This window comes from Crocodylus siamensis, chromosome 2 (genome assembly GCF_052110815.1).
Source record: "Crocodylus siamensis isolate JL-2025a chromosome 2, ASM5211081v1, whole genome shotgun sequence".
NCBI lineage: Eukaryota > Metazoa > Chordata > Crocodylia > Crocodylidae > Crocodylus > Crocodylus siamensis.
In genome coordinates this window covers 289,785,612-289,857,700 of record NC_143396.1, presented here as the reverse complement: position 1 = coordinate 289,857,700, position 72,089 = coordinate 289,785,612, and the positions used below count along the sequence as shown (strand labels likewise).

Below are 72,089 nucleotides of genomic sequence, written 5' to 3'. Positions count from 1 at the left end.
AAACAGATCTTACGATGACAGGCTGAGAGCCATGGGACTCTTTAGCCTGGAAAAGCGCAGGCTCAGGGGTGATCTGATGGCCACCTATAAGTTTATCAGGGGTGACCACCAGGATCTGGGGGAACGTCTGTTCACCAGAGCGTCCCAAGGGATGACGAGGTCGAACGGTCACAAACTCCTGCAAGACCGTTTCAGGCTGGACATAAGGAAGAATTTCTTTACTGTCCGAGCCCCCAAGGTCTGGAGCAGTCTGCCAGCGGAGGTGGTTCAAGCACCTACATTGAACACCTTCAAGAGTAAATTGGATACTTATCTTGCTGGGATCCTATGACCCCAGCTGACTTCCTGCCCTTTGGGCAGGGGGCTGGACTCGATGATCTCCCGAGGTCCCTTCTAGCCCTAATGTCTATGAAATCTGTGAAATAACTGTAAACAAAATCTCCAAAAATTAAAATCCTCCAACCCACAGACTCTTATCGGGATCTGCATGCTGGTGTCTGCAGTCTTTTCTAAGCACGCAGGCAGCTGGTGGGCGCAATGCAAAGAAGCCCCTTTGGAAGAGGTTTTGCAGCCCTAGCACTGTTTTTGTATGCCGAAATGCTTCTGCAAACTCTATCAGCAATTCGCACCCCGACAAACCAGCCCCTTTAAGCTCACTGAAAATGCTCCTTTGGAGCGAAGGCTGAAACCCGGGCTCCAAAGCACGGCATTAATTTATGCCATTAATTTCTGTTCTCTTACCAAGCTCTTGGTAAAAGAACACTGAGGTGACAAAGCCAAGTTAGGAAATGCCAAAATAGAGGTTGCCTGTGATACCCCTTCCTCTTTCATTGCACATGTGCCTGCCCTGGGGGGCATTAGGGGTTTCAAAGATGCTTTTCTCTAGGATCCCAGCTTCATCCTCAGCACAAATAGGTATTCAGTATTTCCTTCTTTCCTCATCTGGTGGGCACTGGCATGTTCTATCCCACACTAAATGCAGCATAATTGATTTTCTTCATCAACACAGATATGGGCCTCTCAGCATAGTATTAACACACTTCACAAATACAGGCAGAAGTCCCTGCAGCAGAAAGGTCCCCATCCTCAGCTCTCCCTGGTCCCCACAGAGACCCCCTTCTTCCATGTCCCTGCTTCTCACCTACCTGAATTCAAATCAGATGCCTTCTTTTTCTGTACCTTGCTGCCTGGGGGCTCACAAAGGCCAAGGCAAGAACGTAAGAGAGAAAGTCCCTCTACTGTCAGCTCCAGGGCCTGACACTACAGTGGTTCCCATCAAATGGAAAGAACAACTGGAGGGCACATCCAGCTCAGGTCCTCAGCTCCTAAGTAGAGCAGACTTGATTGGTTCACGGCAGTGATACCTGCACAGCCCAGTTGGTAGCCAGGAGCTGCGAGGAGACAGAGCATGCTCCATGCAGATGGAATTGAAACGTGTGAAAGAGGTGGTATCTTTTATTACACCACCAAGATACTTCCAAACAAATGTTTTTATTTATTTGAAAGCTGTCAGGCACACTCACCCTTCATCAGGCATAGGAGAGAGAAGAAACTGTAAAAGCTCTCCTAGGTGGAAATGAGATGGTAAAACTCTACAGCATCCCCCCAACCATGACACTCCTCCTTCCAGTCTCAGATCCTGGCCCCAAGGTGCATGCCAGTGTCTCTCCAAACCAGTCAGAGCTACTTCTGAGCCATTTTATCTGCCTCGTGGCTGGTCTCTGGTGTGCCAGGTTGACCAAAGCACATTTATTCTGCAAGGCCAGGGACAAAAATGACATATCAACTGGTATAAGTGATCAGAAACCAGTTCAAATCTGTAACACAACAGAAGTTCAGTGCACACAAACAGCTTTCAAAATGGCTGAAACTGGTTTAAGATAAACCTGGATGGATGTAATACCAGACCGAACTGATTTAGGTTAAATTGGTTTATTGAACTTCCGTCCCAGATCCCCTCCAAATTCAAGTTAATGTCCAGTCCCCCAGCACCCCAGGATGCTTTGCACACCCCACAACCCCCTCTTGCAGGGTGGGCAGGTGAGCCTGGGCCCAAGCTGTCTGTTCCAGCTGAGCAGGGAGGCATGCTCTAGCACCCCCCAGATTCTGGCCTGGGCTATTACAGGCACGTGGCTGCATTTCCAGAATCAGAAGTGAATGTCTGTTCACTTGCTTATTCGTTAAATATACACAGATTAGACCAGGGGCAGGCAATTATTTCAGGTGGAGGGCCACTTACTGAGTTTTGGCAAGCCATTGAGGGCTGCAGGACAGGTAGCCGGGGTAGATAAATATTAATTTTCTAAATTTTTTTAGGTGCCCCACAAGCTGGATAGAATGTCCTGGCAGGCTGCATCTGGCCCGTGGGCCACATTTTGCCCAACCCTGGCTTAACCTAACCTGAAAAGATTCAATTGATTCAGCCTCAGCCTTTTTTACTCTCTGTACTTAGCCCAAATGTCCAATTCAAGAGGGAGACTGTACAGACATGGTCTAAAAAGCCTCTGCTGAAGATGTGTGAACTGAAAATTTTCAGATGTATAACCTAGCCAACTCTGGACCATTTTTCAGTGTCCCAGGACGTGCTGTACAAATGAATACTCACCAGTGGCTCGGAGTGCAGCATGCAAGGGGCGGAAGGCAGAGCCCATGTGGTTTGTCAGCCCCCATTTATCCAGCTGCACCAGCCAGTGAAGTCAGCACTGAACGCCAGCCAGCCGGCACAGATAAAAATGTTGGCACACGCTGCAGAGCCAGCAGGGAGTCAGGGGATGGAGTCACATATGACCCCACAGCAGAGGCAATCCGGTTCACGGGACCAGGGCAGCAGGAACAGCCAGGACAAAGGCAAGGAAGAAGAGGAGGATCATCTCAGCAATACTGCAGACAGAACAATGGAGGGATGCCAGGAACACCTCTTAAGGACGGCGGGGGAACGTCTCAGGAGGACGGAGCAAACGGCAGGTGGGAGTGTGGGGACAGGGGAACACTGGAGGAAGTCCACCCCGAGAGAGGAGGACTGCGGGGGAACCCAGGAAGGGTCGCTGTCAGGGCAAGCATAACCACTGGCCCTAGAGGTGCCTTGGAGTAGGCAGGGAACCTGATTGCCTAAGGGGATGAGGCAGCCAGTGTCCTTTTGAGACCCGGGAAAGTAGAAGGGTAGTTAAAGGGGCAGAGAGCCCAGTCTTGTGTTGGAGCATTTTCTTTCTTTTCTTCTTTGATTTGTCCCCCTGAGCTCCAGGGGAATCTGAAGGAAGTGGGCCCATGTGTGAGATAGATAGTGTCAGGGTCTGAAGGTGGGGGGCCAGTCTTAAGGGTCCTAGGAGTGAGACGTCAACCATCCAGACACCGCTCCACATGAGGGGTGAGGCTGGGGTGGAGGGGTGACGGAGCCCTGTGAGTAAGCGCCAGGAGGAACCGCGGGTCTATGAGCACGCCCGATGAACGGCCCTGGACACTGAGGTCCAACAAGTCATGGCAGGAGAGCACAGGGTTGAAGAGTTGGGTGGAAGACACCAGCTCAGGCAGAGGCGCGAGCCCACGAGGCATGTAACATCAGTTTCCTGAGCAAGAGTGGCACGAGAGCGACTGGTTGAGGCCCGGCGGCTACACACAGGAATGGCAAAAGCATATCCTTGCCACCCCAGCAACTTCCCCCTGCTATACTTCAAATTCCTGCTCCAAAACATATTGAACCTGGAGCTTTTCAACAACATGGTTGTAAAAAATATTTTTCTAACAGGAAGAAAACAGTAAATTTTTTCCTTAATGTTGTTATCAGAAGTGATTGAACTGTTTTAGCAGAAATTGTCCAAAAATAATTCAACCTGAGCCAAATACCCAGCAGGGAAAATTTCAGCTCAAATGGGTAAGCTATGGTGAAGTTATAAGCAGCTGAAAATAATATAATGGGAAGTGCCAAAAAATCTTAACTATTGATGGTGCTACCATATCTGCCAATAATTATAAAATAGAATCTTTGTCTAGTCTGTAAATATCTCCCATATGTTTTAGGAATATTCAGATTAAAAGTTTAGATAAGATTCAAAGTGCTGATCTAATAATTAGTATCACACAAAGTAGCACTGCTACCATCAACAGCAAAGACTCCAAAAACACGCGTATATGTATTTTAAAAAAAATAATTCTGCACTGTGCCCCAATTCTGTCCCCACTGCCATCAGTGAGATAAACAGAATTATCCTGATGTAAAATGGATGCAACAAAGACATGAATCAGGCCTCCAATTTTATCTCCTTAACCCCACCTGGCAATAGCTAGCACACTGAATAGCCTTGGCCTAGCTGGTAAGAACTCGAATAATCCCATGGAAGTCAGTGACCACTTACACCATCTCACATTATGACCAAATGCCTTCAATCTGAAAGTCATATGCAGCAGTGTGAAGTCTCATGCCTCAGAGCACACCACATCACTCACTGAGATGCAAGTTCTGGAGCACGGGGAAATCAAGCCAGTTGTACCAGTCTGTTGGGACCTGCACTACCACTAAATAAGTTTTCAGGTGACATTTCAAGACGCTGGTTTTTGCCAGGAAGCCCTATGTCCTTTGATGTGCTTGAGAGACTCCCTTTCTCACTGTGCTATACAGCCACATCTGAAATCACCAGAGGATCTTTAGTGGAAAAATCCACAATATCTATATAGGAGAAGGGCCTGGCAGGAATGGACTGGCAATCTTGAATGAGGTCTACCATTTTATACACCTATGTAGTGTAGCTAGCACCTCCTCTGAACTAAGAACAATTTGGGCACTTGATAAAAAAAAGAATCAAAGAGCTTTCCGTGGAAATATGGCCCTGTTCAGAGACGCAGCTGCTGCAGCATGGAGCTGAGAGACCCGACTGATTTTGCATTTATCGAGCCAGATTCTGTTTCCCTTACAATAAGTAATGACTTGCTTTGAAAGCACAGTCCTATTGAAATTAGTGGGGCAAATTATTGGTCAGGATACCTAGAGTAAGACCTACAAAGTGATACAGATTTTAGTCAAGGTAACAACTAAGGGCCCATACTGCGAGTGAACTGTGCAGGCAAAGCTGTTTGCTCATTCAGGCATTTACAGAAGAAGACAAGCCATAGATGAAGAAGACAGACAAGCCATAGATGAAGGCTAGACAAGAAAAAGACTAAGGCTGCTTGCAGCATCCATACCAAAGGCATTCACATAAGGGCCAAACCCATCTGTAACAGGAGGCCTTCTCTGGGGCTGATTTACCTTTGGCCCGCCCACCTGTTCTGGGCCAACCGCCCACCTTCTCGCCTGCCACACCTTCATGTTAATGAATGAATTAATGTTCTTAATAAGTGGGAGGCTGCCCATTTCTTGCCTTGATGCCGGGGGCACTAACTGCGGCTCCGTACCTTCCCTACACCACAGCCCACGCCTCGCAAATGGCATCCTCTGTTGTCAACATCACCGGCCTCACTCTGGGCCCCAGAATCCTACTATTTGAACCCCACCCTCGATTCAGGCAGCCTACTCCACCTTCATTCTAGGCTGCATAGCTCAGCTTCCTGAGCCGCTTCCCCCTAATGGGTGTGGTCCCCCTGGGACTTTTCGCTCTACTGGCCCTGGCCTCACCTCCACCCTAGGCCCTCAGCTCTGGGTATCCCTTCAACTCTTCCAGTCCTGGCCCCAGCATTGGCCAGTCAGGGGATATCAAGACAGGTTTCTGAGTCTATGGCCCCACTCTCTCGCTAGGGTCTACCTTCTGGACCCTACAAGGGGGTAACCCACCCGGTTGTGGGGGCTAGGGTTAAGATGCCCTGACCCTCCTTTCACCTGAGTGGTAAATGGCTTGGCAATTCCTGGGGGCTCCCGCACCACTGAGAGCCTCACCAAGCCACCCACTCCTGGCAGGGTGCAGTTTTAGGTCATGCCCAGGACTAGGAGCCTCCTAACTATCCCCTACAGCTCCTCCCCTACCTCCAGAGTGTCCCATGAAGCCTCACAGCCAGGTGATGCTGCTGCGCCTCCAGCCAGAAGCAAAATGCCCTGTTTATATGGGCGGCCAGAGCTCTAGAAACGGCCACTGCAATTAAGCACCTGCTGGCTGCTTGGCCCCAGGTCTTAAAGTGGCAGCGCCAACAGTGCCCTGCTACACTATCCCAGCTTATTTTCATCAATAAGTTATTTAATTCCTGAAATACCCACTACTCTAGCCCCCTCTCTACCCATAGCTCCCTGGCTTTCTGCTTGTCTCCAAGCCTGCCAACTACCCATACCTGTAAAAATCATGAGTCAGACGTTGGGCTTAAAATGATGAGATTTTCGTTTTCATTCAAAGGCTGGGTTTTCAGCCTTGAGGGCTCTTCTTTTGATGGCTTTCAACTGAATCACAAGGAATAGAAATTTCCTTTTAATTTGAAATGAAAGCTGAGATAGTTAAAAATATCCCATGATTCCCAGGCCATGGATTTTAAGAAAAACATAGACTATCACAGGACTTGTGATATGATCACAGAAGTTGGCAATGCTGTGTCTCCTTTGGTTTCCGCTGAGGGCTCCATAGCCTCTTGCCTTTGCAAATCTTTTATTAAAAAATATCGAAGGCAAAAGTGTCTGATCACAGGGCGGGGTCTTTCCAAGACCTCAGCGCTCTAGTTTCTTGGTGTACTTTCATGTTTCATTTTTTTTGGCCCATGCACATTTCCTTTCCCATTTTGTCACCCTAAATTAATTAAAAAGTTGCTGGAGGTGAACGTGCATCTGATCATGAGCAGGATTCATTTACGCACATGGGAAATGGATAGCAATCAATAAAAATGACACAAATATTAGACCATTTGGATTGTAAGCCTGTGTGTGGTTTAATGCAAGAATAAAGGGTGCATAGCTATACTCCACTTGCTCCCTGAAGGTTGCAAGTATCCATGTATGGTCCAGCAGGCTGGATGAGAAAAAGTAGGTATTCCTGTAATCTGTTCAACTAGGGCATCTTGGGATGGCAGACATAGTCCAGAGGTAGCAGGACAAGGGCAGTGGGCAATGCACTGACTCAGGACATCTGTTTGATTATAAAATGTCAAGTGTGGTCGTGTGGGGTGGGAACTATCCTTCCCTGAGCTGGTGAAAAAACAGCACAAATCAAAAAATGCCTTGCAAGGGAGATGTGTACCATCCAAGCCCAAGGCTGTAAGAGTTCACAAATGCTCTGAAGCTTAAACAGTGAGATATCGGCCTTTAGGCCTATCTAGGATAGCCTTGGGCACACGCCTCTTACCCAGGACGTACATCATGTTGAGGACTGGTTCTCTAGGAAACAGGTCATCTCTTCATGCTGATTCTCATTTTGATGCCTCCACATCCTTCTTTCTTGTGTCAATTCACAGTTTTGAGAGAACGGACAAGGTTATATTCAAAATCTTCAGCTGCCAAGAGAAACTAAAGTATTCAAATCTCAATGCCAGACCCAACTTCTTCACAATCTGGGGAGGTTCAGATCGGCATCCAGTTTATTCAGGCTTGGGCATTTCTCCGTAAGACCCTCTACCCAGGGATGAATTTCCTTCAGAACAACCAAGCTGGCACTTGCCTGTCAAGGCTTCTGAGCGTGCAAAGTATTGTGTCAAAGCTTGGATGCAATAAAACCACAAAGTGATTGGCAATTATTATTGTGCCAGTAGGATAGATGAGCCTTCCACAAATATGAGGACAAGTCTCTGCACCAAAGTGTTCACGTTGTAGAGGCAGTCCTCAGACTTACGACACAATTGGTTCCTGAAAACCACGTCTTAAATTGCAACTTCGTAACTCAGAACTGATTTTCCCACAGGAACAATGTTATAAATGGGGGATTGGTTCCTGAACCAAAGCCCTATTTTCACCAAAATTTTGTACTCAATCAATTATAGATGAGTAATATAGCTACATAACCTATTTATATTGTAAATAGCAATCATATTGATTTGGAAGGACTTCTGTGAGGTGATTTTGCTGGACTTTTTGAAGGGCTCTTGGCTGGAGTCTTTTCAGGAGTCTTGGCTGCAGGTTTTTCTGGAGTCTTGTCGGCTTTCTTAAAGAAAGTGTCCAAGGAAGTTTGGACAGATGTTCTCCAGAGAGTTGGGCGATACGGTGAACTTGCTCGCTGGCATGGCATCACATCAGATCAAGTATTGTAAAGTCAAAACTGATGTCAGAAAGTCGAAACAGGGTGTCAATTTATAAATGTTGTAAGTGCCATTCATTGTAACTCAAAACGTCTTAAGTCGAGGACTTCCTGTAGCTCATACAAGAGGAACAGAGCTGGGATGTGACAAAGGCAGCTGAGCAATGTATTTAAGCACCTCGTTAGTTAAATAATTCTTTACAATTTGTTAACTTACAGTTATTATCTGTGTTGTGTTAATCATTGGCCTTTGTGGAGAGGGCTGCAATTCAGAGCCGTAACAGCACCGCTCTTCTCCAGACATATACTTCACGAAACATCATATATAACAAAGAGTTTTTGTTTTGTTTTAATGCACTCCGTCGCTCCAATTCATTTATTTTTGGTTTATAAAAGCAGTAAGTATAAGATTCCTCCCTTTCTTCCGGCTTCACAAATTCATCCAGCAGTAAGGTCCCGCGCCCATGACCACACACGGGGCAGGGACGGACACTGTGAGGCCCCAGCACTGAGCTGTGGAAAATTCTCTTTCAGCAGCAGGAACAGCATCTGGCTTCTTGGCATGCTCCACGCACGGTTGTGCCGGCAGCTCTGAAGTTGCCTCTTTCTGTGTCATATGGTTGGGCTGCTAATGGGGTGTCCCTCCCAGCTCGGCCTCTTCCATGTCGTTTTTCTTCTCTGACTCATCTTTAGCTCCAATAAAGCTGTAGGCGTTCAGTCCCTCGGCCAGATGTGCCTGTCCCTCCTTCATGCCCTGCAATACAGGCAATCAGATGTCCGTATTGGGGACCCCTTACAATTGGGATTCCCCTAACAGGGCTCTGGTCCCAAGCTACAGCCCAACCCAACCAGGCAGTGGGGCTTCCCCTATGCCTTCATACAGCAGGCCCTCACTCCAGCCAAGCATCACTGCCACCTCATTAACCAGAGGACAGAGGTGCCAAGAAAATGATGTGACCCGCCCAAGACCTTCAGCGTATTACCGCCTTGACGAGTCAGCTCCTCTTCACGTCATTCCCACAGCTCTCCAAGACATGCACTGGGACACCGTGTGCAAACGCAAGCCACACAGCTTACTAATTCAAACATTCGAGTCCCCTAGTACAGGGGTGCTCAACCCCCGGCCCATGGGCCAGATCCTATGTCATCTGTCCCATGGGGATCCCCAGGGTCTGAAAACTTGGTGGCAGGGGAGGGGTGGCACTAATTGCTGCTCCCCTTCTGCCAAATTTCAAGACAAGTGGGGAGCCCTGCAGGACAGACAGCATGGCCCTGTGCATTAATAGAGTGCATGGAGCAGATTCGGGCAGCGCAGGGCTGATCAGGGCAGCATGGGCCTGATTGGAGCAACACAGGAATAGGCAGAGGTGGCACAGAGCCCGATCCAGTCCACGAACCAGCTCTACTCCACTCGTGCAGCCTGTGGGGCCAAACGTTTGAGCATCACTGCCCCAGTACATAAAATACCTTACAGGTAGGGATAGATTCACTCAAGCGAGTAGGCTCGCTTGTTTGCTTCATGCTACCGAAAGTCCACGCTGGGTGTCTGCATGTGAATATTCATGCGACACAACAAATTCCAGCGCAGTTTGCACCAGAGTTTAATACTCCCAGGCGCAGTATTTACACGTGCCCTGGGACTGCAGCACATTGAGCCAGGGCAGCACAGGGGAGCCCAGGGCTGCTCCTGCCCAGCTCAACATGCTGCGGAGGGGTTGGCTGGGGCATGAAGGGGCTACAGCGCCCCAGGCAGCTGCATTGTGGCAAAGTAAATAGCTCCACTGTACAATGGTATTTGTGGTGGACAGTACTATCCTACCCCGGAGTTAATTAGTTTATTCTAGCCTGATAGCACCACTTGTGTAAACGATGGTTGACACTTTACTGCAGAGCTAATTAGGCAACTCCACAGTAAGCAGCTTGTGGACATCCACCCACTGAAGGACACTGCATTATGGGTCACATTCTCAGCTTGGGTAAGGTGTCATAGCTCTTCCGACTTTATCAGAGCTACACTGATTTACTCCTGCTGAGGATTCAGCCGCCCCATTGCAAAGGTTTTTCGTGAAGGTCTTACAGTGCAAAGTCAGCCTTGTACTGCTGCACTTAACCCTGCGGGTAGCTCTTGGTCTTGAACTGAAAGATTGGGCGTATCTGCAGCTGGTGTACATGGATACCTCACCTTTGAAAGTACACGCCTTCACACTGTCCTTTTATTTGTCAAACGAATTCTTCCCATTCCACAATTTCATAGATTTCATAGACATTAGAGCTGGAAGGGACCTCGGGAGATCATCGAGTCTCTGTAACCATCTCCCTAAACGTCAAGCAGAAATAGCGCGGTGAATTCAAACCAACATCCAACAGGCTCGAGTGAAGGTGCGCCCTGGCCCCATCCCGGCGAAGTGCAGGCTTACCTTTGCACTCGTGAGTGGTCCTGCTGCAGTCAGTGCCTCGTGCCCGAAATGAAACTTTCAGTGTTTCCGAGTGGAAACCGTTTTAAAAACGTTGACTCCGGAAGCGTTGCTGGTTTCGAGAATATTCCCTCCCAAGGCAAACCTGATACAGGCTCAGCCGATGGAGCCAAGATGGCATTACCTTTTTGCCCAGGCTGTCCTGTGGCCAGACAGGCTCTGATTTAGTGAAAATGAGAGCAGGTCCAGGACTGCTTTATTTATTTCAGCTGGCACTTGTGCGGGTGAGGCTCAGCTGGAGAGTTGCATCCCACTGTCCTACGTGCCACGACTTCCAAACTGCCCTTCCCTGCCTCTGCAGCGAGATGAATCCTCAGACCCAAAGTTGCCTTTCTGTTGGGCAGGAGTAAGCGCTCGGTGTGCAGCGCTACCACCCCCATCCCCACCCCCACAACATGCCCGTTTGTCCTGAGCGTCTAGTAGAAGGTGCTCTAGAGACAAGCACTTTAATTTTTATCGCTTCAGTGGTTTTACTCGTTTGATGTCCAGCTCGTATTTTCAAGCTGCATCATTCCCATTGAGCTTCATGAGAGTCATGCAGATAAACCCCATGCAATCCCTTGAAAAGATAGCCTGAGAGTATTTCTAGTGCGCCCACGCCAACCAGAGCAGGTGGGATTTATAAAAATCTGACACCCAAATTTCTAAATCAACCATCTTTGTCGAACGCTGGTTTTTCTGCAGCGTTAGCCTGAAACGCCGATTAACCAAACCAATCAAAGCACCAGGAAGTAGAGCAGGGAAACCAAATGGGAGAAAAAGATCTGCAAAATTAAACGGCTATTTCTTTCACATGTGAAATTCAGTATAAAATACTTCCCTATAAATAGTTGTCAATAAACACAACTGCTGCAAATGTATTCGGTAAATGTTGAGGTCAAAGGCCTTAACTGTTTATTGCCTTGTAAACTCAAAGGCAAGTAAATTTATTGCTTGAATGAGTTTCAGAGTATTGGCCATCATAAAAGTTTCTGCAGGCCCGGTACAAAATACCCCTTCGGCTCACACTGCAGCTATTCCACACATAGCACAGAGGCCACCATTCGTATCATAATTCAAACGGGTATCCGAAAGCATATTGTTTGCCAAGCCGAACGCAGGCTGCCATGAATTAGTGCTGAACTGTCATTACTGCTAGAACTTAGGCTGTGAAATGATAAATTGTCGCTGCTTTTAAAAGCACTGTTGTAACGCAAGGCGAGGGAGATGGACTGAGGCTGCTTCCAGATAGAACCAGGTTTGCTTTCGATATTGGTGCTGTTCATTATCTGCATTATGGTAGTACCCAGATGTGCCTGAGACTGCAGCACAGAGGAAGGGCGAATCTCTGCCCGAGGGCTGGCAATCTAAATAAAAGAAGTCAGACAACGGCTAGGGAAAGGAAGCATTATTATCCCCATTTTACTGCTGGGAAAGTGCATCTTGTTTGCCCAAGGTCACACAGGCAGTACGTGGCAGACTGGAGCTGAATGCAGGTCTCCTGAGTCCCTCGCTTGAAGCACAAGAGTATCTTTGTGCTTAAATTCAAAAAAGTCCAAATACAACTACAGCACAGTGTTTCAGCAATCATATACCTCTTGTTGCAATGCTACTGCTGAAGGGTCTGTTCAGATCTGCTATTCATGGCTTTAACTGCAAGTCTGAGAGACTGTGGACATGAACAGCCCTGAGAGCCAATAAAGACCCAGTTCAGGAAAGCACATAAGCATTGATGTAAGTGTTCTCCGAAATAGGGATATACTTAAGCACATGCTTAAGAAACGTAATTCTAATACATGAATATAGGGATGTCATTTTAATGTAATCCAATTCTAATTCCATTCAGGTGCATTTCCAGAGCTGCACATTTTCCATGTTCTTATTGCTCAAGTGCCCCCAAGTGTCATTTGGCTGTAAGTGGGTAGAATTAATAAAAACAATAATATATTACTTTATACAATGCTAAAATGTAATAGCAATGGCTAAAGGGAAAATACTGAGCTCAAATGAATACAGATCAGAGTTAATTTTGGTGCGTACTCTGGCTTGCACTTGAACGGTCATTCATTTAGATTGTAAACTCCTTGCGACAGGCATTGTCTGCCTTCTCTTTCATACTGTTCAGCGGTGAACACGCTGCCCGTGCCCAACAAATACCAAACAACACTTGCTGGGATCATTTGAGTTTTTGATCCCCCCCAGTTGCATGCTCAATGAGGAGCTGTCCGGCGGCAGGCGATGGCAGATGCTGATTTCCAAGGGGCTGCAGCCTGGCTTTCCTTTTTTGAGCCCACTGCTCAGGGGGTGAAAGTCTTTGCAGACACAGCCGCTTGCAAATTGCTTAGACACTGAATGGTACCTGGCGGCACCTGCACAACAGGAACCCAAACATGGAAAGGACATCAACTGAGAACACACAAAAAAAATGCCAGTCTTTAGAAACCTAGCCGCACAAATTAAGCAGGGCAGGAAAATCGATGGTCTACATGCAAATGAACATGCAGGAACACATGTGGATTTGTGCACTTCCTGGATAACGTCGGCCTCTCAAACCAAAGAATCGGTTCCAGTGAGACGTAAGTATAGGTCCTTGCTTTTTATCTTCACCAGATCTAACCTTCCTCCAGTACCGTGCCGGTTATATTCCCCTCAAACTACTAGCACTCAGAAACTGCAAAGGATAAGTAGCAGACCATAACACTGACCCGAATAAATTCTAGTTTCTTCATACCCTACATCTGTGCCTTCGCCACTTCACAAGTTAACAAAACACTGGTTAAATAAAGGTTACTGTACCAGGCAGTGGCGTGGAAAACTTGCACTTGTGTTGGCTTTATGAATACATAATTAGATATAAATATGTAAATGCATCATTAAATCAAGTCATAAATGATGCATCGCAGTGTAATTGCAACGTATTTATATATAATGTATACCAAACAGAAAATGTAAGGGAGGCTTCATTAAACTTCAGATCCAGTTCAAGGTGATTTTCGCATCCTGCTAATAACTGGTGCCACACCGCTGAAAGGCCCATCTCGCCCTTTGCGGGCAGGCTGCCAGGACAGTTGCATTTCTCAGGAGCAACAGAGTTGTCCACGGGAAGAGCGCGGCACAGGAAAGCTGGAGGTGCAGTTTTCTTGGTGTCGAGCCAACAGCTATCAAACCTCCATCCTGAGATCGGACCATCTTCATGCATTCATCGATTTTAAAGGGCTGCGGCGGTTATTCTGACCATCGAGCCAGAGCATTTCACCAGATATGCTTGCATCAAACCCAGCAACTCGTATTTGCGTGACGGCCTATCTTATGGTCGTGTAATCTTAAAGAGTCTTTCACATCCCTTGATGAGATGTTCCAGAGGTTTAACGCTGCACATGCTGTTTTCACATGCCCATCTCCTGATGGTTTACCATTACAAGTAGCATTTTGATAGCTATCAGAACAAGCTGCCTTAGTTATCAGGAACACAAGACCGATCTCCGCCTTTACTTTCTCTCAGCGACATAAGAAACGAAGGCGTGCATGCAGTAGAAAAAAAAAAGACGGGCTTCTGGCACTAAAGCATCCATCTGGTTGCCTTGGATGTCCTTCAGAGCCCTGCACAAACAACTGTCACCATACTGAAGGTCTCGCTATGCACATGCTCAGTACATGGCGACAAATGCAAAATTAGTCCTCCGACAAAGTTCTTTGGGTAAATCTGATTTTTTTATTAGAACAACTCAAATAGTTGGAAAATATTTCTTCTTTGCAAGCTCTCGGGTATAAATACTCATTTAGTATTTAGAATTAGTATTTCGTATCAGTGCTTAGCATTTAGCCTTGAAAAGAGGATACCAGATCATGGGCAAAAGTGAGAAAGGGAGGTCATACATCAGAGCCTTCTTGCATTCCTTGTACAAGGAGTCCCACAGAGGTTTAATCAAGCTACTTAATGGCATGGGTAAAATGGAGGAGGATTCAGCTCAACCGCCTTCCATTTACTGGGAAACAAATAAAGGAACTCGCAAATATTCAGCCAAAATGACCCTTATTCACCTCCAGGTCCTTTTGCCCTTGCAAGTTTGTTTATTAAATTTTAATGAACCAACAAATAAATGGTCTCACGTTACCCAGCCAGCACGCTTTTCCTCGAGGACCAATGCAACTACAAAATGTTCGTCATAATGTGGGATAGGAATTGGGTCCACTTAAGGTTTATAGGCTGGAAATAAGATCTTAATATATTGAGAAGGGCCACAGGAGAGACACTTTAAAGGTTGTGCTCCCAAGTGTATCACGATCAAGAGCTCAGCTACATCTGGTTTAATTCATTCCTGGAACTGTTTACTACCAGGACACTAGGTGTTATTTCCTCTTGGAGATGGGAAATACTTTTATTAAAGCTGGTACATCTCCATTGTACCCAATGGGCACTCCCAAGTCAGGATGGAAACCAGTTCAGCAGTGCAGCTAGGAAGCAGGCTCAGATGTGTTTGCCTTGCCAACTCCATCCCAGAGCTCTTTGGGGCAGAGGCAGAAATCAGGGTCCCATAGTACCAGCTGGTTTACACATGCATGCTGAGACAGTGTAAACCAGCTGGTACTATGGGACCCTGGTTTCAGTGAGGGCTTCTAAGTGTAACTGGAATACAGATAAATGTATTAAAGTGATAAAAGATGCCTGGGACTTTCATACATAGTGAGTGCATCTACATAAGACCCTAAATATGCAGCAGACTAATGTTATAATGCATTAGTGCTTCACAGTGAAAGCTAATATGCTAATGTGCAGTAATATTAGCTTACTGTGCACTAGCATCACTTAAAAGGTATGTGCTAGCACTACTGCGCAGTAGTGCCAGTTTCTGTGCATTGATTTAGTGTTTGGTAATATAGGTATTAAATTTAATGTGCAGTAACTATGGTATATTAATGAATGTGTAGACGCACCCACAAAGGAGATTTAAAAGGCACAAAGCCCTCTGACTTGCAATGGCACTTGTACTGCTTAGTCACAGACTAGGTCTACACAGCAAACCTGCTGTCCCCAGCATCTGGGCCTGCAATGGTGCTGCAGCGCCCCAAGCAGGATGACTCTGAAGCAGAAGCAGTGCAGCCACCTCTGCGCAGCACTAGGGCTGAGCTGGCAGCACTGCTGAGCAGCAGCAACAATTAGCTTGCATGGCTTCTCATTAAAGCAGCAGCCCAGCCCATCCAACCCAACACGACATGCTTGCGAACAGCAAGTTTACCATATGGACAAAGCCCTAAGTGCTTTGAAAAGCCCCATCCATTCTTTCCAAAATCTACAAACTAGTCTTTGAGACAGAGGAGAAAAATCTCTTGGCGGTTGGGGCATGTTTCTGAAAATACCTTCACAAACGATGCTGATATCTTTTGTGAAGGCCAGCCGCACCTTGTCATGCATCCACAGATGCATCTCGAGCAGGTCCAAAGAGGTGATCCTCCCCCTCTATGCGGCACTGGTCAGGCCGCAGCTGGAGTACCGCGTCCAGTTCTGGGCGCCACACTTCAGGAGGGATGTGGACAGCATGGAGAGGGGCCAGAGGAGGCCACTCGCATGGTCGGGGGCAGCAGGGCAGGCCCTACAAAGAGAGGTGACGGATCTGAACCTGTTCAGCTTCCACAAGAGAAGGCTGAGGGGGGATCTGGTGGCCTGTTACAAACTAGTCAGGGGGACCAGCAGGCATTGGGGGGTCCCTGTTCCCCCGAGCACCTCCAGGAGTGACCAGGAATAGCGGTCACAAGCTGGCAGAGGGCAGGTTTAGGTTAGATATCAGGAGGCGATACTTCACGGTCAGGGCAGCTAGGGTCGGGAACCAACTTCCAAGAGAGGTGGTGCTGGCTCCTACCCTGGGGGGCTTTAAGAGGAGGCTAGACAGCCACCTTGCCGGGATTGTTTGACCCCAGCATTCATCCCTGCCCAGGGCAGGGGTTGGACTTGATGATCTGCTCAGGTCCCTTCCGACCCAACCAGCTATGAAGCTTTGAAGCTATGTTAACAAGACCAATTCAGCACTTGGAGGGGGAGACAACGTGGATCATCTGCTAAACACGCTGTTTTCTGAGGGCTTTTGAGAAGCTGGAAAAAGTACACCATTTCACAGACGGTTAGACATTAACTGAGCTGCTGATGAAGAATTCGCTGTAAGAAATTGTTTAATTACTTTCACGTTTGGCTTTGTGATCATAAGTGCTCAATGAAAAAAAAAAGAGAGATAGTTTGAGGTTCTTTAGTGAAGACTACGCTCTTTACAGGAACCTGTATCAACAGACAGGTTTGAAGTGGGAGATATATACATTGTGCCTTCATAAGTATATAAATAGCCACATGAATATGCCAGATAAGGTCCTTCAGAAACTTAAAAAAAACATTATTTATTCATTTTGATTACAATAACTCCTTGGCGCTCCCGACTGTGAGCCTGGCTGTCCTGTAGTCCAGCGGTTCCCAATCCGTGCAGAGCCACCTCCAGGCTCACGTACAGGCGCTCACGATGATAGTCTTCCGAAGGCAGAGCTGGGACATCATTTCCTATACTGGAACTCCTTGTCAAATCCTTTAGCAGCTTCCATGTTTATAAGAGGTGATTTTTGGAGGTGTGACATTTGATGCAGACTGGTTTTTTTGTGGAGAACCTAAAACATCAGGTTCAGCGACAAATATCCACGAGTGGCTTAATGCAAAGGGCAGCCCTCTTATAATTTGCAAGCCAATTTTAAAGTTGTCGTAGCTCACAATGGGAGTAGTTCAAAGGCCGGCTCAATCTTGTCTCGGGCGCATTTGTCCGTATCATGCAAACGACTATTTAATTGAATGCTATTACCTGCATGGGCTGAGAAGGGGGCTGGAGACTGAAAAAGCACATGATCCAGTTCGGGCCAAAGGCGCATTGGTGGAGCCTTGCAAGGAACCGGCTTTCCGCGTGCTTAGCCAGTCAGGAATAGCAGCTTCTCTTGCATGTGGTCTCAAACGAAAGCCCTTCCCCCCCAAAAAAGAGAGCGTATGCGAGTGTGCGCATGCCCGGGTTTGGGAAGTCGCATTCCCCGTCACAAATCTAAGCCAACAGACCATACAAAGGAAAGGAACTGAAGTGAAATGCGTTTTCCAAAATCACACCTTTTGGCTATATTTCTTACACAACATTTTGAAAATATTCCTGCCTGATGCTGCAGATTCAGCTGGCTTAGGCAGTTTATTAGACTTCATCCAGCCAGTGCTCCTCCACAGGTATTAAGTCCCCCTGGAGAACGCCAGCGCAGAGGTAATAAACATATTCGTTTCATTACAACATCTTTAAAAATGTAAAAATCCTAAAAAACCAACTGTAAGCTGACCTCCAGCCAAAGTACACATTAATTATACAGCTTAAGTCAGGCGGATGCTCAAGGAAAAGAGATATAATGTTACACCCAGCTGGATACTTTGTAGTTAGCACAAATGTAATATAAAGCGTACCAGAGTTTGTCAAGTGTCTGTCTGGATTTTCAGTTTTCATTAGTACTATAATTAAAACCACATTTTCAGCTATATTACCTATAACAAGAAAGGAATGAGAAATGAGGTTGTCAAGGTCAGTCTCTTTTCTACTCTTTATACTGAGTTTCTGCAGGCCACGAGTTGTTGCGTTTGGTGTAAACCAGAGTAATCGGCTGGAATGTCACGTTACAACCAAACCGTTGTGGTTGAAAAGGCAAACTTATGAGGTCACTTCCTTTTAATCACCAATGGACCTCGTGTATCTGCAGAACATGCAAGTCAGGAAGACAGGCGCAGACACCAGAAAGACTGACAGACACCTAGGAATACAGGCGCCCTACGCAGAGACGTAGCGATGCCGAAGCAATGCCTGACGTTAAGCCAAAATGATATTTTGCCTGTTTAATGGACACGGTGGTAAAAATTGTTCCTTGCTTCCTCCTTTTTTCTCGCTAGTTTGTCCTACATCGCGCTAAGTGTCCCTAAGCTATAAGACGTGGTAGACCGGGGGTGATGGGGTAGCCGTGATGGATCGGGAAAAATGTGAGAGGCAAGGATTTTGTGGGTATCTTTTATTAGATTGACTGTATAGCTGGGAAGGATATAGAGGAGATTTCAGGGTACGAAGGTCCCTTCCTGAGGTCTCAAAGGAAGCTGTACAGCAAAGCTTGCCTATGCACGTCCCAGGTTGACAATCAGTCCAATAAAAGGGATCACCCGCAAAAATAATCCTTGCCTAAGGTACCAAGTGTCTGACTGGCAGATGAACTACAGACAGCCACCAGCTGCAAGACTGAGTGCCGGATTTATATGCCGAACACCTTCAAGTGTGGGATGCCGAGGGTTTTGATGAAGACTCAACTCATCTGTAGCATTTCGCAAACTAGGATGTCACCTCCAAAAGCTCTTTGGACCAGATCATCTTGGCCACCTCTTGGCCCAAGGAACTAGAGTTACCAAGAATAGGAGCTACTGAGCAGCAGGGTCTACTGAGCTAATTTCAGCAGTAGGTGCCTTTTAATTAAGACGTGGGGTATACATCGAAGTAGCTTCCTTCAAGTCAGTAAAGGTCTACAAGCCAGCTCAGAATCTGGCCCATGAAATCTATGGGTGGATGCCAAGGTTGTTACCTAAATGCATATTTTCACACCTAAGTGCAAACAAGCAGGAACTGGGGCTGTCTTTATCAAGGCACCAACATTTGCAAATTGGGCAGCTTCTAAGTAACTGGTCTTGAAAGCAAGCAGGGCTTTGGCTCTCCCGAGCCCCCTCCAAACAGATGCAAAGCAATGCAGCTGCCCAGCCATGTCAAATATAAACAAGTAGGGTATTTGTAATGCTAAAAAGGGATTTGGGTTTCATGGGGCGGGGGGGAAGACTCCTGTTAGGAAAGAGATGACTGAACTATTCTAAACCTGAAAGACCCAAAGATGATACCCCGGCAGATAACATTCGGAGAATAAAGCGAAGGGGCTTGAATCAAAATACAAAAGATGTGTTGTAAAAAGGAGCAGGAGGGCAGGCTTTGAGCTCCAGCTCGTCATAAATCAAAAGCTTGTTCCCCATCCTTCTTGCCTAGGAGGTCAGCTTTGATTCCCAAGCCACAATTCCCAGGGGATGGAGATATTTCTATTGGCAACTCTGTGTCTCGATTCCCCCGGGCTGGTTCTGCCAGCCCTGCTGTCACCGTGGACTGTCATTATCTCGATCTCTTTACTGCTGAGGATTGCTCCATCCTGGAGCCATGGGTAACTCTCACAGGACGGTGACAGGGAAGCACAATTGGAAGATGAGGGCCGTTGGCAACCCGCTTCATTCACAAAGAAGTTTATCGCAAGGGGCCATCTGCAACAGTTCAGTCCTTCCCCTTCACAGGCAACAAATGTTTTAGCATATTAGTCACTGGATAACATGTTGGGAACAGGAAGCATAATGCCAAATAAAAAGCCACGTGTTTGAAATACCATTGGATTTTTTTTTTATTATTATTATTTAAATGTACAAGTGCCATCAAGGAAAATATATGTAACTAAGGTCCCAAGATGATTTATCGTGTATTTTTATATTTGGGTGCCTTGGGGACAGCTCTTGTAACCCTTACTCATGGGAACAGTCCCTGTTCACAAAAACAGCTTCATTGAGGCCACCGGAATTACTCATCTGAGTCGCAGCTCGTTCAACGTCTTACCAACCATCGCCATTCAAAAGCGTAGGAAACAAACCTGCACACCCTGCATGGAAAGCTTCACAAAATACAATTAGGAAGCAGTTAGCTGTTTTAAGCTTGGGTGGCAAATTAAACAAAGCATAACTACGAGGCTTAAACAGGTTTGGACTTATTTTGATATTGTATGCTAAACCTTCGAGTAAAAGCCTTTATCGAAAAAGTTCACTTCACTTCAAAAACTTCCTCCTTGGCCATGTCCCAACTGCAGCAAACCTGCTAGAGTTTCCTCAACAATAGGATTGATTATTTGCTTTATCGCTCAGTATTATAATAGTTTGGAGTTCTGTGAGTCTCGCTAAATTTATTGAAATGTTGCTGTGTGTGGTTTAAAACCCGATAGTAGCTGCAAGTATCTTTAACAAAGATAACATTTACAGACAATAATACAGACATCTGATCCTGGGCATTTCCAGAGATAAAACCCTAATTCTTTCTATTAGGCTAAGAAAAGACAGGCACTGATGCATTTTAAAGACTACTCTACCTTTATTTTTAAGACAAGCATGCCCTCTACTGTTCTTTAAGTGCAGAGCTGTGCATTTTTCAGCTTTGCTGTCTAACATTATCCACTTGGGTGATAACAGGGGTGCCACAGTACACAGACATACAGGACGCCAGAGGGTTGTGATTGATGGCAGTCACTCATCGTGGTGCCCTGTGACCAGTGGGGTCCCTCAAGGCTCTGTCCTGGGACCCATACTGTTCAACATCTTCATTAACGATGTGGACATTGGAGTCAGGAGTGGACTGGCCAAGTTCGCCGATGACACCAAACTTTGGGGCAAAGCATCCACGCCAGAAGATAGGCGGGTGATCCAGGCTGACCTGGACAGGCTCAGCAAATGGGTGGACGAGAACCTCGTGGTGTTTAACACCAAAAAAATGCAAGGTTCAGCACCTTGGGAGGAAAAACCTGCAGCACCCTTATAAGCTGGGCAGTGCTACGCTGGCTAGCACTACAGAAGAAAGAGACTTGGGGGTCATCATTGACCACAAGATGAACATGAGCCTGCAGTGCTGTGGCTAGTAAAGCGACCAAAATGCTGGCGTGCATCCATAGATGCTTCTCGAGCAAATCCCAGGACGTCATTCTCCCCTTGTACTCGGCCTTGGTGAGGCCGCAGCTGGAGTACTGCATCCAGTTTTGGGCTCCACAATTCAAAAAGGATGTGGAGAAGCTTGAGAGAGTCCAGAGGAGAGCCACGCGCATGATCAGAGGTCAGGAAAGCAGACCTTACGATGACAGGCTGAGAGCCATGGGGGTCTTTAGCCTGGAAAAGCGCAGGCTCAGGGGTGATCTGATGGCCACCTATAAGCTTATCAGGGGTGACCACCAGGATCTGGGGGAACGTTTGTTCACCACAGCGCCCCAAGGGATGACGAGGTCGAACGGTCACAAACTCCTGCAAGACTGTTTCAGGCTGGACGTAAGGAAGAATTTCTTTACTGTCCGAGCCCCCAAGGTCTGGAGCAGCCTGCCAGCGGAGGTGGTTCAAGCACCTACATTGAACACCTTCAAGAGCAAATTGGATGCTTATCTTGCTGGGACCCTATGACCCCAGCTGACTTCCTGCCCTTTGGGCAGGGGGCTGGACTCGATGATCTCCCGAGGTCCCTTCCAGCCCTGATGTCTATGAAATCTATGAAATCCTGCTTCTAGAAAATGCTGTCAATATATGCTCAAGAGGGCCCAGGTAGAGGGCCATGCCTCTACCGAGGAGGGCAACAACCCCCACAGTCCGGACCAATCTAACCATGGGGCAAAATCCTTCCTGAGCCCAAAGACGGTGATCCCCCTGACCCTGAGCAGAGGTGTAAGACCTTTAGCCAGGAACCGCCAGCTTCGCTGCTAGCGGGAGCATTGGCACGTCCTAGTCAAAGTCCCCAGCCTTGGCGGCAGCCAACAACAAATACCTCTGGGAAGGCTTAAAAACACCCTGACAAATATAGCAGAAAGAAGTGGGGGCAGCCAGCAAAGCCCAGAAGCATGGGAAAGACCTATGGCAGTGCACAGGCATCGCTACACCTAGATCCCCCCCAACCAGTGGCTGTCACCTCTTCTTGAAGACTTGCAGTGACCGAGAGTCTGCAGCTTCCCTAGCTGTCTGTTCTGCCTCCCAGCTCTAACAGTGAAGAAGTTTTTGCACTAGCCCTCTTGGGTTTTACACCCGGTATCAGATTTGGGGACTCCCTATACCCATAAAGAAACAGCACTGCTGTGGGCATAAGCATAACCCCCCCCCCCCCCCGCATATGCCTCAGTTTATGACAAACCTTGAAGTTAACTTCCTCCACAGCTGCCCTCTCATCCTCCTGGTATACCTAAGATACATGAATCACATCTTCATCATATCGACACATAGGGAGGACTCTCTAGAGAATATCTAGAGTTAGCAACAGCTACCTCCATGTCGCCAGCTTTCCCTAAGCACACCACTAGATCCCTCGTCTACAGCCAAGCTCCCCATTATTTTGTCTGCTCTGATTTCACCAACTTAGGCATCTGAAACAAATTCCTACACTTACAATATATCACAAAACTGTAGCCTTTCAGCTCAAGAGCCGGACTCAGACTCTTCTCTGACCTACTTCAACACCAACCCCAAGTCAAGGACAACAGAATCCCTCTTGTCGTCACCCACAGGCCCCAGCTTGAACACATCATTAATGACCTCCAACCCCGCCTGGAAAATGATGACCCTCTCAAGATAGCCTTGGGGGACAGCCTTGTCCTGGCTTGTGGACAGCACCCCAACCTGAAATGAGATCTCTCCAGCAACACACTACCTAATGCCCAATCTCACCAAACTACCAGGCCTTGTTCCAGACCCAGATGACATCTGTGCCCCCACATCACTACAGGTCATACCATACTGGACCCAAAACATGAATTAAAGCGTCTGGGGTTCCTTCACCTGCTTCTCTACTAATGTCATATACGCCACCTCCTACTTATAGTGGGCCTCTGCTGTCTGCACTGGCCAGAAAGAGTGATTCCTACATGGACAGCAAACGGATAGTGATTTGACATCCAGTCCAGAAAGACGCACAAGCCCATTGCAGAACACTTTAACTTCCCTGGACATCCCATCACTGGCCTCAGCTGTTCTTAAAGACAAAAAACTTTTAAAACAAACTTGAATGGGAAACTGCAGAACCAGACATCTTCTCCAGATGGGATTATGTTAAGTACAGTCTCAACACCGACTCCGGCTTCTTATCCAATTAACTGGGCTAGCTCTTATAGCCCCTGCATCTCTCAGTGGGTTCACTGCTTTGTTTGTCCTTTTTGATCTCTTGTCTCAGCAGTGCCCCCTCTTTCCTATCCTTTGCATTTAATTGACTGTATGCATCTCTATTTAGTGCCTCTGTTCTCTGCAAGTCCATTCACACTAATGAAATCAGTTGTTACCTATTGAAAGTGTATGCATTTCTGAAGGAGTTAGTCTCTAAGGTGCCACCCTGTTCTGCTTCCTGCCTGACATCAGACTAATGTGGCTAACTCTCTTTAAGTACAATTGGGATTACCATTAAACTCAGGAAGCCCCTATCAGGCTCAGACTGGAACCTGCCAGCTTATAAGGAGAAACCCGCCATATCCCCTGGATCCCTGCATGACTGCGAATCCAGGACAAATGCTGTCCCAGAGTCATGCAGCCCAGGGCCAGGACTTGAGCTTCCCATTCTGGGACTGTCTCACCCAAGTAGGGATGGGCGGTCACCCTACCCGTGCTCCCTCCAACCAAACCCCATTCCCAGAGGCAGGCCAGTCACACCTAGATACTGGAGTGCAAAAGGACAAGCTTTACTGGTCTTACATGATCAGCCCTAAGGGAAATCCTGATGAAAGTTGGATGCCTGTTAAAAGTTGTCACCATTGATTTCTTCAGACAACAGGACAGCAGCCCTAGTAAGCAGCAATGGCTCAGAAATGGACCCCTTCACTCTTAGACCTAGAGCAAGGATGAATAATTGTACCAACACTTTCCCCCCTACATAGCAGTTATTCTGCACCTCTTGGTTGACCAACTTCCACCTCTTTAATATTAACCCCCTTCTATCCTCCTCTTTCCCCAATGGCACTTCTTCCTCTTGCAATGCTTCCCTTGCCCTGACAGATGACCTGGTTTCCTCCTTGTATCAAACCTCAGCTTTTGGTAAAGGAAAAATGTCCAAAAACCAGCTTGGTAACGTTGGTAACTCCTTTTCCCTCACTACCACTCCCAGAAATGGATGATAATTAAAGGAAGAAAAAAGAAAAACCTCTTCCAGATGAAAAACCTTGAGCACTTCCCTGCACACAAACCTGTCTTTTCTGACTGTCTTGGGTGATGTATCACCAGGCACAATGCAGATGCTCCCATTTACCAGGCTTGCTAAGGGCCAAAACATTTTTACGATGTGCTGCTCAAGGAAATGGATTGGGCCCTTGAACATCCACAGGGGCTGGAAAGGAGGTGGCTTCCCCCCGGGGTGCTCTACGCATGCTGCTCCAGCCTCCAGCTCCCGGACATAACCCCCTCAATCCCCCACACTGTCTCCCAAGCACCTGGCACTGAGGGTTGGACAATGAATATATGGATCGACACATCAGCTGTACGGCCCCGGAGCATCCCCCAAGGGGATTGTGCCTTCAGACTCCTCCTAAACCCAGGCTCTGCTGTATTAACCAACGTGCCTCTGTCAGGCTGAAATAATCTGGTGCATCATTTTGCATTGTTTTATTTGACAAGGCTGAGACTAACTGGCAGTAAAACTATATGAGCCGCTCAAAGGAAACAACAAGGAGGAGGAAGGAAACCACAAAGCGACACAGCTCTGGGCTCCCAAGGGGCTCCACTAAGTAAAACCGTGATCAAAAAAAGCATCACTCAGGGCAGCCAGAAACCTTCCTGGGTTGTTAGGGGTTGAAAATACTTTCAGCACAAACCCAAACTTTGCAATATTTGCTTTTGTTCCTCCACCTCCATTACAATGTGTTGTTTCACAGGGGCTCACTTGAACTTCACCTCCTCCTGCTTCTGCAAAAATGAAGCAATAACTCGGCTGTCTTTTCAGGATCTTATATCACCCCTACTGCAAAAGGCCATGTTGTCATAGAGCAACTCTTCAAATATCATTGGGCAGACAGGGAGTGGACAAGCAAACCAGGAATAACAGGAGAGGTCTAGCTGCCTGCGTGCCATCTTGACCTCGGTACTTGCTATTGGAGACGTGTATTGAGAAAACAGGTGAAAGGAAAAAGTCACTGGTACACTGCATAATGTTTTCTCCAAGATGAAAGAGCACTGATATTTAAAATGTGCAGTTTTGTATCCGCTGGTTCTGTGTTTCTGACAGGCAAAATTACTTAGGAAATAGGTAAAAAAAAAATAAAATAACACTAATAAGATTTCCCAAAAAACAGTTCACTCAGCATGAACTCTACTGTTCATAAACCTATTTAGAAACCTGCCTTAAAACCGTCTTCTCCCTCTGAAGGCACAAATACACAAGTGATATGAAGCTGAATACAAATCATTTTATGTGCAGTAACATTCATAATAAAGTATTCCAGACACTTTACGGTAATGAGTTGGCCTAGGAATGAGAGCATATTTTAATGTCACAAAAGCACAAGTAGTCTTACGTGATAAAAAAAAAAACAAGGCAAATCTCTTTTCATAAAGAACTAGGAGGAAAGAATCAAATTTATTCATGATTTAGTGTGTGTTGCCAAAGGCCGCTTTTTTTGCAAGCACAACACCACGTGTCACTGAAGCATCCAGTTTGCTTGTTCAGTATGACCAAAGGATTTGCAAATCAAATGTCGTATTTTCTCATGTACGACATTCAGCTTTCTTCCAAAGAGCTGCTGGAAATTAGGGTGCATGCTTTTAAGTGATGAAAGGCAGGAACAGCAGCTTCTGCCATAGGGACTTCTCCCTGGGGAAAGGGAAAGCAACGCTGCACGCAATGCACAGCGGGGTCCCTAGCTGCTAGCAATGGACGGCTGCAACTGCTGGCAGCACAGACCGCTGCAAAGGCTGACACAGGTGCTCCTGGCTGCCCATCCCGCTCAGCTCCAGAAAAGAAGAGGGCTCAGGCGGTCTGGCTCAGCCAACAGCCCCTGCATGGTCCTGCAACGAGTTTTACTCTCTGCCCCCTCCCACCCTTCATTGAAGCTGCCTGTGTTGTCTCCTGGAAAAACATCATCATTACCAATATTTTCAAGGAAAAAATCTTTTTTTCCTTCATTCTGTATTTCAAAAACAAGGTGTGTACTTTATTTGGGGCGCTCTGTACAAGAGAAAATACGGTGAATGAATGCACTTGCAAGTATGTGGCTACATGCACAGGTGACTATTTTTGGTGCAGCAGGTCTCAACCAGTGCACCAATGCCCTCAACCCCTCATTATTATTACTATTATAAATAAAAATACTATTATAAATAATCATAATTAATAATCATGTAAAGTTGTTATTATGTATAGTATGTATAACCATGTTATTTATACTATCGTTAGTTATTATCAATTGTTATTTATGATATATATTATTTATAATATTTATAATAGCATTATTAATAGTAATAATGAGGGGTTGAGGGCAGTGGTTGAAACCTGCTGCACCAAAAACAGCCATCTGTGCATGTAGCCATGTACTTGCAAGTGCATACACGGTATTTTAATAATAACAACAACAACAACAGTAATACTAACCATAATCATAGTCATAATCGTCATCATAATCATAATAATAATATGGTAGAGCCCAAAGGCTGGAAGCAAATGGGGATCCCCATCATGCTAAAAATATCAAGAAAAGAAAAGTCCATCTTTGGAGAGCCCTGTCAGACAATTCGACCGGGAACACTGAAAACAGTGTGGATGGCGAACAAAGCAAAATCTTTTCAGCAGTCCTTTATGGGCCTGTGGTTTCATCCATGCAATGTGATGGAAAAGGAGCAGGAACGCAAGAGAGAGGACCGAAGGGAGAGCACAGAGGCCAGTGCCAGAGGCACGAGCCATTCTAGCTCCACTGCTGGACCTGGAGCCAGAGGGGACCATCGTCCTCCCCAAACCTCACCGGATGTCACTGCAGCGCCACGCTCCTCCCAGAGTTAACTGAGCGCAGCGCACACAAAGAGATCTGCAGGGAAGATCTCAAATAGAATAATTAATTACTCTTATTAGGCCCCTGCCTGCTCCCAGTGGAACGATGCCCCTGGTTTCAACAGAAGCGCGGCTGGGCCCTTTTTGCAGAATCAGCTGTACCCACATAGCACAATTAGGGCAGGGCAGTATGCTGACTTGGTGAGAGGAGAGAAGAAAACAGCAGCTGCCCCTGCAGCCCCCCAGTCCGGCTGGTGCACCGCGGCAGCCCTCGTGCATCCCACTGCAGTGGGCACCCAGCGGCTTTCTCCTAACTGTGAATAGTAGCTAGAGTAAAACCCCATCCACCACGGTTCGATTGACTTTGGTCCTCAGCACCTAATATACAAACCTATTTCTGTCCACCAGCTATACAAACAGCACAACCAATGGGAGCTACAACTCTAGCTAGGGTTTGGTCTCTTCTGTTTGACTCTGAATTTTTAAGATCCGGTTGCTACCCCGGCAAAGTCATCTATAACCTTTCTTGAGGCCAGTACTAGGCAGCAGCATCACATAACGTTGTATTCAGGCGGCAGTCACTTAGCCAGCCAGCAATTGTTCTCAAGGGGTAGTAAGCTTTCATTCTGTACTGCAGAGAAATTGTCCTTGGTGGAAGTTGTATTGATGAGAAAGACATCAGATTAATGAGTTTTATATTTCCAGCCAAACGGCAGACACAAATCTGCTTGGGTGGTACATGAAAACAATGAAAAACCACGTGCATGGAAGGGGGGGGAAAGAAAAGAAAAGAAAGAAAAGTTTCCTCAAATTCTTCAGTTGCTTGCCACTTTGAAATAATACTTCTTGCAAGGAATCTGCCCTCAGTAAACATTTTGGTAGGGACTACATCATCGCCAAAGGAATTGCTAGCCGCCAACATTTTATTGTCCGAACCCTGTAACAAATCCCTACCAAAACACACAGAGGCATAACTGAACAACCAGGCAAAGGGTATACAGTCTCCTAAAAACTGCATCAGCAACTTTTGATTGCCTTTTATGTATTGCATTACTGCTTTCACACATTCTTTTTATCTAATATAAGAATCTTTTTCCATTCTTTTCCTCATTTTACGGCATAACATGAACCTCCTAAAGCAAGGGCAGTTTCTGCAAACAAAATTCAAGTCGTCTTTCTGATCAGCTTTTGTGCCCGTTGCGATGCTACAGTACACGAGCGATGGACTTAGGTGCATCACACCGCCAGCATAAGAATGAAGGAAGGGAAAAGAAAGGTTAGAAGAAAGTTCAGAGGAGACAGAGAGGCAGGAGACATTTTGAAACATTCAGTCCCATCTATTATTTAGATTCACAGGTGCTCGGATCAGAAGGGACCTCAACAGAGCATCGAGTCCGACCCCCTGCCTAGGCAGGAAAGAGCGCTGGGGTATTTTTCTTTTAGAAAATAATACGGAAAAGCTGCAATGATTTTCCGGCACGATTCCCTGGTAAAATCACCACTACAGCTCTCAACCCCCATCACCACATCAGAAAAGTGGATATATTAACTGGCTTCCCTAGAAAGACACTTCAAGAAACTGCATTGCGCAGTGGCAAGTGGCGAACAGTTCTGGGCAACTCAGCTGGCGGATTAGAAGAATCGTGTTGCCAAAACCTCGCCGGTCAAAGGCAACGAAGGATTATGATGCTTCTGATCTCCAGCTCCTGGTAAAAGCCGAATTACATTTGTCTGTCCAGGCTCTACTTTGCAGAGATAGGGATCAGACTTCTAGCCCTTTTTCTGCATTCAGGGTACAAATCACTTCACCAGGCCTTCGATTCAGCGAAGTAGCCTGTGCTACTCAAATGGAGACCTAGATCTCTTTCTTTTCCCGCAGAGTAACACAGAAAACGTTTTAATCTTTTCCAAAAGACCAACTGGCCCTCCGGAGCGTGCTCGCTGGGAAATGAGAACCAGAAAGGGTCCCAAACCCCACCGGTTCCCAATAGGATTGCTTTCACATGGAAATTCCTGCCTAACTCAACAGACCCCTTTGGACTCTCACGGTCTCCTTAAGTTACACGATTCACGAGGATGCCTTGGTGCCAGACCGCAGACCCCCTCTCTGAACTTGTGTTCTGAGTTTGGGATCTCTGGAAAAATCTTCCAGTTTTGACCCTTCCTGTTGTGAATTATTTCCAAATTCATATGGGGGGGGAGGTTCTTTCAGGTTTGGAGACACCAGCACCGCGTGTCATCCAATATGTAACACAAGCATTACTCCCTGAAAAAATAAATCTAAAACATGTCCAGTCCTGAGCGCCCACAGTGTAAGTACAGATGTTAGAAACTGAGACCAAACCATTCTTATTCTTAATGTTGTCGTGTGTTTTCAAAATGGAAAATCATCAGGAACAGGGGACGGAAAAATCAATTCTAGCATTCGGAAACTCTCGGGGATAGAGCCTTGAGATCATTTAAATCAAAGACAAAGTGCCTATTATCAAGAATATCCAATGTGAATGCTACTTAAGCTTATGGTACACAGGTATTACGGTGCTCTGCAAAGGGCAGCCATGGACTTGGACTGAACAGATGGAGCCATTAAAAAGTCATTGTTCATCAGTTATGTTGTAGCTTTGGCAACAGGGTTTTTCTGGCATATTCATAGGCGGTATTGCATTATTCATTTAGACTGCCATGTTGACCACTATATGTTAGGCATTTCCCCAAGGCAGAGGAAGCCACAGTCCCTGCCCCACTCTAAAATGCATACAATGAAAGGCCATTAATGGGCAGGCCGGCGCCCTTACGGTCCCTAGGGCTCTGCATCAGGGAAGGGGTGCACTCAAGCAAAGCAAGGTGAAAGATTAAAGACCGAAGTCAAACAAAGGCAGGCAACAGTCAAGCATGACAACCGAGGTGAAGAGATCCTTATGAATCCAAAGCCATTTGGGTTGTTGGGTTTTTCTATTATGAACTATCCCCTGCTGCCCCTCTACAAATCTCCTATTAGTCCCTGGCTCAGGTCTCATCTAAAAATACGAATCACTTTATTTCCCGCCCCCCTCCAACCCATTAAACATTTGAAAATATCGATCCCTTCCTCGCAACCCATTGCACTCTCTTCCTTCACCAGTAAGTTAAATTCCTCCAGCTGTGGCACTGCCCCGTGGCTCTCCTCTTTCCCCGTGTATCAGGGGAAACATCAAGAGAAGTGCAAAAAATGGGCCACTTGGGAACTGGAGAGTCTCGTATCCGTCATTAGCTCACCTAAAATATACTGCGAGCAAACTGCAAATTAAATGTGTAACAACAGGGTATATTGGGCCACTGTTTAATTTAAGAAGACAAATTATAATTCCATCTAATTTAAACAGCCCTTAGGCCAGGTATCTCATGTGATTAAGTGGTGCTTTCACACTTTTCTGAATTGGTTGCAAATGTTGGACTTGGATACCTTATCCATTCATTCCTGCTACCAGAGGCTTTTTTTTTTTCTTACATCCCTCTGTAGTCCACTATTTATTTCCCATGTGGTGCTGTAGGTTGCTCTGACCTTCCCTGATCTTATGCTGTATAGTACCGACACGTTATTTTTACAGATCCCCATCACGTGAAGGTCTTTTCATAAAACCAGATCAACTTCATGCAGCATCCTTGCCATTTGATCCTTCCAAAGCAACATGCGGAACATCACTTGTTACCAGCCACGAGGGCGATGCTGCGTGCGCTGTGTTGTGCACATAAAAGCCGGCATCTCCAGGAACTACATGAGCTTCTGTAGGAACAGACTGAATCAACTGTGCGGGAATATTATACCGTGGTTTCTCCTCTGTACCAAACGTTATAGATGTTGTACATACCCCTCTCACAAGACCAGAGCTGAATAAACTACCTTATGGAAAGACAAACCTTGCCTGTCCCATTAACATGTTGGCTGGCCGTGTGACCCAAAGGTGATGTTCAGAGCTGGACAGACATTCACGATCCTCCCATGGATCTTCTAGTTTGCCATTTTTCCCCCAGTACATTTGTTTCTTTAACTGCTTGATGTCACCTCCTCAGATTTATGCTGATGAAAAAGGGGTTCTTGGGTATTTCTGCATCGGCTGATCCTCTGTAATGACTGTCATGTTCTGGATCTGTATAGTTGCCCTTCCTGACCTTCCCCTCTCTGCACCTACACTAAACCCTTTGACTGACTCATCTGAAAATAAATGTTGGATGTCCTGCTGTTACAGGGCTCATCCCCTGGATGTTAGTAACCCATGCAAGTATCTCGTGTACATATGCTAATAGGAATCTAATACATGCTTCAGGATGGCCCTGAATACCCACGAAGGTAGCAGAGCCTCTTGAGAAAACTCTACCAAATGCTGAGCCTTGCACCAACAGGGTGGCAGCCAAGCCATTGGTTTTAAATGCCAAATGAAAAAACCAAGAGGGATTCTACCTTGGCCGCAAGCTGCACCCTGACGTATTGCGACATTTTGACATAAGGCCCTAGGATACGAATGTGCCGTACACTTGCCTTACACCACATCTATCCCTTGCCAACCAGTGACGTGAAAGTTTCAAAATACAGTGCATTTGAATGAAGCGCCTCCCGTGAAGTCTTTCAGCAAGTTTTGAAGGCGTTTTGAAATACAAGCCCACATCTTAACCAACATGTACGCTTCTGCCAATGCACATACTCTGCTATTCTGCTCTTTTCTAATCCAGTCAGTGTTGAGACTCGCTTGACCCAGAAACCCTGTTCAAGTGCTCCTACAAAGGCTTATACAGCAGTCATTCAGCTTCGCTCTCCTTTTGTGTGATACCTGCCAGCGTGAGCACCAAAGCCTCCAAAATGTCATAGAGGGAGACGCTGCATTGCCCACAAAGCCATCTGCTTCGTTCGCTACCACCAAATCGTTTATTTAATTGAAAAGCAGCAAAATTAACATTGCATTACAGCCCAATTTGCACAGAACACAAGTACAGGTTGTAATCCCCCAGAAAGCCCAGCAAACCGGCAACAGCAAGAGTCAAGTTCAAAGAAACTTTCCAATATTAGTCTTCTCCCCTTCTTGTGCTCAGCGTAGAAAAATCAAACCACAGAACAGGGCCAGATTAATACTGCTCATGAAACACTGGGGCAGCCTCCTTAAAGAATCGAGCTCACTGACACCAATTTTAATAAAGTAATTGCTCTTTCACTGGCACCTGCTTAACACAGACCAATTTCACTAGTGACTGTGAACATCCCTTTCTCCTGGTACTGTAGGTGGACCGCCTGCACAGAAGCAGGCTGAGTTTTTGCTTTCCTGTTGTTTGCCAAGTCAAATATCTCATCCACTTGCACAGTTTATGATGACATTAGGTATTGGATCATGAACTTAGTAGGATGCAAGTACAGATTAGTTCTTACCAAAAACCTCAGATTACCTTTGTCAAGAGGGAAGAGACGCCGTAGTCTCCGTCTCATGGCTTCTGAGATGCAGGCTTTTCAGGAGGCATCAGCAATTCTAGGCAGACAAAGTTCTCGGGGTGAATCTGGTATCTTGTATTAGACCGGCTTAATTCAGCAATTCTAAGCATTTCACTTAGCAGTCAATCTGTGTTGGTGCACTCGCACCCTTGGGCAAAAGTGAGCAAAGGGATATCCGCACAGGGGCTACAATGTCTCCTTTGCCTTTTCAGATCTGTCTGAATAGAGATCCCTTGCTGCAAGCCACTAAGGCCCAGGTACGAAAAGGCTAAAGACGTGTGACAATCTGGAATTCGGGCCCAAGTCTTCAAAAGAGATTCAGGTGCCTGAGGTCATGCACCAGTGATTAGGGAAGGAATACTAAGCAGGTTCACACTGGCGGGGATACAGGTGGTTCCACTCAGTTGCTGTTTATGTAGAGCAAGTAAGGTGATAAGCAGTCTCCCAAGAGCACCTGGGACAGGTGGAGGAAGTTGCTCAAATTAAACACTAAGGCTAGGGACAGAAGTTGCACATAAACTGATTTGAGTGATCAGAAACTGGTTTAAACCTGTAACAAAACAGAATTTCATTGCACATAAACCAGTTTCAAAATGGCTGAAACTGGCTTAAGATAAACTTGGTTGAATGTAATGTCAGACGTAACTGATTTAGGTCAAACCAGTTTATGAAACTTCTGTCCCAGACCCCTTCCTGGTTCAAGTTCAATCACAGTCCCCCAGCATCCCAGCATGCTTTCCAGCCCTGGGCAGAGGTGGGCTGGGCTGTCTGCTCCAGCAGAGAAGAGCTGGGGAGGGGTTGGGGTTTGAGGGCAGGGAGGGGGATTAAACTTCCCTTCCCCCGAGTACAGAGCTGACCTGCCAAAAACGTACTGCTATATGCAACTATGGACTAGAAATCCCAGAGGCACCTCAAAGCAGGAAGAGGAAGTGATGAGCAACCCTGCAAAGTCCTGCTGCTGTGATTCTGGTCTGAAAATCCTAGAGACCTCAGGGACTGAACACACAGCCCAGGCTGGCTATATTCCAGACAGCCATGCTCTATTGCCCCCCAGCTTATGGCATGAGCCACTGCTGGTGTGTGACTGCATTCCCTGAATCAAAAGTGAATGTGTGTCCAGTTCTTTCTCTGTTTAATCTCTGCAGCTTAGACTAACCTCCAAAAACTGAATCGATTCAGCCTCAGGCTTTTTAACTGTCTGTACTTACTTAACCTAAGTTACTGAGACTGTATGTGAGCAAAACTTGTATTCCTAAGGGAAAGTTGTACATCTCCATCTCCAGAAAACACTTATTCTAGAGGATGGGGTTTAAGGAGGTGAGGGGGAACACCTGCCCCTACTTCCCAAGCAGTCGCCCACCAAGCTTGGACACATAGTCATCACACTCTGCCTGGTAGCACATGCCTGCTACTGGAGCTCCCAGCTTGTACTTCGTGCGAAATAAAGCCACTTTAAATTTTCCAAGATGGTCACCAGATCGGTTAGACAGGATGGGTTCATCACAGCCCAACTAGTGCAGCTGCTCATAAACTAGCCACACATACCAGCAAGGGCCTGTTCCTTTGGGAGGTCCAGAGCCAACATAGTCAGACAGGACTTTCTTGCTTTTGAAGTCATTTCTTTTCATGTTGGCCACAAGGAAGTGATGCCATTCCCTAAATTTCGAATCCTTGCTGCTGGGAACATCTGGATCAGTAAGAACCAAGGTGTAGAGTTTCTGTGGGTCGTAGCCATCCCACTCAGTGCTGGTCAAGCAGCCCTGACCCAGCATGAGTGTGAGCACCCGGACATCTGCTGGGAAGAACAGTCAGCCAGGTCTGACCGCTCACATAGGTTCTTGGCCAGAGTGCAGGACCTCCATCGAACCCAGGAGGTGCACAGCCCCACCAGGGAGACGCCTTGTTGGACCTAGTGCTGGCCACGGGTGATGACCTGGTGCAGGGGCTGCGAGTGCTCGACCACCTGGGCGACAGCGATCATCGCCTGCTGGGATTCACCATCCAGCACAAGGTGGTAAAGGCCTGCAGTAAGGCAGCGGCCCTAGATTTTAGGAGGGCAGACTTCAACGAGCTAAGGAGGATAGTTGGAGAAGCGCTGAGGTCCCGGGGGAGAGGGGAGCCAGGTGTCCAAGGAGAGTGGTCGCTCCTTAAGGAGGCGATCCTCCAAGGCCAAAGGAAGGTAATCCCAATGAGGATCAAAGGGAGCAAGAGGGCACACAAGCCTCCGTGGCTCACCAAAAGCATCCGGGAATGTCTCCTTGCTAAAAAGGAGGCTTACACCCAATGGAAAGAAGGGGTCATCACCAGGGAGGACTATTCTGCAGTTGCTCGGGGATGTACGGGGTAGTCAGGAAGGCCAAGGCAGAGATGGGACTGGGACTGGCTTCCCAGATTAAGGACAATAAGAAGTCCTTTTTTAAATACATAGGGGGTAAAAAGAAGGTCCCGGGTAATGTGGGGCCCTTGCAGGATGTGTTGGGAAACTTGGTCGTCACACCAGACTGCAAAGCTAACATGTTTAATGATTTCTTTGCTTTCATCTTCCTAAATAGGGACCAGGACAGCCACCTCCCTGCTGGGCCCCCCTCGGGCCCCGGGGGAGGCACACCTGGGCCACGGGTTAGCGAGGAACTAGTTAGGGGGCTTCTGGAGGGGCTGGATGTATTCAAGTCAGCCGGCCCGGATGATCTCCTCCCTAGAGTACTAAAGGAACTGGCCGAGGTCATTGCAAGTCCCCTGGCACGGCTTTACGAGCACTCGTGCTGCTCTGGTGAGGTACCGGAGGACTGGAAGAGGGCCAACGTGGTCCCCATCTTCAAAAAAGGCAGGAAGGAGGACCCGGGAAACTACAGGCCGGTTAGTCTTACCTTGATCCGAGGCAAGCTGTTTGAGAAAATTATTCTGGCGCACATCCAGGAGGGGCCAGCAGGGGACTGCATGCTTAGGGGCAACCAGCACGGGTTCATCAGTGGCAGGTCCTGTCAGACCAACCTGGTGGCCTTTTACGATCAGATCACCAGATCATTAGACGCAGGGGTAGCGGTGGACATCGTCTTCCTGGACTTCCGGAAGGCTTTTGACACTGTCTCCCACCCTGTTCTCATCAAGAAACTGGGGGCTGTGGTGTAGACACCCACACAGTCAAATGTGTCGCCAACTGGCTGGAGGGACGCACCCAGAGGGAGGTAGTAGATGGGTCGTTCTCAACCTGGAAGGACATGGGCAGTGGGGTCCCTCAGGGCTCGGTCCTCGGGCCGGCACTGTTCAACATCTTCATCACTGATTTGGACGAGGGGGTAAAAAGCACCTGTTCGAATGTGCTGATGACACTAAGATGTGGGGGGACGTGGGCACATTGGAAGGATGCAACAGGCTACAATCAGACCTAGACAGGCTACAAGAGTGGGCAGATGTGAATAGGATGGGTTTCAACACAGGCAAATGCAAGGTGCTGCACCTGGGGAGGAACAACCGGCACCATACCTACAGGCTGGGGAACTCCCCTCTTGTCAGCACGGAGGCGGAAAGGGATCTGGGGGTCATCACTGACTCCAAGATGAACATGGGCCGGCGGCGTGGGGACGCGGTCAGGAAGGCCAACCGCACCTTGTCCTGCATCCACAGATGCATCTCGAGCAGGTCCAGGGAGGTGATCCTCCCCCTCTGTGCGGCACTGGTCAGGCCGCAGCTGGAGGACTGCGTCCAGTTCTGGGCGCCACACTTCAGGGGGGATGTCGACAGCATGGAGAGGGGCCAGAGGAGGCCACTCGCATGATCAGGGGTCAGCAGGGCAGGCCCTACGAGGAGAGGCGATGGGACCTGAACCTGCTCAGCCTCCACAAGAGAAGGCCAAGGGGGATCTTGTGGCCTGTTACAAACTAGTCAGGGGAGACCAGCAGGCATTGGGGGAGTCCCTGTTCCCCCGAGCGCCGCCAGGAGTGACCAGGAATAACGGTCACGAGCTGGCAGAGGGGAGATTTAGGCTAGACATCAGGAGGCGCGACTTCACGGTCAGGGCGGCTAGGGTCTGGAACCAGCTTCCAAGAGAAGTGGTGCTGGCTCCTACCCTGGGGGTGTTTAAGAGGAGGTTAGATGAACATCTTGCTGGGGTCGTTTGACCCCTGTACTCTTTCCTGCCGTGGCAGGGGGTCGGACTAGATGATCTGCTCACGTCCCTTCTGACCCTAGAAACTATGAAACTATAAACCTTGCCCAGCTCATCGATCTCTACATTGCTGTATTGACCCACAAGGGCTGCACTGGCTGTTGCTGTACCTCAGCCAGGCTCAGCAGCCCACCCTGCTGTGCCAGCTCCACCAGCATCTCCCCCACTACCTGAGCTTCTGTGACCGGGGTGGGCAGGCAATGAACACCATCCATACCCCAGCAGCAGGGTGACCAAACAGCAAACCTCAGCCTTCACTACTCCAGTTTTGCGTCCAGTTTTGGGCTCCACAATTCAAAAAGGATGTGGAGAAGCTTGAGAGAGTCCAGAGGAGAGCCACGCGCAGGATCAGAGGTCAGGAAAACAGACCTTACGATGACAGGCTGAGAGCCATGGGACTCTTTAGCCTGGAAAAGCGCAGGCTCAGGGGGGATCTGATGGCCACCTATAAGTTTATCGGGGTGACCACCAGGATCTGGAGGAACGTTTGTTCACCAGAGCGCCCCAAGGGATGACGAGGTCGAACGGTCACAAACTCCTGCAAGACCGCTTCAGGCTGGACATAAGGAAGAATTTCTTTACTGTCCGAGCCCCCGAGGTCTGGAACAGTCTGCCAGCGGAGGTGGTTCAAGCACCTACATTGAACACCTTCAAGAGCAAATTGGATGCTTATCTTGCTGGGATCCTATGACCCCAGCTGACTTCCTGCCCTTTGGGCAGGGGGCTGGACTCGATGATCTCCCGAGGTCCCTTCCAGCCCTGATGTCTATGAAATCTATGAAATCTATCCACAGTGGTCTCCAGTGTTTCCAGCATATTGCACTTCACAATGGGGGTCGGACTCAGTGATCTGTTGAGGTCCCTTCCAACCCTAGCATCTATGAATCTACGAAAAACACCTTCAAAATACTGAGAACGGTGCTGCAGGGCTTGCATCACTGTGATAGCTAATTTATTATAGGGGTTTTCAGCAGCAAAATGTATTACATCACATTTGAAATACATATCTACAACTTTTTCTGACTTACCCACAACAGGTAACACTGATATCCTTCTTTCCACAATTATATTTAAGGATTTAATGGCAGGAGTGTCTGGATATATGAAAGCAATGCTGTGGTAAATTCCTATCCCCAGTTCGTCTAGGTTCTTCTTCATAAAAGCAGGCTTCGGTGTCTCCGAGACAAAAACTGGAGGAGCTTGAGGATTGTTTTCCGGGTAAGTGTATAAAGGACATTCCCATTGACAGGGACAATTACTGGCAATCTGTGGCTTTTGTTTTTGATCAATGAATACTCAGCATCAAAAAGGCTTGCATCTGGGGAGATGGTTATTGTAAATAAAGCACCCTCCACATTTCAGTCTTGTGCTCCTCCAAATCACATATCAGAAGCACTGGAGACTTCTAGCATCTATGCAGGACGTTAATGAGAGCTGTCATTGTTAACATTGCTACAAAACTATTTTTCCTCTCCCACAGTGGAGCTGCTCACCCACCATTTGCCACCAAGGCAAAGAAGGCTTTCTTGTAGACAAGTCTCTTTGGGTAAATGTGATATCTTTTATTAGACCAAATAATAGTGACTTTAATCATTAGTCATAGCGACCAATCCAAAAAGGACATTTGTGTGCAATTCAAGAGGTTACACGATTGTTACGGATTGCACCATCCTTCCACTCAGCTCCAGACTTGCCGTTCCCAGTGCAACGTCACAAGTAAAGACGGGTTGCTGGTTGTAGCCGTGTTGGTGTAAGGACGTAGCCAGACAGGGTTCTCTGGGTACACAGCTCATCCCCTAGGCAACCAGTGCGCACGCCTACTTCAAAGCCCGCCACCCTGAACCAATGAGAAGGGAACTTTCAGGAAAGAGGCAAAAGTCACCCACTCCCTCCCCTCTGTGCTGGCAGGGGGCGGGGTTTGCTCATCTCTGGCATAAGCGTGATTGGCTGACAGCAGGGAGGGAGCACCCAATGAGTGCCCTCAGCTGCCCAGAGGTCACTGTGGAAGCCTGTTCAAATGGCAGCAGCATGGGAGGGGGTGGATGGCGGCGTCAAGAGGGGATAGCGGTGCACCAGGTTGCGCTGGGGAGGAGGGCTCAGGTATAGCGTGGAAGTGGCTGTTGCGTGGCTCATGATGCGGCTTCTCCATGTTACATCGTACTTCCCTTCCAGCCCTGCTTCCCTATGAACCCCTGACTCTCAGGGCCCATGTTACATGTTATGTATATTACTCAACTGAGTGTGAATTGCACAATAAATGTAGACCCTCGGCCATGCAAAGTCATTATCATGTAATTAACTGGTGAACTGCAGGATAAATGTAAGCAAGTCACAGGTACAAAGTCATAATCACAATTAACTAGTGCATTGCACAATAAACTAGCCACACATGCAAAGTCATTATCACATTACAAAAATGGCTCTCCAGCTATAAAAAAGCTGACCAACTATAAAGTTAGTGCTTGAAAATGGTTGCATCTTGCACTGGAGTTCATTGCGCATGCACACTGCGTTTGAACATGCACCTGGGACCGCAGCATGTTGAGCCTGGTTGGAGCAGCCCCAGCTGGCATGTGGTACAGGAGGGGTCAGCTTGCCAGCCTAGGGCTGCTCCAACTCAGCTCAACATGCTGTGGAGGGGCTGACTGGGGCTCGAAGGTGCTTTAGAGCATGCCCCAGCCAGCCCTGTCAGCTTCTACATATGTTGCTGTGGAGTAAAAAAAACTCTGCTGCAGGATAGTACTTGTATTTACAAATACTAACCTATGGTGGTGTTATTAGTTTACTCCCTCCTAATAGCACTACATGTGTAGATGCTGAGACGTTTATTGTGGAGCTAATTAGGTAACTCCACAGTAAACATCTTGTGCAGACACGCCCAATGTATAACAACTCTTTAGCTGGTTTCTATCTAGTTTTAATATGACTGTGTGGCGGGGCTATAATCTTCAACGGTGAACAATTGACTGGGGGGGGAAGGGGGGTCAGTCAGGGACGATCCTGACTCAATCGGGGAGTTGGACTAGATGTGACCTGAGGATCCCTCCCTTCCAGCCCTGCTGTCCTCTGAACCTGAGTCCCAGAGCCCTTTCTCCATGTGTACAGTATTGCCAACTCTCATGATTTTTTATGTTGTTTCATAGTTTCATAGTTTCTAGGGTTGGAAGGGACCCGAGCAGATCATCTAGTCCGACCCCCTGCCATGGCAGGAAAGAGTACTGGGGTCAAACGACCCCAGCAAGATGTGCATCTAACCTCCTCTTAAACACCCCCAGGGTAGGCGCCTGCACCACTTCTCTTGGAAGCTGGTTCCAGACCCTAGCCGCCCTGACCGTGAAGTCGCGCCTCCTGATATCTAACCTAAACCTACCCTCTGCCAGCTCGTGACCGTTATTCCTGGTCACTCCTGGCAGTGCTCGGGGGAACAGGGACTCCCCCACTGCCTGCTGGTCCCCCCTGACTAGTTTGTAACAGGCCACAAGACCCCCCCCTCAGCCTTCTCTTGTGGAGGCTGAACAGGTTCAGGTCCCGCAGCCTCTCCTCATAGGGCCTGCCCTGCTGCCCCTGACCATGCGAGTGGCCTCCTCTGGACCCTCTCCATGCTGTCCACATCCGTCTTGAAGTGCGGCGCCCAGACCTGGACGCAGTCCTCCAGCTGCGGCCTGACCAGTGCCGCATAGAGGGGGAGGATCACCTCCCTGGACCTGCTCAAGGTGCATCTGTGGATGCAGGACAAGGTGTGGTTGGCCTTCCTGACCGCGTCCCCACACTGCCGGCCCATGCTCATCTTGGAGTCAATGATGACCCCCAGATCCCTTTCCGCCTCTGTGCTGACAAGAGGGGAGTTCCCCAGCCTGTAGGTATGGTGCCGGTTGTTCCTCCCGAGGTGCATCACCTTGCACTTGTCTGTGTTGAAACCCATCCTATTCTCATCCGCCCACCCTTGTAACCTGTCTAGGTCTGATTGTAGCCTGTTGCAGCCTTCCAGTGTGCCCACGTCCCCCCACATCTTAGTGTCATCAGCACATTTGAACAGGGTGCTTTTTTTGTTCTTAAAGTCTATGCTTCGGGAATATGAAAAACTTAGCTTTCTTTTATATATATGTATGTTTTGGAGCTCGTGTGTGTGTGTGTGTGTGTGTGTGTATACACACACACACACACATACATATAAAGAAGAGTTAAGTTTTTCTCATTCCTGAAACATAGACTTTAAGAACAACACCAAACATCATGAGAGTTGGCAACACTGCATATATTATGCGATTGACTGGTGAGTCACACAATAAATGTAGACAGCTGCACATGCCAAGACATCGTTACACAATAAAAATGCCTCTCCAGCTATAAAGAATGCTGAGCAGCCATAAAGTTAGTGCTTGAAAATGTGTAAGACCTCTATAGCTGGTTTCTATCCAGCTTTCATTCCCTTACGCCAACACAGCTACAGCCAACAACTTACTTTTATGGGTAAATATATAAAGTGCATTCCTACTGACAGGGACAATAACTGGCAATTTGTGGCTGGGGGGCGGCCACGGAGGGGTCAGTTGGGACAATCCTGCCTTGAGCACAGGCTTGGACTAGATGTGATCTGAGGGCCCTGCCAGCCCTGATCTCGTATGATGCTGTTACTCTTAGCTAACCAGGGCTGTCGGGTGGTGAGTTTCCAGAAGTACTCTCTGCCAGCTGAACAGGGAGACCAAGAACTGCTTTCCTGCCGCAGATGTCCTGATGCGCACGGGCAAACGGATGGCTTAGAGCAGGGGTGGGCAAAATGTGGCCTATGGGCCAGATGCGGCCCGCTGGGCCATTCTATCTAGCCCGTGGGTTCCCTAAAAAAATTAGAAAATTAATATTTATCTGCCTGGGCTGCCTGTCCTGAGGCCCTCAATGGCTTGCCAAACTCAGTATGTGGCCCTCTGCCCGAAATAACTGCCCGCCCCTGGCTTAGAGCCTCTTCTATCCAGATTGTTGCTTTTCCAAACAATTGTGTCCTTCTCAAATATATTTGAAGAGTCCTGCAGAAGATTACACTTGTCTCAAAACAAGGGGATACATCTGTATGATGTGCATTTCAGTCGAATTCTTCTGGTTAATAGAAGATTGTTAAGCATTTTCTTTTAGCAGTTGGAGTCGTCATTTTGAAGTCAGTGATGGTTTTTTATTTTTTTCTTTGACCAGATCAAACACCCTGTAGGAGCATGGGCAAAAATATACAATTGTTGTAAATTCAGTGTATGCCATGCGATTCACTTGGTACACTGATTGACTTCTGCTCTTAGTTAATTTATCATAGCCAACTTGCTTTTTCAACACTAGCAATACATTACCGTTTTAACCAAGCCAGTCTGAATCTGCTTGATGTAGAGTTGGCTAGACAGACGTGCAAATCATGAACACTGACATTTTGAATTCAACCATTCAGTTCTTTATTTCGTGACTTAATTTTGTGACTTAATTTTGCCTTTCACTTACAATCCACTTCACAAGTAGGTGTCAATCTGGAATTTTAAATTATTGAAAGGCAAAGAAGTTTCAGGATCACAGCATTTCAGCCACTTTTCCCTTTTCCCCATTTTGGCCTTTTGGTCTAATGTCTAACACCCAGATGCTGTCATACTGAATACATATCTAGACGTTGGAAACGTTCTGTAGCATCTTCAGTTCAGTCGAGACTGTCTCTCTTTCCATTTCCCCCGCCCCCGAGCGTCCCGGCAAATGTTGGTTGGGGCATTGATGCATCCTTCATTTATTTTAGTCAATAAGTCAAGAAAATGCTGGTAGTGATAGGAAAAACCTCTATCATGTACCCGAGGCCTGTGAGTAGGCATCAATATTTGGTTAACGAGAAATAAATAGTGTGACAAATGCTGGTCTGGTCAAAGCTGAAGATGAAAATGCTGCAAATTTTGTGGTACAAATCTAATTTTTTGAGCAAACAGAACCATATTGCCCTTCTTTCTTTCTCTGCTTTTTAGATGGTGTTTTCATGGATGTGAATGCAGTATTCTGGTGTTTTCTTCTTAGATATAGCATCTGTTACACAAAATGGATGTCCCTTTCCCATTTGATATTCATAGATGTTATTGGGTCATTCTTGGTGCCCCATCTTGCATGAATATTGCAACTGATTGTAGCGGTATCTGTTAGTGGAACTATAAGTTCAAATCTGACCAGAGAAAAATATATTGGGTTCTTAAGTTCCTAAATTGTCTTTTAAATTTCTCAGTTGCTGCTAGACCGAGGTCAGCGAGGGCTAGTTCCACTCTGCTTTTCAGTGACTGCAACGATGCGATTGCCGATTGAACTCTGAACGACAAAGATGAACAGGGGCTGCCTCTGAATTTGTTGGGAAACAGCTTTTGGAAGGGGTGGAACAAATTTCAGTTATCACATGACTGATTATATTTTGATGACAATAGCAGTGAAAATATTTCACTTGTGGGATCATCAAGTTAACTGATATTCTTTCGATAGCGAGCTTCATTTGCACTTCTGATCATGAAGAATCCAAGCAAATATTTTCTGCATTTCAATTTGAAACCTTGAAAACCGGAGGGAACATCACTTTGCGCCGCAGGGTCCAGTGCTAGCCCAAGCATTATAAGGGATCTACGGGCTTAGCGCAGGGAATACATTCAAATTCCCGCACGGCTTTGAGATTTGAAAGAGTGGTCGTTGGAGGAAGCCTGCAAGCAAGAAAAGAAGAAGCCCGGTGTGCGAGATGTGCTCATTAGCATGCTTCAACTTTTTTTTTACAGTAGCTGCCTGTCCTCTGTGCAGTTGTCAGATGCGCTGGCACCGCAACAGGCAATAGACAACCTCTGGGACGCGAGAGGATCTGGGGCAATACAGACAATAAAGATAATGAGGCTGGGCCTGTGTGGGAGTACTGCAGTGAAGTGCTGTGATGGACTCTCTCCCTCTTTGCTAGGATCCTTCTTCATGGAGCAACTGCTTTGTGGGTGGGGATCTGTACTCTTGCAGCGGCTTCAAAAGGGAGGGGCTGCAACTGCTGTGTGTGTGAGCCTCCAGCACAGCAAGCGTGCTTTATCCAGGGTCAAAGTGGGCAGTTTGGTTCCTTTGTATCAAAATAGGATTATGCACATTTAACTGTTACAGTCTCTCTGGGTGCACCTACACATGTGCTTTACTGCAGAGTGGACTAATTTGCTGTGCAGTAAAGCATTACAGTCTACACATGCACCAATATTAGAGCACGGTAAACTAACTCCACCGTCAGGGACAGTACTATCTTACAGAGGACTATTTTACTGCACTGAAATGCACACGTAGATGCTGACAGCGGGCGTACTTTGCACCTGGTCAGCCCAGCCAGCTGGAAGCCTCCTCCAACCCGGCTCAGATTGCTGCTGTCATGGGCACCTATGTAGATGCCACACCTCTGAGAACTAAAGCAGGGAGTGGCTCTCGCTGCAAAGGCCAAAGAAAGGGGAGAGCTGCTGAAGCCAGGGACAGGATCATAGAATCACAGAAAAATAAGGTTGGCAGGGACATCAGGAGGTCATATGTAGTCCATCCCCCTCCTCAATGCAGGACCAGCCCCAACTAGATCATCCCAGCCAAGGCTTTGTCTAGCATAGTCTTAAAATCCTCCAAGGATGGAGATTCCCCAGTTAATTGGAATTGGAGGATCTATACTCCCTTCAACTCCTGCAGCCTCCTCCTGATCCCAAAGGACACTCCTGAACACTTGTTCTGCAACACACTATTTGGGATCTTAAACGCGTGTGGGTCTTTTAGCCCTCAACATGGGAAGCTCTGCCTCCTTCAGCTGCCTGGATCTCATCGACTACCTGCAGAGGGGTTTAACTACTAAAGATAAAACAGAAGCAGTTTGTCCCACTTAGCATTTCAGGATCCAGAACTGAAGTCTCTCCAACATCATTACTATGAGAACAGAGAATATGGCAAGTCAAAAGGCCCAAAGGCCATCTAAACCAGTGCCCTATCTGTGGCCAGCACCAAGTACCTCAACATAAGATGCAAGAACCCTGCAATAGATGGATGGTGATCTCTTCAGGGTCTCGCTCTGATCTACAACACCCAGAAATCACCTTAAACCCTGAGGAATTGACTGCCCCTTCAAAATGGTGCATCTACCCATTGGTAGCAGAAAACAAGTTCCCCAGCCTATTCCCTGCCCAGCTCCACGCTCATGACCATGAGACTGGCGCTGAGACATAAGGATCACCCAGTCCCCAGCTCCCCAATCATAACGGCAGAGCACGGCCTGGGAGACAACAGTCTCCTACCTCTGGATCGCTTCCCTATTGCGATCCAGTAGCAATGGGCTTGGAGTTCCCTACTGCTGGGGCAGGGGGACATAGTCCCTGCCAAGGCTCCGGTGGCAGAGCCTGTCCTGGCAGCAGGCAGCTCCTGGGGGTAAGGAAAATTCGACTGCTGCCTGGTGGATGGTTGACCAGGAGCAGATTTACTCCCAGGCAGTCATCTGCATAAGTTCTATTACACTGTTACTAATCAAAAGTAAATTTGCTACTTGCATTTGCAGGTAGCAAATGTACTTGCGATTAGCGAGATTTACTGTGTAGCAAGCACGGGCACGTGCGGATGCGCATGCTTACTTCGCAGCAAACTGCACTCTGCACTTAAGCATTTCATGTAGACACGGCAAGTGCTTATTAACATGTCTGTTTAATCCATTATGGATGTGCCCATTCCAAATGTTTGTGCTCTTCCAGCAACACAACTGTCTTCCCAACTTTCAAGAGAGCCTGGCTACGTGTACATCAACAAAAGATGCAACGTTAAAATCAGTACCAAGGGGACACAACGGTGGGAGTCTACTACAGACCTCCCACTCAAAGTCCTGAGCTCGACCAGGAGTTCGCCCGGGAACTGACTGAGGCCGCTTGCTCCAGGACCTTGGTTGCCATGGGTGACTTCAATTACCCGGACATCCGTGGGAGGATCACTCAGCAAAATCCGAGCAGTCGCAAAGCTTCCTCTCGTGCATGGATGACCTCTACCTGACTCAAGAAGTCTATGGGCCAACGAGAGGCAAAGCGCTGCTCGACCTGGTACTGGCCACTGGAGATGACTTAATCAGTGACCTAATGATCAATGGGAAGCTGGGTGACAGTGACCACGAGCTGATCATCTTCACCATCTGCTATAAAGCTGGCAAGTCAGTCAGCAACACGGAAGTCGGAAAGCTGACTTTGCAAAGCGCAGGAGGCTTTCAGTCAGGCCCTAAGGGACCATGACCCCAGGGAGAGGGGAGTTCAAGAAGGGTGGTTGCTCCTCAAGGAAGCAATCCTCAATGCACAAGCTAAGTCTATTCCATCTCAAAGGAAAGGCAGCAAGAAGGTACAGGAGACCCCCTGGCTCTCCAGGGACCTAGCAGGCCTCCTAAAGCTAAAAGGAAAAGCCTACAAAGGATGGAGGATGGATTCACCTCCAAGGAGGATTATTCTTCACTGGTCCAGTCCTGAAGGGAGCAAACCTGGAAAGCCAAGTCTGCAACTGAACTCCAACTAGCTTTGAGCATCAAGGACAATAAAAAGTCCTTTTTCAGATATGTGTGGAGCCGGAGGAAAAGCGAGGGCAAAATTGGACCCCTGCTAAACCAGATGAGGCAACTGACAACTGACACCCAGGAAAAAGCCAACCTATTAAATGGGTATTCTGTGTCAGTCTTTCATCAGTTCCATGGGATGCCCGTGCCTGCTACGGGACAGGGAGATCCCCTGCCCTCCATCAGTGATGACCTCATGAAAGAACACCTTGAGAAGCTGGAGACCTTCAAGTCAGCCGGCCCTGACAACCTGCACCCCAGGGTACTCAAGGAGCTGGCGAGCATCATAGCCCAGCCCCTGGCACGGGTCTTCGAGGACTCCTGGCGCTCTGGTGTAGTGCCCGAAGACTGGAAGAAGGCCAATGCAGTGCCTAACTTCAAGAAAGGGAGGAGAGTGGATCTGGCTAACTATAGGCCCATCAGCCTGACTTCTAACCCAGGGAAGATCTTTAAAAAGTTTATTAAAGAGGCCATCCTTGAGCCTATAAGGGTGCTGCAGGTTTTTCCTCCCAAGGTGGAGAACCTTGCATTTTTCGGTGTTAAACACCATCAGGTTCTCGTCTGCCCATTTGCTGAGCCTGTCCAGGTCAGCCTGGATCACCCGCCTACCTTCTGGCGTGGATGCTTTGCCCCAAAGTTTGGTGTCATCGGCGAACTTGGCCAGTCCACTCCTGACTCCAATGTCCACATCGTTAAAGAAGATGTTGAACAGGATGGGTCCCAGGACAGAGCCTTGAGGGACCCCGCTGGTCACAGGGCACCACGATGAGTGACTGCCATCAATCACAACCCTCTGGGTCCGATCACGGAGCCAGTTTCCCAGCCAGCGGATCGTGGTGGAGCCAAGGCCACAACTGGCCAGTTTGGCCAAGAGGTGATCGTGGGATACCAGATCAAAAGCTTTTTTGAAGTCAAGATATCTGACATCAATCTCTTCTCCCTTGTCCAGGTGATAGGTCACCTGGTCATAGAAGGAAATGAGATTGGTCAAACAAGACCCACCCGCAACAAACCCGTGCTGGCTGTCCCTCAGGATGTTAGCCTGGGCCAGTCCATCAAGGATGGCCTCCTTAATAAACTTTTCTAGGATCTTCCCCAGGATAGAAGTCAGGCTAATGGGCCTGTAGTTAGCCGGATCCACTCTCCTCCCTTTCTTGAAGATCGGCACCACATTGGCCTTCTTCCAGTCTTCGGGCACTACACCAGAGCGCCAGGAGTTTTCAAAGACCCGTGCCAGGGGCTGGGCTATGACGCTCACCAGCTCCTTGAGTACCCTGGGGTGCAGGTTGTCAGGGCCGGCTGACTTGAAGGTATCCAGCTTCTCAAGGTGTTCCTTCACGAGGTCAGCATTGATGGAGGGTAGGGGATCCCCCTCCCCCAGATTTCCCTGTCCCATAGCAGGCATGGGCGTCCCATGGGACTGATGAAAGACTGACGCAAAGTACCTAATTAATAGGTTGGCTTTTTCCTGGGCGTCAGTTGTCAGTTGCCCCATCTGGTTTAGCAGGGGTCCAACATTGCCCTTGCTTTTCCTCCGGCTCCCCACATATCTGAAAAAGGACTTTTTGTTGCCCTTGATGCCTGAAGCTAGTTGGAGTTCAGTTGCAGCCTTGGCTTTCCTGGTTTGCTCCCTGCAGGACCGGACCAGCATGGAGTAATCCTCCTTGGAGGTGAATCCCGTCCTCTATCCTTTGTAGGCTTTCCTTTTTAGCCACAGGAGGTCCGCTAGGTCCCTAGAGAGCCGGGGGGCTGCTGTGCTGTCTTCCTGCCTTTCCTCCGTGTTGGGATAGATTTAGCTTGTGCACTGAGGATCGCTTCCTTGAGAAGCAACCACTCTTCTTGAACTCCCATCTCCCTAGGGTCACAGTCCCCGAGGGCCTGACCGACTAGCCTCTTGAGCTTGTCAAAGTCGGCTTTTCTGAAGTCAAGGACTTCGGTGTTGCTGACTGACTTGCCAGCTTTACGGCGGATGGTGAAGGTGATCAGCTCGTGGTCGCTGTCACCCAGCTTCCCATAGATCACTAGGTCGCCGATTAGGTCGTCCCCCGTAGCCAGTACCAGGTCGAGCAGCGCTTTGCCTCTCGTTGGCCCACAGACTTCTTGAGTCAGGTAGAGGTCATCCACGCACGAGAGAGTGCAGAGGAGAGCCACACGCATGATCAGAGGTCAGGAAAACAGACCTTATGCTGACAGGCTGACAGCCATGGGGCCCTTTAGCCTGGAAAAGCGTAGGCTCAGGGGTGATCTGGTGGCCACCTATAAGTTTATCAGGGGTGACCACCAGGATCTGGGGGAACGTCTGTTCACCAGAGCGCCCCAAGGGATGACGAGGTCGAACGGTCACAAACTCCTGCGAGACCGTTTCAGGCTGGACATAAGGAAGAATTTCTTTACTGTCCGAGCCCCCAAGGTCTGGAACAGTCTGCCAGCGGAGGTGGTTCAAGCACCTACATTGAACACCTTCAAGACCAAATTGGATGCTTATCTTGCTGGGATCCTGTGACCCCAGCTGACTTCCTGCCCTTTGGGCGGGGGGGCTGGACTTGATCTTCCGAGGTCCCTTCCAGCCCTGATGTCTATGAAATCTATGAAACCGATACCAGCATTACACCCAGGCTGCCCCGTGTGCGTGTCATTCTCTGGAAGTGTACAAGATGTTTTTAAGACATCTCACACCTACCTTTTCAGTATTGCTTTATTAGTAAGAGGTACTGGCAAAGGGCCACTGAGTCCACATTTGCTGTCATTGGACTTGATACATGCAACTGATACTGGAGAAGGCTTCATGAACTACAGTAATATCCTGACTGCAGGATGCAGGGACTTTCTAAATTCTTACGCAGGGTATTTTAAATACATTGGAAAAATCCCATGTCTGTGTCTCAGTCCCCTCTATTTCAAGCTGATTTTATTTTCAATACAAGAATTTCCTGTTGCTTAGGTATTAGCCTTTGTCTAAATTGATTCGGGGCTGTGCATCTACGTATCGCATGACACTTTATAAACCAATTATTAATTTCAGATACCAGGTTCCTGCACATTGGCTATGGTCATGTATTTATGAAATACATAAATACATAGAGGGTCACGTTAGGACATACAAAAAATAAAAGTGTCTATGTCATGGTTGTTTTCTTGCAGAGCAAACTCTGAGAAATATTTGAGGGTACAGGAGGGAAACTTGGATAAAGAGTGAAAGGATCTAAGGTCCAAAGTGATTAGGACCAGAAGGGATTTGTGAAAGACAGTAGAAACGAGGACTGGAGGAACGTAGTCTACTTTGTGCAAGCCATTAACTAATGTTCTCCAGTAGTAGATGCTTGTGTGGGTGCTGTGGATTCAGCATTAGACCAAACTAGGTCATCACAGCTGAATCAGTGAGACATGATCCAAGAAACTTATTCTGGAGTGAAGGAATGCTTGAATAAGCCTTTGTGCTCAAACTGAATGTTCCCAGCTGGACTTGCATATCTTTTCTGTTTTAGACTGGGAGATGAGCTTTTTTCTACTAATGTTATAGAGCTAGTAATAATATGCATTTTAATACAGACAAATGCAAAGTTAGTCAGAGTGTAACCTGGTTATGATGATTCCCCATGGAACTGGGAGAAAATTTCAATAAAAGAAGGTGTCTGCTATAATAGGATTAACTCAATTGCTGCATAATGTACTGAGAAAAATTATCCTGGCAGTGGGGATTTTTAAAAACATGGGTTTGTAATAACTGGATGCTTTTTCTAATGAGGTGGTACGGTACCTAGGAATGGCCTGGTGTCTTGAATATGGTTCTTCAAAAAGGATTTAAGAATCCCAGGGGGAAAACAACTCAGCATTAGCAACACAAGCAAACTGGGCTACAGTGGATTTTGGGTCATGTTTGAATGAACAGGGGAGGGAGGGAGGGACAGTTGAGACTGATGCTACATGAGGGGTTTGAGGACTTTTTTTTCCAATGTTCTTAAAATTAAAAAAGTGGAGAAGTGATGGGGCTGGAGAAAGTGCCTCACCATGAGACGTGAAGCACTCACTCTTGCTATATTTATGAGAAAGATAACTGAGAGGTGTCACAGAAACATTGGACAGGAAGGGCCTCCTGGAAAACAAGCCTAAACCCTGCTATTGTAGGCACCACTTTCATAAGGACTAAGTACAGATATTCCAAAAGCCCGAGACTGAATTGATTCGATCTTCACAGGTTAGTCTAAGCTGCGTGAATTGAACCCATAAGCAAGTGAACAGACATTCACTTTTGATTTCAGAAATGCAGCCATGTGCCTGCAGTGGCCCAGGTTAGAAGCCGGGATTCGCTAGAGCATGCCTCCCTGCCCTTCAGGCTGGAGGGAAGCTGAGCCTCCAGCTCAGGGAGGCATGGCCATGCTCCGGCCAGCTGACTATGATTGCAGAGGGGGTTTAAACCCCCACCCCAGCCTGCAACAACCCCAACTGGGGTCTGCTCAGCTTTTCCCCCTGCTCGGGCTCAGCATGGCCCATGACCCCCAGAGCTCCCCTCCCAGCCCAGGGGTGATCTGGCTGCACCTTCCCAGCCACCAGGGCCAGGGTTTCGCTTGGGGCAGTCCAGGAGCAAAGGCCAGATCAGGGGGAGCAAGGGGACTGAAATGGCCCCAATCCCAGGTGAGGACATGCGCAGAGGGATCGTGGCAGTGGCAGCTTAAGTCTCATTGTGAGCCTAGCCAAGCAGAGGGACTTGGCTGATGGGGGAGGGAAGGGGCTCAAGTGTGTCAGCACTAGCCCAGGACAGGGCCAAGCCGAGAATGCAGCTGGGGGAGCAGGTCCTGCCTGGAGGCCCCTTCTACTCGCTAGAGAGCAGCACCTGGGCTGGCCCTGGTCCCTGCAGTGGCACACGTGGTGCGGACTCACTCCCTCGGCCCCAAGAGCTATTATCTGAGTTCCCCAGGCCAGCGGGTGCTGACCTGGGCACACACCACTCACTTTTCCCTTACCTGGCACAGTACAGCCCCATGTACCAGGCGCAGGACGCCACCCCTACAGCTTCTCTGCCACTGCCATCTGCCCGCCCAGTGGTCAACCATAGTTTGGCAGTGCAGGCGGCACCTACCAATAGCCAGGGCAGGCCCCCCGACAGTGGCGGTGGCAGGGAAGCTGTAGGGGTAGTGCCCGGTGCCTGATACATGTGGTGCTGCTGCCACAAAGGGGAAACGAGCAGGGCATGCCCAGCTCAGCACCCGGCACCCCGGGGGCTGCAGGTAATAGAGTTTGCGGCTGAGCCCACACCACCGTGGAGGCCAGGGCCGGGCCGGGCACTGCTCTCCAGCAGGTGGAAGGGGCTGCCGCACAGGAGCTGCTCCCCCAGCTGCATGCTCAGCTCTGCTCTGGGCTAGCACCGACACACTCGAGCCTCTGCTTCACCCCTCCACAGCCTGGGTCCCTTTGTTCAGAGGGGCTCACGTTCAGGATGGAACTGCTGCCATCTCGATCCCTCTGTGCATGTCCCCAGCTGAGCTTGGGGCTGTTTCGTTCCCTTTCCTCCCTCCAATCTGTCCTTTGCTCCTACACTGCCCCAAGCAAAACCCTGGCCCCTGTGGCTGGGAAGGTGCAGTGGGATCGCCCTCTGGCACTCCTGGGCTGTGCTGACCCACTAGCAGGGGGGAAAAGTCAGGCAGACACCAACTGGGATCCCTACCAGCAGCAGACAGGAGGCAGCGGGATTTAATCCCCCTCTGTCTGTGCCTGCTGTCCCATGCCCTCACCCCCTCCACTCCAGTGGGAAGCCTAGCAGGGACTGCTGGGGGTGGGGATCCCCCACATCCCCACCCCCACGTCAGCCAGCCATCACTGCTCCAGCTACTGAGCACAGGAGCAAGGCCACCCCTGCTCTACTCCAGCAAACAGCACAGCCCAGCCCAGCCCAAGCCTGCAAAGCATGCTGGGATGTTGGGGGCCTGCGATTTAACTTGAACCAGGAAGGGGTCTGGGACAGAATTTCCATAAACTGGTTAGACTTAAATCAGTTAAGTCTGATAACTACATTCAACCAGGTTTATCTTAAACTAGTTCCAGGCATTTTGAAGCTGATTTATGTGCACTGAACTTATGTTCTGTTACAGGTTTAAACGAGTTTTGATCACCTAAACTGGTTTATGTGTAACTTCTGTCCCTAGCCCAGCTGATCAAGGATATCCTCAAAAGCAGTTTGGGGTTTTTTTTGCCCCCTCTGTTCCCATGGAAGTGCTATTCCAGGGCTTCACTTCTAATTTCCAGCCTATATTTATACCCATTTGATCTTGGGCTAATAACATTCTTTAACTTATGGTGGGTATGTCTACACATGCGATTAATGTGACTGAATAAATTCTGGTGCAATTTGAGCTGGAGAACAGTAATCAACATCTACACGTGAGTTTAAGCACAATAATTTACTCTGTCATCAAATAAATAGTATCTGTGTCTGACAGGACTATCCAATTACACCATAAATTAGTCTACACCAGCCGTTGCCACTCACGTGTAGATGGTGAGGCTTTACTGCGCAGTTAATTAATTTACTGCGCAGTAAAGCACACAAAGACATGCCCACCGTCTCCCTCTCTGCCTTGCAGTGTTCACTGCTGTTCTTCCACTAAGTTAGGCAACTAAACACTTGATTGCCTCAAAATAGGATCTCCATTCTCCTGATCATCCTACTCTCATTTAAAAAAAGCAATAATCTGAATTGTACGCAGTATTCCAGATGAGGTCTTCCCAAGGGCTTGTACGTGGTACTAATTAATACTTCTCTGGTCTTGCTCCGAATACTTCTCTTGATACAGCCTTGGAACTTGTTGGCAGCTTAGTCACTTATAAACTTGGGTTGATGAGTTCCTAGTGTATAAAAGCATTTTCAGTAAAGGTTATTGAGTTCTTTTTACATGACAATGCCACATGATTTTGTGTCTTGTAAAATTACCAGGCTACTCAATACAAGGATTGAAATTAAAGGACTATGACATGCAAGCCAGAGTAACTCTATTCTGGCCTTGAACTCCATAAACTGTCACACAGACACGCAGCACTTGTAATAAGAGACTTCCATAGCATGCTTATAGCTGGGTTAAAACACCTATACCTCTCCCTCCACCCTACGCAAGGCCAAGGCCACAAGTAGCTTTATCTTACTTTCAGTATCTTGCCAGCTGCAAGGCTTCATCACTACTGCTCTGTTATTACCAAAATGGATAAAAATCAATTTAAAAAAAAATTAAAAATGGATGTTTTTATTTAAATAGGATTTTTTTATTTCAACTATAATTGTTTTCTTTTTTATAATTATGTTTTTCCTTTTAATAAACCAGCTTAAAATGAAATTTGAATTTAATACAGCATAGGTTAAGGTATATATTTAGTATAATATACTGAAATAACTTAAAAACAATAATTGAGTCAACGAGTCTCTAAAAACTCTGGATGCAAGGCTGGTTTTCTTTTATGCAAAAATGGGGTGGAGGGATGAAACTTTTAAGGCCAAGCTCTTTGGGAAGTGGAAGATCACAAGAGAAAGCCATGCTTGTGTTTTCTTCATTTCAGTAAGGGCACACTGTCTTTAGTCTTCTCTTCTATATTTACCACCACCCCATCACTGAATGCACGCAAAAACTTGAATTCACCCAAATACATTGTAATTGTGTCTCTCTCAACTGTGCATTCTTTTCTTTTCTAAAAGAGATGGAAGAAACTCATTTAGATCAATATTCAATAGCATTGGGTATGGTTAGCAAGTGTCACCTAGCGGCAGCATTTTGGAGCATGCCTCCTACTAAAAATATTTCTTGTACCTGAGAAATGGATGGACACCATCTCCACAACACACACTGCTTTTTCTGAACAAAGGCACATTTTCAGGTAGAATACTTGGGATCCAAAGTATGTAAATAGATGAGGATGTAGCTTTGTCACTCCAGATCCCAACTCCACACCACTTTTTATGTGCATGTCTTGATTCCAGTAGGACTACTCTCAGGCATATATACTATCCCTGATGTACTTCCAACTACATCCAGGAGTTGGAAACAGGTAGATTTGCCAGCTGCAGATCCTAATTGCAAATCAGTTATGAATTTGCAGAGATGGTAACTCTATACAAAGGAAAGGTTTTATACAAGGTTAGTCTGACCACTTCTGAACAGCACACGTGTGACGTTACAACTAACATTTACGACAAAGGTAGAAACACTGCATTCAAAGTAGAGAAACTAAATCTAGTCCTCAGCCCAGGAATTCCCATCAAGACCACAAAGATAAAAATCAGGTTAAATCATAATTCAGAGACCATTTCTTCCCCCACTCCTCTGAGTTGCAGGAACTATCTTGGAAGATGAACCTTGAAAGGTCACTTTTGTTTCTGTCCACAGTAAGAGCCAATGGATAAGGCCCAAACCAGAATTTTGAATCTAAGGTGAGCTTTGGATCCAAGTTCATAATTGAATCTCATTCATGAGCTAATCCCAGAACCTGAAATTGTCGAAGCTGATAGGTCAGATTTCAAAGGCTCACGTGCAAAAATGTGTAGACTCAACATGAGGACTGGGCCTCTACTGAAGACCTCAAGAGCCAAAAGCAGATACAGCGCTCCCAGAGCCCTACCCTCTGGGGAGTTTAGGATTCGGTGCAGAGACCACAGTACACTTGAAAGTGATGGTCAAGCAGTTCATCGATTTTCAAGGCAGAGCAAAAATTAGAAACACCATAATGTTATTTCTGAAAACAAGCTATTAAGGCACAAGAAGGTTTTGAAAACCATGACAGCTTGGACTCGGCAAAAGCAAAGACGTTAACTTTCATCTACTGCTGTGAAACAAGGTATCTTGACAAGCTGCTGAGCAGCAAGGAAATTCATTTTTAAACCATTCGAAGGGCAGGAACAGAAAATAGGAAGGATAGTTTAATCCCTTTTGAAGAGAGCCAACAATGATCTCAGCAGTGCACATAATTTAAACATCCAATACCATACCAGTGCCTTGGGCAAGAAAATACAAGAAAATACTACTTTATCATTAGAATGCCTCAATTCAATCCTCAGTTGTGTATAATTGGCTTCATTATATTTACTAAAACAGAAGATAAACATTTTTTTCATTCCAAAAGGTACTTCTCCCCACAACAGGCAGTGAAGGAAAAGTGATGGCTTTTTTCTCATCCCTCCTCACTACCCCCCAAGCATGCAAGTTTTACAAAGATGCTTGAAACCACTGCTGAGTTTTTTTGTTTTTGGGGAGTTTGTATGTATTCTCTTAGTTCTTTCCTATGATTTGCAGGAAACAAACACCAAAAAAAATCACCATCCACACAGAAAATGGTATATTTATGAGCGTGCTCAGATTCTTTTATTCCAGACTGTAAGAAGACAATCTGCATTTTGCTGACAGCTTCCTCTGTCCTACTTGAAACAAAAGAAAACACAGATCCATCTCCTTAACTACAGCTGAAGCAGCACAGATCAAGGTGGGGGTGGAATGTTTTGTGGGCGCATCCTGCTAATTTTTGTCCTCTTGGTCTCTTGGGCAGTGTGCTCATTAAAAGATGGTCTCAGTTCTACCAGCTGCCAGTTTTATGAAACCAAAGCAGCAACTGGAGATCAGCACAGCACAGGCCAAGCTCCCATTGTGGAGGTAAGGAGAGAAGCCACTTTCACCACCAAAGGGGATCCATCCCTATTCCACAGTCAGCTTCCAAGCTAGACTGCACACAAGAATCTGGCCTGCAACAGCAAAAGGGACACGTGCCAGCCTCTGTAAACAACTTTTAATAAAACTAGTGACATTTCCCTGTCCTATAACCTTAAGATCAAGTAGAAGAAGTGGGCAAGATTTTGAAGCTGCTCAGGCTAAATTAACTGCTGGCACACAGCAAGAGGAACTGTGACATACTATCAACGTATATGAAATAGCTATTCTCCACACCTCTGCACTAAGACTGTTTACATGCAGGCCAACATCCAGGAAACAAGCTTATAAATCAACAGAATTTCATTTTCCATAAAGTATCTCTTTCCAATTGTCTATTAAATGTAAAGATCGCAATGTCATTAGCTGGCATGAATTAAGCTGAGGAATTCAATATGCAACTCATTTTTTTCAAACCAAGGCACTGAAGAGAAAAAAAATTCTGAATTTGAGATATTTTATTGATTGCACTAAGGAACAGCAGGGCAGTCTCACAAACTCACTTTCTGTCTTGGAAATGTCTGTTGAGAATTCACAGGAGTATTTTACCACTGGACTTGATCAATGTTGTTGCAGACGAGCCAATTTGTTAAGACTGTTGCACAAACATTTAAAATAGAAATCGCCAAAAGGCATTCCCTCCCAGGCAAGGCATAATTTGTCCTATCACAAGGACGGATGCTTGAAAATTAAAGTAAGGACAGTTAGTGTTTGGTGGAAAGACAGGAAATTTCTGAACCATGCATATACAGGGAAAGATTATCCAAATAGTAAAAAATAGAACTACTCTTTCTGCAAGTGTCTCCAGGTATTCGTCTAGAAGAGAGTGAGGTTACCTACAGATAACATACACAAAGCTTTCAGTCCTTCAGAAGCACTTGATATCTACAGCTGATTTATAGTTGGGTGGAGCTTTTAAGTCCAAAATGAGCCACTACAAGGTCCAGTAAACAAAAAATCCTAGCATACTAAGGACAGTCAGTAATTAATAGCTATTTGAAGAATTATGGCTGTTCCTTATGGAGTGCAAAGTCAAAACTGCTCAAAACCAGGAGGTAATTGTTTTATACTAATTTACACCTAATTCTTTTTAATTTCAGCATCCCAGGAAAATATAAGAAAACAGTCTTTCCACAAGAAGAAAGCGTGGAAACATTTTAAAAATGGGGGAGTCATTTTGATTTTCCTAATACAGCTGGGATCACTGGATTCCATAGTTAAATCTTGGTAACAGGTTCTTGCTGGGAAGAATCCTTTTGTTTCGTGGCTTTTGCATGCACTTAACTGGAACAAAGTTTGCCAAGTTTCTTCTTAAGAGCTCACCAAAACATAAATCATGCTAGAAAAGAAAGAAAGAAATACATCAGGTTTTTATTTAGATGCAACACTTTGGATTAGTTATTATTAGGGACCTACTTAATTCAGTTTCACCGATTTCGTGGAAATATGAAATCTGGGATCATCCTCAAAAGTCAACAAAAGAAAACTTGATAAAAATAAAATGCTGGCTCCCCAGTGGGAGCCAGTGGTCCTCACTCTGGGAGGGGAAGGCACTGGCTGGCAGGGTGGCATGAAGGGCAGATGGTGGCTGCCCCCTTGTCCCTCTTGCCCCTGCCAGGGCCTCTCCATCAATCAGCACTGAGCAGCAGGGCAGCATGAAGGGCAGACAGCAAACAAGATGGTGGCCACCTTCATGGTCCTCTCTGCCAATTAGCACCAAGGAGTGGGGCCTTTCTGCCACGTTAGCATGGGGGGGAGGGGGAGGTCACCATGAAATGCTAGTGAAATTGGCTCTGCAGACTATGAGTGGGCCACAAAAAACACTGTCTTACTGCAAATTAAGCAGACCCCTAATCATTATGCATTTTATTAACAAGCAAAACTCAATGCCCCCTCCCCCGCAGTTAAACAAATAAATCGGGCACACAGGTTATATGTAGGGACCCAACTAAATTGCAGTGGGCATTTGCGGCACAGCAGCACCTTTCATTTTGCTCTTTTTGCACCCTCCCCCAGACCACTGAGTGGCAGAGAGGCAAAAACCACAGCGTTAACTGCCTCTCGGCCACTCAGTGGCAGGGGGAGGCGCACAGTGAAAAGAGCGAGATTGAAGGTGCTGCTGTGCACAAACTTCTGCTGTGATTTAGGTAGGTACCTCGTTATAGTTATACTTGAATATGCTTCTCCAGTTCTAAAATAAAAAACAAGTAGGCCACCATGACTTTAAGTCAATAAAAATAATGGCATTTGAACAAGGACGTGACAGGCACATTGCACACGCTGGTCACTCAGATCAAACAGTAGCAACGGGGAGTCCTCTATTAGCTTAGTAAATGCATTTAAAAAAAATTACTAAAGCATGCAAACACACTTCCATCATCTTTTTGTATGATTAAATCAAAGTGCTGAGCTGCACAATGACCAGCCAATAGATGCATAGGGCAGTTGTACTGTGATACTCTACCCGTATCAGATTTCTCTTAACCCCACCCATTATTTTTCCCTGGAGTTTGATTCTGCTTTTATGAATTCTGTATCTTCTCATCTATTATGTTACCATTTTACCTTCATGTTTTTACAAAACTAACTTTAACCAAAGAAACTATTAAAATGGTTCCTATTTAAAAAAGGAAAACTTTACTTCCCCAGCTAGGATTTCTTCTTTTTTTTTTTTTTTCAAACAAGTTATTTGAGATGTGTGGTACTGGGCATTCTCTTAAAAAAATAATTTTTTTTTTCCCTACAGACTCAGCCCAAACAAAAATTCAGGTTTAAGCATCAAGTGGAAGAGAGAATAACTTACCCATATAGGTAGTAAAAAAATGACAGAAGGTAAAATGCTAGTTTGCACCATCCTTCCTTCTGACAGTAGGCTAAAATATCTGCATTCATGATTGTTGTAGGATCATATAGACCTGGTCCACTCATCACAGGTCTACTCATGTACCTGGAAGGACACATTAGGTTAGAAGCAAGTTTTGGGGAGGGTGGAGAGTTACAGAAAAAGCAGGCCTCCTTTACTGTTCCAAACAGTATCAAAATATAACTATGCAAGGAGCTGTGTGTCTCCAACTGCACGGACCATGTACTCTAGTCAGCAGCTAACAGACAACCAGCAACATCTGAGCCCACAAACTAATGCTCTGCTCACTGATGGGTTCTAGACACTACAGCTGCCCTGCACCCTGAGCCAGGGCACTTTTGCACAGTACTAGACCAAGAGTAGACAAGATGATCCTTTAAAATAGTATGTACAGTTGGAGGCATCACATTATATTAGAAATAAAAAACTGAAAAATAATGTGGAAGAGAGTAACAAGAACAATACGGCCCAGGGGCTGGCGCTGGTAGTCATTACCATATTTACTTGAATCCAAGATGAGGTTCCCCTCCACCCATTCACCACGGTAGGGGAAAGTCATCACATCTTGGATTAAGTAGGGGGCCAGAGCTGCCACCACTACTGCTGTCTGACCAGGGTGGCTCATGGGGTGGGGGAGAAGGTGTGCAGTGTACAAGCATGGGGGTGATTGCGTGGTGCAGAGGGGGAGCAGCACATGCTGCAGGTGAGACCACACAATGTGCGGGTGCAAGGAGAGAGGTCGGCAGTGCAGGTTATGCATTGACAGGGAGGCTGCTGCAACTCCAGCGAGGGGCTGAAGCTGGAGTAACAGTCATCACACAGAGCATGTGGCAGCTGCAGTAGGGACAAATTGAAGACAGCCCTCCAGTAATGTTCCATGTATAGGATCTAATTATTGGGAGCTCGTCTTCAATTCAAACTAGATGCTGATAAATACAGTATGTGTTAAACAAGATTCATGTAGAATGGCTCTGGAAGCTTCAACACCATTTAAGACATGCACAGCAGTACTTATTCTTGTTTATTAAGGTGGGAATAGTTTTCCCTCAGAAAGGCAAAACAAGAGTCTATAATTTGATTCATACCTGTAAAGTAAGATTTTTCAGTATCTCATCACAAAGTGCCTTTATGCTTTTTTGCCAGAGAAATGGGAAAATAAGTAGGAAGTACTGCAGCCGGAGAATGAATTATTATTAGCATAAATCAAGGTGTCAGACTTATCAATATTACCTCCAAATATGGTAAGCCAACAAAGGCATATTGAGACCCAAAGTAAGCCACTCTGCCGCACAGAGAAACATAACACAGAAGAATGCATGGATGAGGTACTCTGGAAGTACAAGCTGGAAAAGAAAGATACACATCAGAATATTCAAGTGAAGTAAATTATCGATGAAAAACTGAATACTATTATTTAGAAGAAACAGGAAGAATTACATGAACAAGTAAACTGCAGAAAGTGAAAACAGCAACTAGCAGATTATGCTCCAATATCTCCCCATAAATGTTTGTATATTTATGAACAAAAAAATGTACATGACACAATGCCCAGATTAGAGAAATTATTATTGCGTCTAATAACTAAGTGCACTGTTAACAGCTTCCATGTTTCATACAATACCCCCCATGACAGCATAGCACATTAAGATATTTCTTCACATGCAAAATAGAAATATCAATAGGAAATATGCTCCCTGTACCAGTTTATGTGCAAGAGGCTATTTTTATCTTACGTTTGGAAGCTTTGAACTTGGAAAAACTATACAATGGAGACTATTACCAAAACCTTATTTCCTGTGCACAGCACTATCAGACACAACTAGTAGTAACGTTGTTATGCACATCAATAAGCACAAATACAAGCATTATGCTTTCTGCAGTGTAGGAGGGAACAACAGTGCAATGTATATACAGTTTCAGTTCCTTTATGCACCTTTTATATACCCCACGGGCCTACTTTTCAATGGCAAAAATCAACAAAAGTAACACAAACTAGACCACCCTCAGACTAGGGAAAGTATAAGATGACAGGTTATACAGCATTAATGCTACTAAAAGAAAGGATATGGGAAAAGATTTGTAGATTAAATTCATGTAAAACCTTACGTCCACTACAAGAATACCAAGGCCAATAACCCAGCAAGAATTGGACTACCCATTCATGCTCTTAAATTAACACAGTTCTCAAGAAAAGTTCATTTCTATCTTTGAAATGTTCAACATGGGATCAACAACTACGACCTCTTTCATGTAAAAACATCCAACTGCTATATTTCAAGCAAGGATTTACCATAAATAAATCAATCATAAGATTCAAGGTAAAAGTACTAACCAAGCTAGAGGTGCACATATGAGAAAACTTTGTTCTTGGATACCGTCCCATTTTTCAGTCCAGAATGACTGACTGAAGTGTCAATGTTTCGCAGGTTTGTATAACATGTCTAAAAGCAAGAATTTTTTTCAAACACCTAAAAGTTCTAACTGGATCTCTACAAACTCAAGAAAGAAGCTGTGTTCCCTATAGTCTGACTCTTTCAATAGCAGATTACTAAACACAAACTTCCATCAAGACAAAAACTAGTCAAAGCTCTTTACTTAGGTGAAACAAATTCTCCTCTTACATACTCACCATGTAGAGCTTTTAAAATTTAATTCATGTATTTAAACTAAAAGTGTCTTTGGCAGCATACCAAGACACCTGTGTTTTAGGCTTAAAATCTACAATTATCGACTCTACATCACAGACATGAAGCTCCCTCAACATTTGTATTTGCCCCGCCACCACAACACAGAGGCCAACCGTCTGTGGCATATTCATCACAGTATTTTATCTTCCATCCAGCTCTACAGGGGAACTAGTCTAATTCAGAGAAAGAACAGTACCATACAAACTAAAAGTTGAGAAGAGAGGAAATCAGTAATCAATGGCACACAAGCTAAGAAAAATGGCAATATGTAAGAGGAGGGAGAAAACCTCATCACACCATACAGAAGTGCTACCTTACCTACTTCTCTCTCATTAATCAAAAATGTTCTCCCCTACAATTTCTCTCTCTCAGAACAGGAATCATGTCTTTTAGGTATTTGCGAAGGATTATTTTCATTTACCACACTGCATGAAGAGTTTGGATTTAAATCTACCTTTTCAGTTCTAATCTACTCCCGCTAACACAGTAAATACTGTTAAGATTTTCAATCAACACAAAACTACTGTATAATCAACACCTCATGCATGTATGTTAACATTAGGTTAATAAAATATTTGCTTTAAACATGCACAGTATAGTACCTTTGTATTAAAGTTTTTGATAAGATCATAATGCATAAATGTAATGAGTATTTGCCTTCCCCCATACTATAGCAGAAATGACTGCAAAACAGACTGAGCAAGGGAAACTGTTAGACGCACATCCATTCAAGTGCCAAATACTATTTTCCAAAATTAACCCTTCCACCTATCATCCCCTTTCTCCTACTCATTTTGTAATGTTTTCTGGCAAGTGACATAGCCTGTACAGAATAAATACATTCTTCTTCAACTTCAGTTTTGAATTCAATACCTGTTGGTGTGATTTACTTAATTCTAACGAACATGAATTCACAGTGCCAAAATCCAGAGGCATAACTTTACCACTGTGCTACTTCTCCTGCTATCATAATCGAGCTGTTCCCAACTAAAATAAAATGGACAGCAAGGGGTGGAGACAAGGCAAAGAATTACTACTGCTTTACCAAAATATAGATGTGACATCAAGATCCCCTTTATTGCTGCTTTCGTCTGCAATACCCCAAGCTAAATGTGCTTTTGAGGCCAGTCATTAAAAAGATAAAGGCTCATGAGAGCTGCATCCAAAACAACACAGCTGTACTGTATCTTCCTGAACACAGAACAAAATATGGGGAGGCAATGCCCTCTCTCTGACTCCTGTGTGACACACACCCACCAAAATCATCAAGCCAGGTCAGAATTTTTTTGGTCAACACTTTTTTAAAAAGTAAACTAGGCCTTTGGTGTGTCAAACCCAAACCATTTTGTAAATCTGACATGAGAAATACCACTGGTTTACGTCTTCAGATATTCAATAGAAAGACTTGAGGCATATAACAGTTTCCCTCACTTTACTGGGTAAGCAAGCAAAATTATTTTGCACAGAATATGAAAGTTCATGAAATTTATAAACCTGAACAGACAGTACAGGCAGATGAACAAGCACACTAAACAAAACGTCTTAAAATAGTAATACAGATGCTCCTAACAAAATGAAAGGAAAGTGGCATTAAAACATTAAACTAAAAAGCAGTACACACCTTTAATGCAATTTTGACTCTTTTAATCTTTTTGACCTTTTCAACTGTCTTTGTGCCGAAAATGTAAAAAGCAGATTGAAAGAACGTTAGTACGGACAGCTGACAAGATCACCAGCAGATTAATAATAGTCAGAATATTCAAGATTGAGAGGAAAGAAGAATCAGATAAAGAATTCTGCCCAGAAGCTCCAGTAATTAGGTGTTACTAGCCAAACAGAATTATCATTACCTTTTTTTCTATTTGCTTGAGATAACTAAATTAAGAACTAGTTTATACATCTATGTAAAGAGGAACTCTTGATCGTGTAACTTACAGGATTCAGTGTATTACATTGGTCTATGGGATTCTTGTAATCAGTCTTCAGTTCATCAAATGCTATTATCTAGAATAAAATTGAAACAGTTAGGATTCTGCAGACCGAAAGCAGTAATAAACATCTTGCACAGGAAATCCATTTACAGGTATGGAGCCGAGGCTCAAGCACTATGAACACAAATGACGAACCATGTCCTCTTCACTCGCATAGAAATGATTCCACAAACCAAGTAACCTATAGCTAAAGGCTGTCTGAAACAGGTCTGCTTTAGTTTAACAGAAAAGCAAGCAAAGTCTAATTCATTCAGCTGCTTTTAAGTATTTTAGGCACCAGAAATCTCTGGCACTATACCTTCACTGAAACCCCCTTCCCTCCCCCAAGAAAAAAAACCTTTCTGAGTGTCACTTCAAATAGTATTTAATCCCACAAAATATATCCCTAGAGCATAAACAGATCAAGCTGCTGCAGATGTGGCACACTTGGTTTCTGGTTCAGGCCTGACACTTATGCCAGTCAAGTGATCATTGCGTTAAAAGAGGCTAAACGCTCCATCTTATCGCTGTGGTCAGAGTGTGCATGCTGCAGCCACAGATGGCTGGGAAGGGAGATAGATCAGGAAAAGGTCAACAACATTTTGGATGACAGAGCTTTTGTCTGTAAACAGATGCTTAGGAAAGCATGAGCGTACCAATCAGAAACATGGTCAAAAACACGGCACCAACTAAGACAAACGCTTATGGTAAAAAAGCAAGATCCATAAATTATGAGAACCAGAACATTAAACATAATATAACCAGACCTAATATTACTTGTATTCAGTGTACACCAGAACAAGTTTATATACTATGCTTTATGTTACAATAAAAGGCTAACTTAGATGGTTACAAAGCTAAAAAGGGATGGCAAAGATGCATTCTCATCTGAGTGCCCCTCTTCTCTGTGGCTGGTTGAAAATACATGACTCAAATAATAATAAATATTCAAGACAAAATAAATAAAATCTTAATAGGAGGCAGAAAAAATACAAAGCTCCTTCATCATACAATTGATTTGTCGAAGGACTGGAATATTTTAAACGTGTACTCCAATACATAAAAACAATATTTTATGAGAACTGCGAAAATGCTTGCAGGTGCATTAAAATATTTTTAATAAAAACCATCTTGCCCAAGTTAAACTTTGAAAACATTACTCATCCATAGATGAATATCGGTAGATTTTCATCTCATCACCAAGTAGTAGCTTGGGTACCTGAGCTGGCAAGTTTTCATGACAATTTTGCAAAGCTGGTTTAAACGAAGAAACGCTACTCTCGTGTCCTGCGGTGAACGTAACACAGGATAGTTATTAAAGAATAAGAACGTGTAGGTGTGCCTGAAGGCCTGCTGTTATTGGTCCCTGGTGTTTTCCTACAGCAGATCCACTCAACAGGCACTCGGCAAAGTAGCTGAACCCCACTCAGGTCCCAGAACGCTGCTGCGGGCCCACATGCCGGGGAGCAGCAGGAGGGCAGTGCAGAGCAGTGGTGCTCATCCTTGGTCCCGGGGGGCCCGAGATGAGCATCTGCCCACGGGCCAGATCCCACCAGTGGTCCCCAATACGGCTACAGTGGCCATCGCAGAGGACATTCCAGTGTTCCGCTACTCTGTCCTCTATTGATACAAAACCTGATGCCTTTACATCGTCTATTTTTCATCCAGAAATAGAGAAAAATAAAGGACAAAGGCATCCAATTTCATACCAATAGAGGATAACCAGACTGTCCTCTGTGATGGCCACCCTAAATACAGCAAACAGGGCAGGGGGGCTTGACCCTGCCCCAAAGGGGAAGAGGGTTTGACCCAGCGCCATGCTGGAGGAGGGGCTTGTCCAGGCAGGGGGAGGGGGAAGGAGGGATAGGATGTGGCCCAGCCCCATAGGGGAAGGGGGCACAGCCCAGCGGCAACCTTCTGTGAGGGGTTTGGGAATTTGGCAGGGGGGAGGGAGGCTGTATTCATTGCCCCCACTCCCCAGCTACCACATTTACCCGCCCTGTAGGCCATATACAATTGCTCTGCAGGGCACACATACTCCACAGGCTAGAGGTTGAGCACCCCTAGTATAGAAAGTGTTCAAGCTGTTGTGCCCCACACTGGAAAAAGCACTCTCGTAGCAAATGAACCACACGTTTAAGCTAACACCCTGGGAAGCACGTGTCATTGCAAGTGCAGATGGAAGCAGTTGCATGTAAAAAGCCAGGTTATTGCAGGACCATAAAGACACTGGGCTGGAGGGGACCTGGGAGGATCGTCCCTGTCCACACCACTCCATACGAACCTGTAATCTAAACTCTACCCCGTTATGGTTAACACGTGCAATGCATGCCTTTAAAAACCTAATGAATGCTTGTGCATTTATTGTCTTCAGTGTACCCAAAGCTCGACTCTGATGTAATACAGGGAGATGAGGCAGAGCTGTGAGGGCTGAGCACGGCCTGTCCGCACACAAGTATGAAACAGGACTCATCCTTGCAGACAAAGAGCGATGCTCGGTAGCACATACTCTAACCTGTCTTTGTTTCCCCCAGAACAACACTTGGGAGCTCAAGGATGGCTTTAAAATGCCGTCTGTGACCCGTAAGTGACAAAGAAGGGAGGGGGCGGAGATGTGGGTTTTCCGGAAATTATTAAATGGAAAAATTTCCAATGCCCTAAATAAAGCATGATCTGATTTAGCATGCTTATTTGACTTATATTTAGCAAACTAACTAAAACAGTACTCCCATATTAATTTTATGTCCCAGCAGCCACAAGTATTTGAACTGAAATATTTGATTAGGACAAAAACTAAGTACAGCACACTTCATGCAGTTTGAATGGTATATTCAAACAAATTCAAAGCTTTATGTGGACAGAAATTTTTTTTGTGGACTGCTGGTAAAAATGTAAAGCTAGTACACAATACTTCCCTGACATTGTTTAAACTTAAGGGAAAAAAAGGCACTGAAAACTGTTGAGACACTAATATCAGTACACCCAAAGAACTGTACACGATAGGCCACGCTTTGGTTTTGATTTGACCTGTGCAGCCGATTAGGTGAACTGATACCTTGATTTTCAGTTTGGACCATTACACGAGTGTATTTACCCTCCTGCTTATAAATCAATAAAACAGAGATGTGCCCTCACACCCTCCTCAGGGAGGATCGCCCGGAAAACACGCACTGCAACTTTGACACTGCCAAGCTTGCCTTATACCGCACTGGCATCCCGCCACGGTTACTCGCGCGGCGTATGAAATAATTGTGCGCTCCACACCTGGGGGGGGGGAGGCAGGGGAATAGAAGCAGCAGTAAGATTTTGCCCCAATACCTTGCACATGGATGCGTGTGTGAATGTGTATATATATACATGCATGCGTGTGTGCATGCATGCATGTGTCCGCATGTGCGTGTGCACGCGTGTCAGAGCGCCCTCGGCTGCGGGAGGGGCCCGGACCGACCCCGACCCCGACCCCGACCCCCGTCACTCACATGCCAGATGGCGAAGAAGATGAGGGCGGCGGTGAGCAGCAGCGCCAGCATGTAGCAGAAGGCGGCGAAAGTGAAGGCCATGGCGGCCGGCGGGGGCGGGGGCGGGGGGACCGCGCGGCCGGCGGGGCAGGACGACGAGGCGCCGCGCGGGCGATGCCGGGCCGGGACCTTCTGCGCAGGCGCACTACGGGGACCGACCTTCCCCCCAGCCAACCGCCACCCGGAGCCCGCCAGGACTGCGCCTGCGCGTTCCCCAGGCCGCGCCGAGGGGCTGAGCGGCCCGGGCCCGCCCGGGCCCCGCCCCCTACCGGGCCCACGTGACAGCAGCGCGGCCCCCGTGCTCCGTGCTGCCACGTGGGCAGAGCGCCCGGGCCCGCCCGCGGCCCCCGGTCACGGAGCACAAGGAGAAGTCCTGTACCTGGACGGCCAAGGGCGCCTCCTCCGGGGGTCCCTGCGGGCAGCAGCCTCCCTGTGCGGGGAAAGCGCTGCCTCCAGCCCGGGCCCCCGAACCACCACGTCTGGGGGGCTCCTCTGGGCGGACCGCTCCCCGCTCCCGGGCCACCCTGGGCCCTGATTTCCCGTCACGCTCTGCGGCGTGTCCGTGCCCCGACTCCCCCTCGGCCTGGGCCGCTGGGGGATTCGCCCCACGCCCGATCTCCCAGCACTCGGGCTCCTGCCTGCTGTCCTGGGCCTCGTGCTGCACGTGACACCGCGACCGTGGTCCTGCACCGTGGGAGCGAAGGTCGGGGAGGCCGTGAGGCAGGTCTCAGGCCTCTCTGGCAGGGCCGGTAACAGCGGCTGGTGCTCAGGGGCTGCCCTGGGCCCGTCCTGCGTCACCACCTGTCCTCGCCCTGCGTCCGCTCCCGCATCACGCCCGTGTCCGCAGGGATCTTCCCCTCCGTGGAGCAGCGCAGCGTCACCGCCTGGCCCAGCCGGCACCGCTGCGGCCCCTCCACCTCGGCCATGGAGCAAGGGGCTTTCCAGCCTGGGATGGGAGGCACACGCAAGACTCAGGGTCAGCTTGGGATGGTCCTGGGGACGCATCCAGCCTGGGATTGGAGCTGCAGGGTGCGGGGTCCTCATCCAAGGGGAAACCGACCCTGGGGCGGGCTTACGGTCAGGGGTCCCTCTGTGCAGAACGCCCCTAATGTGCCATCACCCCCTCTCCAGACTGTCCACCCCTCTGGCCCTGTGCCGTGCCCGCTCCCTCTCCTCTGCCTCCAGCAGTCAAAGGCAGCCCCAAGCCCAAGACGGCTCCAATCACAGCCCCAGTGAGAGCTGAGCCTGCACCAGGGATGGGCGGGAGCAGAGTCAAAGTCAACCTGGAGTCCCGCAGCCCCACGCTCACCGCACAGCACCATGTGGCCTCGCTGCAGGGCCGAGCACCCTCTCGCACCTGTGCTGTCCAGGGGGATGGCCTGCCGGGGCTGCTCCAGAGCCAGGTGTCAGACGTGGCAGGCAAAGACACGCAGGTCGGGGGTGAAGGTGTAGGTCAGGGCGAGACTGAAGGTCCCGTCCAGGTTCCTCTCAGGGCTGGAGCGGGTGGAGCCATTGTGGATCCTCCTGTCTCTCAGCCACGCAGTGTCTATGTCCTCAGGGAAAAACCTCCTCGTGGCCCAGGGGGGAGGTCTCTGAGCTACCCACCGTGAGCTGCTTGTAGATGGAGGTGGTCGGGAAAGCTGGGAACAAGGCAGTCTCAGGGCCATGCATGGCATGGGCACTTTGTGCATGAGGTGCCCTGCCAGCTGGCACTGGGACTGAGCCACCACGACCACCTGGGGCCGAGCTCCGTGTCAGCCCTGACAGGCGTCTCGGGCAGGTGTTGCCAGGGCTGAGGGAGAGGCCAGCGCTGCCCACGGGTGAGATTGCTGCTCCCGCTTGCCACAGCCCAGACCCTGCCCTGGGCTGGCCCTCCCTTCGCTTCCCAGAGCCCCGGGGCTCAGCCAGGGGCGGGAGGAGCTGGGCCGCCAGCCAGGTGCTGGCCCTGCGGACCCGAGCCGGTTCACGGCCACAGGCTGCCCGAGGCACCACGCGGAAGGGCATCGCCGTGAGCTTCGCCTGCCTCGTCATTGAAAAGCCCAGGCCTTTTCGGCTCCTCAGTCCAGTCCGCCTCTGGGTCCGGACTTACTGGCCAGCCCAAAGCAGAGGAGGAACGGGGAGCAGAGCCCCCAGCCCCATGGACCCGCTGCACGTGTCTGTTTGCTGCACTTGTGGGCTGAGTCCATTGCACCTGCTTGTTTTTCCTGGCGAACTGGGACCCTAACCCAGCACCGCATGAGTGTCTGTGTGTGTGTGTTGAGGGGGTTACCCCAGAGAAGCCCCCCCTTGGGTCCCAGGGGAGGGGGCAGCGCCATTGTAACCTGTCAGTGACCCCAGGTGCCCCCCAACCCCCATCACTCTCATTGCACAGCTAATGGCCCCTGCCTAGGGACCCCCAGGTCTCCCCCAGCCCCCGCCCCATGGCCCCGCATCCCAGGAATACCCCTCAGCGCCCCCACCCCCACCCTCAGGAGCTCACCAAGGCCCAAAGGGCCCCCAGCCCAGCAGAGGGGATGGGTCATGGGGCCCGTCTGCTTGGACCTGCACCCCCTGAGCGCCAGGCAGGGCCTGCTTCTGCCAGCCTCAGCAAAGGGCATCCTGAGAGGCAGAGAGCGGGGGGACTCTGCCGGTCTGGACGGATGGGCCCTGAGAGCCTTGCAGCCTCCTGCGGGAGACCAGGGACCCCGAGGAAGGAAGGAGGCGGCAGCCGGCTGTCCTGAGCTTGGTTTTATTCACGACTGACGGACCTGGAACACCTCTGTCACGTGTCACATGGAGTTATGGGTGCCTCAAACATGCACGCTGTGTCTTTCTTCTTCCCAGCATCTCGAACTTGCATCTTTCCCCTTCCTGGTATATCCGGGCTCCCTGCGCCGGGCTGAGGCAAGGGCTCCGCCGGCACCTCCTCACTGCCCACTGGGTCCCTCTGCCCCCCCGGGCACCACATCACCCCCTGCAGCAGCCTGACCCAGGCCCCAGGTCTCCTGACCCAGGCTGGGGGTCTCCATGTCGCTGGCTCCACCTGCTCCTCTGTCACTGCTCACTTCTGGGGCTGAGCTGCATCGCATCGATGTTGCTGCTGCGCCACGTTCCCCCCCTCCCCCCCATGGCCTCTCATCTTCTGTGGCTTCCTCTGGGGCAGGGACCTAGGCTGTATTCCCCATCCCAGAAACAGAGTCACCCGTGCACCCGCCCCCCCCCGCTCACCAGCGTCCCCGAGGCTGAGCTCTTTCTCCATCAGGGGGGTCTCCAGGGCTGTGCTGCACAGACACTCGCGCTCACACTTGCACTCGCCGCTCCGGGCAGGCCAGGCTCCGGCTGGGCACCCTGCACACGCTCGTGGCGCTGAACGTGCCGTCCGGGTTCTGGCTGGGCTCGGGGGTGTCTGCTCTCCCACTGCCGTCCCCGTCCCAGCCCCACGCGCTGCGGCGCGTTGCCTTCAGATGAAGTTCTGTATCTGGATGGCAAAGTGCACCTTCCCCGGGGGGTCCCGCTGCGGTAACACCCGGATCCCGGACCCCTCCGGCGGGGCTGGGGGACAGCAGGAGCGTTCGGAGAGTGCGCAGGGGATCCCTGTCACCTCTGGTGTGGACAGGGCAGGGGGCAGCAGCCCCGACCACGTCGTGAAACTCATGTCCAAGCCAGGTCTCAGACCTCTCCTCTGTCAGTGTCCAGCCCAGGGGCAGGGCCGGTATCAGCGGCTGGTGCTCAGGGGCTGCCCTGGGCCCATCCTTCTGGGTCACCACCCTGTCCTCGCCCCGTGTCCGCTCCCACGTCACAGCCGTGTCCGCAGGGATCTTCCCCTCCATCGTTTCCTGGCCCAGCTGCCTCTGTACCCCACAGCATGTGCCTGCCTGAGACCCTGTCGCCAGCCCACTCCCTGCCCTCTGCCACCCGCGCAGTGCCGTGCCTGGTACCTCTCCTCCGCCTCCAGCAGTAAAAGGCTGTGCCCGCAGCTCCTAGTATGATGGCGATGGGCGTGACGGCCCCAGCCACAACACCAGTGCGATCCGAGCCTGCAGCCGGGACGGGACGAGAGGGAAAGTTGGTGCACAGCCTTGGCTCTGATGTTCACCCGTTGGCACCGTCTGGCCTCGCTGCCGGGGCCTGTTTTGGGCTCTCACCTGGGTCATCCAGGGCAATGTCAGCCTGCAGGGGCTGCTCCAAAGCCGGATGGTGGATGTGGCAGAAGGAGACTGCCAGTGTCGCTTTTGGCAGGGGTGAAGGTGTAGGTCAGGGCGAGGCTGAAGGTCCCGTCCAGGTTCCTCTGGGGGCTGGAGCGGGTGGAGCCCAGGACCCGTCCGTCCCTCAGCCACGTAGCATCCACATCCCTCGGGTAGAAGCCCCCCACGTGGCACAGGAGGGAGGTCTCTGTGCTCCCCACCGCCCGCTGCTTTTGGATGGAGATGGTTGGGGAAGCAATGAAGTGCATATGCTGCGCCTGCCTCCTGCACCGCAGCCCAGGGCTGTTTCTTCCTGTGCTCAGGAATCTCCCCCGTGGTGTTCGTGGCCTGCGCTCTCAGCCTGCCACAGCCTGGTTGCAGACCCCGGACCAGCTCCTTTCCACCCATTTCCCCCGTGGTGCGCCTGCCCATCGTGTAAAGCAGGAGTATCCGCCCAGACCATCCCCACGCAGGAGCCCCCTGGTCCTCACCGAGCACGTGGAGGGTGGCTTCCCCTGCTGCTGCTGGGCACTGAAGCACACATCGCACTTGTGCAGCCCCTCGTCTGACACGCTCACCTTGGCCAGCGACAGGGAGGCGTTTCCGCTCTGCAGGTCTGCGTCCAACAGGCTCCCT

General features: G+C 47.8%; 1 protein-coding gene and 2 pseudogenes across 1 annotated transcript; all 3 read right to left on the bottom strand.

The window, feature by feature from the left end:
- Nucleotides 1-32,166: 32,166 nt before the first annotated feature.
- On the bottom strand, nt 32,167-51,913 carry LOC149872389 (5'-AMP-activated protein kinase subunit gamma-2-like; annotated as a pseudogene).
- Nucleotides 34,186-37,171, bottom strand: LOC149872390 (phosphatidylethanolamine-binding protein 1-like; annotated as a pseudogene).
- Nucleotides 51,914-55,872: 3,959 nt separating the features above from the next.
- On the bottom strand, nt 55,873-67,431 carry CNIH1 (cornichon family member 1). Its single transcript, XM_090034384.1, has 5 exons — nt 67,252-67,431; nt 63,738-63,806; nt 60,346-60,458; nt 59,056-59,199; nt 55,873-57,591 (listed from the first exon to the last, which is right to left on the bottom strand). The coding sequence occupies exons 1-5, from the start codon at nt 67,330-67,332 to the stop codon at nt 57,564-57,566; spliced, it is 435 nt and encodes a 144-aa protein (XP_089890510.1). The 5' UTR covers nt 67,333-67,431; the 3' UTR covers nt 55,873-57,563.
- Between the last annotated feature and the right edge of the window lie 4,658 nt (nt 67,432-72,089).

Excerpts from the sequence above, each read along its gene's own strand:
- CNIH1 (XM_090034384.1), bottom strand. The coding sequence starts at position 67,332 with ATGGCCTTCACTTTCGCCGCCTTCTGCTACATGCTGGCGCTGCTGCTC. Across the intron at positions 59,200-60,345 it reads TTGGCTTACCATATTTGGAG|GTACATGAGTAGACCTGTGA; the intron begins GTAATATTGATA and ends GTGTCCTTCCAG. Across the intron at positions 57,592-59,055 it reads TTTTTTTACTACCTATATGG|CATGATTTATGTTTTGGTGA; the intron begins GTAAGTTATTCT and ends TTTCTTTTCTAG.